Below are 72089 nucleotides of genomic sequence, written 5' to 3'. Positions count from 1 at the left end.
GTAGTGTCTTGAGGGTGGAGAGGTTATGTGCGAACCTTAAGAAATGTTTGTTCCTGTCTGATAGGATTGTCTTCTTAGGGTTCATAGTGTCGTTTGTAGGGATGCGAGTAGATCCAGAAAAAGTCAAGGCCACAGTTGACTGGCCCGAACTGCGGAACATACATGAAGTGAGAAGCTTTCGTGTATTAGCCACATTTTATCATCGGTTCATTCGAGGGTTTAACACTATTATGGCTCCCATTACTGATTGCATTAAAAAGGGAGAGTTGATATGGTCTAAGGCTGCAGCTAAGGCATTCAAAGATATCAAGGGCAAGATGATAGAGGCTCCTGTCATGTGTCTTCTAGATTTTTCTGAAGTCTTTAAAGTAGCGTGTGATGCTTCAGGCGTAGGTATAGGAGCAGTGCTAAGCCAAGAGGGTCATCCAGTTGCTTATTTCAGTGAGAAACTAAATGAGGCAAAACAAAAGTATCCCACCTATGACAAAGAATTTTATGCGGTAGTGCAATCGCTACGTCATTGGCGTCATTATCTTCTACCACAAGAATTTGTCTTGTTTTCTGATCACGAGGCTTTGAGGTATTTGAATTCTTAAAAGAAGCTTAACCCAAGGCATGCCAAGTGGGCAGCGTTTCTTCAGGAATATTCATTTGTCCTGAAATATAAAGCTGGGATCGAGAACAAACCAGCCGATGCCCTTAGTAGGAGAGTGACATTGCTCAACTCCTTGAGTGTAGAAGTTATCGGGTTTGAGCAATTGAAAGACGAGTATCCCGTGTGTCCAGATTTTAGGAGAACATACATGTCACTCTTAGGTGCCCAGCATAGTTCGGGTGAGTTCGTGTTAAAAGATGGTTTCCTTTTCAAAGAAGACTGACTTTGTATTCCCCGCACTTCCCACCGGGATTTCCTTGTTTGGGAGCTTCATGCTGGAGGTATTGCTGGTCATTTTGGTCGAGATAAGACCATCGCCCTAGTGGAGGATCGATTTTATTGGCCAAGTCTCAAGCGAGACGTAGCCAAAATTTTAGGGCAATGTCGAACATGTCAACTGGTAAAACAGAAGAAGCAGAATACTGGATTGTACACGCCATTGCTAGTGCCACACGCACTGTGGCAAGACATCAGTATGGATTTCGTGCTTGGACTTTCCAAGACATTTAAAAAGCACGATTCCATTTTTGTGGTTGTGGACTGTTTCTCAAAAATGGCCCACTTTCTCCCTTGTTCTAAAACCTCAGATGCGTCCAACATAGCTAAGATTTTCTTTGAGGGGGTGGTTCGATTATATGGTTTGCCTAAGACCATGGTGTCTGACAGGGATGTCCGGTTTACTAGTTATTTTTGGAAGACATTATGGCATATGATGGGTATGAGACTCCAGTTCTCGCCTGCCTACCATCCTCAAACTGATGGTCAAACTGAGGTTGTGAATCGAAGTCTCGGAAATCTATTACGATGTTTGGTGGGTGAACACATTAAAACTTGGGACTTAGTCCTGCCAGTCGCCGAGTTTGCATATAACAGTTCACTTAATATGTCTATAGGTATGAGTCCATTCGAGATTGTTAGTGGTTACAAACCTAGACTACCCATAGATTTGTTACCTATGTCAGTCACCTAGAGAACCTCAGAGTCAGCCGATGCATTTTCTCGTCACATTCATGAGTTGCATGAAGAGATTAGGAGGCGGATAAATGCTAGTAATGAACAATACAAAATTTTAGTTGACTTACATTGCAAAATTCAAGAATTTAATGAGGGTGATTATGTAATGGTTAGGATGAGGCCAGAATGGTTCCCATAAGGTTCCGTTAAGAAGTTACAAGCACGCAGTGCTGGACCATTTAAGATTCTGAAAAAGATTGGGTCCAATGCGTATGTGATAGATCTTCCACCTCGCATGGGGATTAGTTCAACATTCAATGTGAAGGATCTAGTGCCTTGTTCAAGCCATCCCGTAGACCCTAATTTTGTTCCAAACCATTGGCCAATTTCTGAATTTTCTTCCCAACCTACACCACCTATGCCTACTATCCCTGAGAAAAGAGAAGAAATTGAAGGAATTGTGGATGAGCAAATTGTTTCCACTCGAGATAGTGGATTTCAGAGGTACTTGGTGAAGTGGAAGAACAGACCATCATCCGACTGTACATGGTTAACGGTAGCAGAGTTGTAGCGACTAGATCCAGATTTGTTAGAACAACACCAGAGTTTTATCTCACCGGAGTCGAGATCTTGTCAGCCGAGGGAAATTGATGTGGACATTAGGCCATTCAAAGTATATCAACGTAGGAGGCATGCGTTACCCGTGTCAATGTGGTTAGATGACGGATACGGATCGGGTCTCTAGAGGTTGAAGACCCTACACATGTGTTCGTGACATGTGTAAGTTGCTTAAAGGAGGCATTTGGACCGTTGGATCGCGAGGATGGTGTGATCAGACTGTTGGATCGTCACAACCCACCTTCATTACGCCACCTTCACAGCGCTATCATCGGGGCCCATCGGGCATCTTAAATTTGCATTTAGTTTATAAACATTTGATTTATTTAAGTTTTGAGACAGTTCACGCACAATTTTGTGCGAAATTTTTTTTTTTTGAAACTTTTTTTAGTAGGGGTATTTTGGTAATTTTATGTAATTACGAATTTATAAGGGTTGCCCTAAACCCATAGCATATTATGTTATGTTTATGAAAAAAAAAGAGAGCTTTTTTGCTTCTGATGATTTCGTCTTCGACTTCCAGTGATTGGAAGAGGGCGTGAGGCCCAGGTAAACGATTTCTCATCCTCTACTTCTTTTTCCTTCTCTCTTTTCTCAAGGTACTTTGTTCTTTAACCCCATTATCTTCCTTTTCTCCTAGAATCTTTAGATCTAGAATCCAAATCTTTTTTTTTTTTTTTATCTAAATCATTAGATCTCAAAAGATTTTCATCCCCACATAAAACCCATCATCGAAATCTAAATTTGAAGAACCACCAATTCTTTTCTGAATTTTCTAGAATTCCCAATCTAGGAAATTCCTATTTTTCTGGATTAGAAAATCCACTTGGATCGTTAGACGGACCTATTGCAAGACGAAAATTCTATCTTTCGCCGGATCCAACTAAATTCAGATTTTAAGATTCAATACTTCGTGTTTGTGATGGATGACCATAATCAATGCTATATTAACCTTATTTCTTTCTTGTGTTTATGATGTATAAGGCAGGCTGATATTTTATTTGTTTTTTAATATTGCATGAATCTGCCTCTTTCAAATACCATGCTCATTTAAGGTTGGATTAGGCCGTCCTACGTCACATGAGTTCTTTAGAGGTCTTTCATCTCTGTGGATGTTTTGATGGGCACCATATATGCATACCAAAGAATTTTGAGCTTTGAATTGTGGCATGACATTACTAGGCTTTCAGGCCTTAATGGATGGTGAAGGCATTTCTTGGGGCTGATGTTTTGAGGATTAGTCCCATGTGCTATAAGCCAAAAAGGACTTGTGCAAGAGGGTTCAGTGAAATTAGGAAAGAGTGCTGATGCATTTAATTTTTTGGGGCTTTTAGCATCAACGTGTTTAGGAGTGTTTATAGGCATACCACCTATTTTAAGGAAATTTAGAGTGTTATAATCATCATCATGAGCAACTAGGCCTTATCCTAGCTAATTGGGTTGGCTATACAAATCCTGTTCCACAATTCCACTCTATCAAGGACTAGTTCCTCACTTAAATTACTTGTCATCAAATCTTTTCGTACTACCTCCACCCATGTCCTTTTTGGCCTTCTCCTTGCCCTTTTAAAGCCTTCAACTTGAACCTATTCACTCTTAACCGGTGCAAATCTTGGTCTCCATTTAAGTCTACTTTCGTCTTATCACCTATTGGTACTACTATCCTTGAGGCATTTTTCCCACCTTTCAAGGTACAAAATCTGGTTTGTTAGCCAACCTCTATCTTCTTTATCACAGCAGAGCAGAACCTGATTCTAATTCTAAAAGTTCTGCATCACAACTTATAATCACGTGTATTAAATTTAGAATAAAGAAATTTATGCCCTTCAGTTCTTAGTTCGTAAGCAATGAATATTCATTTCACAGTCTTTGTTTCTAACTTGGATCTGGCTTCCTGTGTGATCAAAACATGTCCCGTACATCTCCAAACTTTGAAAGAAGTCATATTTGGTTTTCTTTTAAACCATCATTCATATAGAGTTACCTCCAATGATTTGGCCAAAACACAGTTGAGGATGTAACATGCAGCGAGTAGAGCTTTTCCCCATGTGGAGGCTGAGAGTTTGTTAGCATTTAATAAACAATTTCTTGAAGACTTTTGTTCTTACGTTTGCCCAGACCATTTTGTTGAGGCACGTAAAAGTGGGCAAAATGCATAACAATCTAAAGTTTAGGTTCCCTCACTGAGATTTTAATTTGAAAAGTGGGTAAAAGGCGATGAGAATAGGCATGTTGGTGCCTTTACAAAGTTTTTAACTTAAAAAACGGGAAAAATGCCTCAAGGATCAGCATTTAGGTACCCTAATCCAGTGTTCGAAGTATCGATATCGCTACAAGTTTTGCTGGCTGGGGATATGGAAACAATATTGATATCACCGATAACCAGAAATGCAGGGAAACATGGAGGCGACAATAGAATTTTTTAGTGAAACTTTAGGAGATGCTAAAACACATATTTGCATATTTAAGAATAAAAAAGTGTAAAAAGAATGCGTACATATTAAGTTTCCATTTAATGGGGGCCTAAAAGCATGTGTTGTCGTAAGAAACCAGTCCAACCATCCCATCTATCCATCCAACCATCCAGCCATCCATCCGAACATCATCGATATTTCAGAATATTGATAACACATGATATTTCGCTAAGAAAATGTTGACAACTGAAAAGGAAATGAAAGACCGTGGTCTCAATATCTCTCATGTTACGATATGATTGATTTTATCATTGACAATTTGAACACTGCATACAACCATGCGCCCATAAAAAAAATTTTGAAATGAATTTTTTTAATAAACATATTTTTGGCAATATTGATATAGTGACGATATTATCGAAATATCGCCGATACACTGGTGATGTATGTGACACTTGGAATTTACACAGTCGAAAATATTGGCGATATCGATACATTAGCGATACCAGTGGCACGTAGAATTTGCACATTCGAAAATATTGGTGATACATTGGCGATAATTTTCGATACATTGCCGATACGTGAAATTTCTCAGACTGCCAATGTTATCAGTATCGCTACTAGTGTTATCAGTATCGCTGAATTGGAGATAAAGATAATATCAGGGATATTTCAATAATATTGGGGATACTCCGAATGAAGTGAGGAAAATTCCTCAAGGGTAAGCATAGGATACACTTAACCGGATTTTAAACTTGAAAAGTAAGAAAAATGCATTCACAATGCGCATTTAGGAGCTCTTACCATGAATTTTAATTTGAAAAGTGGTAGAATGCCTTTAGACATTTAGGTGGTTAAACTACCTCATTGTTTGGCAACTAGGTCCCTTGAATTCTTTAACTTGAAAAGTGGACAAAATGCCTCAAGGATAAGCATTTTGGTGCCCTTTCCTAATTTTTATCTTGAAAAAATGCACAAAATGTCTCAACGATAGGCACAAAATGCACAAAATGTGCCCTCCCTGAATTTTTAACTTGAAAAGTGGACAAAATGCCTCAAGGATAAGCATTTTGGTGCCCTTGCCTAATTTTTATCTTGAAAAAATGCACAAAATGTCTCAACGATAGGCATTTATGTGCACTTACCCAGATTTTTAGTTTTGAGAGTGGCAAAATGCCTCAAGGATAGGCATTTAGGTGTCCTTTCCTTTTTTGAAATAGCTTGGAGAGTGAGCAAAACACCTCAAAGATATTAATGCAAAACCAATGAATATACATGGAAGGGAAACCAATCAGGATATCTATCGAGTGCAACTAAGGTTTTCACAAAATGGCACGGTTGGGTTCAGCGACCTACACCATCACCAACATGTGATTTTTTAGGGTTTGTGGTTAAAGTGTTGCAATAAAATAGTGTGCAATAATTTCTCTTTTATGATATATTTTCTTCTTTTCTTTTTCGTTTGTTTTATATTTTTTGCAATGGAAAAATCACCGTAGTTGACTTATCAAAACTGGATGGGTTGCCGGAAATGACCTGATGGTTTATGTTTGGTTACCCCTTCTTGCATGTTGTTACCGTTTCTCCTATCGATAAATATTGGTGGTACTATCCACCACTAAAAAGAAAGTAAATAAATAAATAAAGACCTGACGGTTTGGGCATTTTTTTCGATCAAACGGCCGCATTTGAATTGACATGGAAATGGCTCTGGCTCAGTCAAAGCCAGTTGGACCATACTGTCTAGTCTGGTTTTTAAATATTTGGGTTTCAGTGCACATTTTGTAGAGGAGTTTTATATAAGTGGCTCCAGTGTCTAGATTAGAAGACCCATAAAGTTCCTATTGGTTGTTACTTAGCCCCTCATTTGGTGGTGATGAGGCTCATGTGCAATGAGTGACGGCTAGCTTTACACAATGAGTCATCCGACTGTAGGCAGTAAAGTTGCTTCTGGTTGGGGATGATTCTAGAAGTCAATAAATCTGTAGGAAAAGGTAGATTGAGCTTTGCAGTTGGGATTTGCAGGGGTTAGGCAAGTGCTACCCGAACACTTGGAAGTATGAAGTAATTTTGTTTAATATCAGATGGATAACTAAACATATTCTGAATGTCCTTTGGGAATGTGGGGTACAATGGTAAGTCATTAACAACATTGAACATGATTGCCATAGAGATCGAAGTCAAGTGCTGGGATAAAAATCCTGACCATATTCCCGTGCTGTTTGGTGGTATTCCAGTCATAACTGCAATGTGCATGCATGCATGTGTATGACTGTGCTTCACGAGAGGTTAAGTACATTGAAGGCAGTCTGCGGAAAGGTCATAGGAGAAAGCAGGTACCATATCATGGAATTGCTTTGCACCTGATGCATGGCATGACGATTTCAGTAGGCACATCAATGAAAAAGGTCTCTACTCTCTAGAGAAATTAAGCACATAAATGAAATATTCTAGGCAGGCTGCATTTTGATAAAGATCCATTCATAGTTTGAGACAGCTGTTGATATACGATTATAATATTACTTTTTGAAAATGACAGTTTCGCCTTTTTTTTTTTTGGCATAGGTATTTTCGCATTTTCACCTCTTGTTTGTCTTGAATTTAATGTATTGATGAGAAAGTATCTGGTGAATTTAAGATATGTCTGTTTTGCTTGTGTTTCTTACTTCTGTAAGCTGCATATATCAGATTTGCTTCCCCATTATGTAATGTGTATGATTATTAAGCTATGAAATCAATATTGTTTTTCAACTTGCTTTCCTGACAGATCTCATCACAACTTCCTGGTATACATCTGCTTCGAAGTTAAAGGACCCTGCCAGCCTTCGTATGTGACTACTGTTACTTGGAAGACCTTCAATCACTGATTCTGTTTTGCCGAAGTGATGTAACCAGCTGTCTGAAATTTTTGATTGTTTAATAGTTTCTCGTTATGATTAGTTACGTGTGGATTGAAACGTTTATGAAGTTAAAAAATTGGTTTCCTCTCGAGTTGATATTCATTTCCTCTCAAGTTGATATTATAAAAGATTGTCTACTCGTGGCTCAGTGGTAGACACAATGTGTTTCAACCCTGACATCATGGGTTGATATTCTGTTCTCTTGAAAAAGAAAATGAAAACAGAAATTTGCAATTGTTCTCATGTAGGATGATATTCATGAACCTCTGTTAATATAACCCAATATGGGCCATACAGCTATATGGCCCATCTAAGGATTTGCAGATATGGGCTGTACAATACCGCCCACCTGAATGGTGGCCTAGCCCTTCTTTTACCTCATTGTTTAGGGTTTTAGATTGATTCATTATGTTTGTCTAATTAGGAATCTTTTTTTTTTTTTTTTTTAAATTTAAATTTAATTAAAATTTTTTTTTTTAACATTAATAATTTTATTGAAAGAGAAGCTGATGCTGAAAGAATACAAAACACACCCAAAAAACAGAGAGAACATTAAAGCTCAATCCAACAATTTGGAAATTGAGCTAAAACTTTTCCTGACAAAGCCCATTCCATTACATAATGTTTAGCCCGACGAAACCCCTATGAAACATTATGTTGACGGTTCCTGAAGCATCTCTCATTTCGTTCCTTCCATATGGACCAAATACCCACTAGAAGACTTGAATGCCAAACCTTTTTCCCAACTTCACCTTTTCCCCCGCTATGCCACATTAGAAAAAAAAAGCAATCAATTGACAATGGCATGGCCCAAACAATCCCATACCTTTTTTTTTTTTGCAAAAGAAGAATGAATGAAGAGATGATCCACCATATGCTCTACTCGATAGCACAAAAAGCAAACATTTGGAAGAATCATCGTACGTTTTTGGAGGTCATCGACAGTTAGAACCTTCTTTCTCCCAACTAGCCAAGCAAATGCCGCAACCTTTGGGGGAGCCCTATAACCCCATACAAATGATGAGGGACTGATGATATCACCCGCACTTCCCCCATCTAACAGCCTGTAGCAAGATTGAATGAAATATTTTCTGGATTTGTCACAAAGCCATTTCATTGAATTGGACTCGGAAAACTCCGGCTTCACAGAAGACGACAACCAGAGGAGACCCATTAGCTCATTGAGCTCTAAATCGTTCAAGTCCCTTCTACACGGCGGAGCTCAACACACTCCTGCCCCTTGGATTGAGAAGCATCTATCCATCCTCAAATCTGCCTCACTAGCTTCCCCTCATAAGTGTCGAAATAAATCACTTAGCCTCCAATCTCCCACCCATATATCGTCCCAAAACCTATTCTTTTTTCCCATCACCCAAAGCGAAACCTATACTACCTGAACCTTACTCTTAACTGAATCAATGGTCCTCCAAAGAAAAGAAGCCCTGTATAAAGAGAACGTCTTTGTCCACCAACCCTCGCCATCCACCCCATATTTGCTCCCTACCACTCTCCTCCGAAGAACTCCCTCTTTTGATCTCCAAACCCATTTACCTAGTAAGGCTATATTTATCAACCCTAACTCCCTCAAACCAGCTCCCCTACATTCTTTTGGCTTGCAAACCTCCTCCCATTTGATTAGATTAAACTTTTGCCTATCTTCCACACCCCTCCAAAGAAAATCCTTCCTAAGTTTTTCCAATTTATTCAACCCCCATTTCGGGCATTTAATTAAGGACATGAAGTAAACTGGGAGATTGGACATTACCGACTTAATGAGAGTTAATCTTGCACCTTGAGATAAGATGTGACTTCTCCAATGGGCCAACTTGCCTTGAACTCTCTCTATTATCTTATCCCATAGTTGTTTCCCTAGTTTTCTGATATTAACAGGGAGCCTGAGATATGTAGTGGGAAAAGATCCGACACTACAACTGAAAAGATCCGCAAAGAACCCCACTTTCTCCTTACATAAACCAACCCCTAGTAATTTGCTTTTTTGAACATTCACCTTCAACCCCGATACCACTTCAAAAATGAGAATGATTGGTTCAAGAGTCACCACCTTTCTATTATCTGCCTTGCAAAAAAGAAAAGTATTGTCCGCATACTGTAAGTGAGAAATTTGGAAGTCCAATTTGTCCACTGCAAAACCTTTTATCAAACCCCTCTGTCCCTCTTTCTAGCATTCTAGTGAGAGCCTCCATCACCACCACAAATAAATACAGAGATAGGGGATCCCCTTGACGTAAGCCTCTAGCAGCCGAAAATAAGCCATTTGGGGAGCCATTAATTAGGACGGAGAATTTTGCCAACGACACACAAGCCCGAATCCACTTTCTCCACTTAATCTGGCCAACATAAAATCCAAAAATTCCCTGTCTACGTGATCGTAAGTTTATTTCATATCCAGTTTATATAAAACCCCTTTTGATCTGCTTCTACTACAAGAGTCGATGCATTCTTGGGCCACCAAAATGCTGTCCACATTCTACTTACCCTCCACAAAAGCACCCCGAGAATATGAAATAACTGCCCCCAATACTGATTTGAACTTGGAAGCAAGCATTTTTAGCTAGGATCTTGAATGGGCCACCCAAAAGACTGATTGGTCTAAAATCTCTCAAACTCTCGGATCCTTTTTTTGGAATCACCACAATAAATGTGGCTCCTAACTCGGAAGCAATGAAACCTTTGTTATAGAACTCTTTAACAAATGTAAACACATCCGACTTTGTCAATTCCCAAAATTTCTTAAAATGATCAGAAAACCATCCGGACCTGGCACTTTATCCCCACCCAACTCCGCAATTGCCTTTTCTATTTCTATTGCTTCTGTAGGACTTTCTAACCAATTTGCTGAAAATTGGTAAATTGATTTGAAAGAGAGATTATCTCGGAGGGGTCTATTCCACTCTTCTTTATATAGAAAATCCTTGTAAAAGGAAACCATTGCATTCATGGTGTGCCGTAAAGGCCGTTACGTAAAGGCAACGGTGGCAACCGTTATGCATTACTAATGTAGGGGCATTTTCACACTGGGCTCGAGTAGGGTGGCCTGTGAGATGCAGGGGCACACTCGGGGTGGGCGGCCTGTGTGAGGCAGGTGGCTCGTGAGATGCGGGCCCCACCCGTGTGACTCGGGTGGCTCGTGTGAGGCATTACCCATGTGATTTGGGGCCCACGAGGGGGGTTCAACCGAGGGCTTAACCCATGAGACATGGGGCCTGGGCAATGAGATAAAGGGATTAATTCGCCATACTCTAATAGTTTGAGCTTTTAGAGCAAGTGGTTAATTGTCTTACATCAAATTGGTTTCAGAGCGAGAGGTTTCGTATTCGAGATTCCTCACTGGGGGTGATTAATGCAGAGACATTTTCACACCAGGCTCGATTGGGGTGGCCTGTGAGATGTAGGGGCATACTCGGGGTGGGCAGCCTGTGTGATGTAGGTAGCTCGTGAGATGTGGGCCCCACCCGTGTGACTCGGGTGGCTCGTGTGAGGCGGTACCCATGTGATTTGGGGCCCACGAGGGCGGTTCAACTGAGGGCCTAACCCATGAGACATGGGGCCTGGGCAATGAGATAAAGGGATTAATTCGCCATACTCTAATAGTTTGAGCTTTTAGAGCAAGTGGTTAATTGTCCTACATCAGTTACGGGGTCGTAACGACTGTAACAGTCGTTATGGAAAAAAAAAGACCCATAATTGCTGTTAATGGTACGTTACATCCCCTATAAAGGCCATACCAGCCTTATAATTGTCTGTTATGGGGCAGATATAGGTTTTTCATACTATTTAATCAACATTACGGGGCAAATACAGGTTTTTCAGGATATTTTTTTTTTTCAATAAAAAAAGAAACCGTAATAGCCGTAACAGCCGTTACGACCCGTATCGTAAAGGTAACGGTGGTGGCCGTTATGGCCACCATTACCATTACAGAACACCTTGATTGCATTGCATATCTTCTCTTTCCCTTCAACCCTATGATCTTCCACCACTAGCAATTTAATTCTATTTTCTCTTGCTCTACCACTCACAACTGCATGGAAAAATTGTGTTCTTATCACCTTCTTTCAGCCAAGTTGCCCATGATCGCTGCCTCCATTTGATCTCCTCCTCTCTTAATCTAGCATTATACTAGGCGGTATATACTTCCCTCCAACCTATTTCCTCCTCCCAAAGCTGTGATTCCTCTTCCTTAAGATCCAAGCATTGAATTTCTTGCAATAAATTAACAGTCTCCTCCTCACGAGCCCCCAAAATTTCTTTTTTCCACCCTGTAATTTTATTTTTTAACAGCTTTAATTTCTGAAATAACACAACCATCTCCCTCCTGAATGAAGGAAGACCAATCTGCCACTTTTTCTGCAAAACCTTCAACTTATAACCATGCCAATTCAAAATGAAAAGGACGAGGCCCCCAAACTTCCTCATCTGTTTCCGACAAAATTGGAGTATGATCAGAAATAGGCCTTGGCAAACCTCTTTGGAACACTGAAGGCTTTTTATCTAACCATTCTGACGACGGCAAGAAACGATCCAGTCTAGACTTTATAGCCTTACCCTGCCCATTTGACCAGGTATACTTAACTTCCCCCATTGGAAGATCTATCATTTCATTTCTATTAATCCAATCTGAAAAATTCCTCATGCTCTGAGTCATCCTTCCGCCATTTGACTTTTCAAAAGGAAATCTGATAACATTGAAGTCACCCCCCCTACACCATGGCAAAGACCATCGGCTATGGTATCTACCTAATTCCTCCCACAATTCCTCTCTCTGCCATGGCCTGGTTGGCCCATAAACTGCCGTGAACACTCACCTGAAACCAGAAGAAACTTCCTTAAGCAGCAAAGAGATTGTGAAGTTACCCTTCCAACATTCCTCTTTATGCCAAAAATTTGAATTCCATATGACCATGATTCCCCCTGCCCGAACCAGCTGCATCTAAAGCTTCCCATTCTTTTTGTCTACCCCACTATAATAAATTTATAATACCCTGATCAATTCCCTGCATTTTAGTCTCTTGGAAGGCTGCCAAGTGAACTTTACATCTCTAACAAATCCCTCACTTGTGTTCTTTTCTGGGGACACCCCAAATCCATGACATTCCAACTTATAATCTTCATGGAAAACCTTTTTGACCCTGTCCGCCACCCTCTGTATGACCATTTACCACCTGCAGCGCACTAACATCTTCAGCCTCTGTACGAACCGCCACTAGTGTATTCCTGCGCCACCAGCGTAGCAATATGATTTTGAGCTTCCTGCTGAGGTAATGGCCTTCTCTTTTGTTCAACAAACCCAAAATATGCAACAAGTCTTTCGGTCTGTCGCCAAAAGATACCCCCCACTAACATACTAAAAGATTTGATTTGTTTCATCCCTTGAATCATAGAAACTTTTACCCTTTTTTAAAAATTCCTTTCTTTCTTTATTTCTTTCTTTCTTTTTTTTTTTTGGCTGAAGCCTCTTTTTCATTGATCACCTGACTCTGAACTGCTAACGGGGGTATCTCCTCTGCCTCCACGATAATGGACAAGACTTCTGGGACCAATTCCAGTTGCATCTGATCAGCACTAACTTCTTCACAGCTTTGGCTAGACTTGTGAATCGTCGACCCAGATACATCATCTACCCTTCCAACAACACCAGGATCTTCACCTCTAATGACAACACCCTCAAAAACCTAAGCAAAAGGAATACTCTGGTCATCCGAATTAAGGCAAGGCTCCAAAACACCTGATTTCTGATTCTTCAGCTGCATTGAATCCCCCGCAAATTTGTCCTATCAGTAGTTTTCAATGCTGTAAAAACCGAACCCAAAAGCAGAATGTTTCTCCCCGACCTCCAAAAAACTTCCCTGTGAAGTACCTATCCCCCCTGCAACTGCAAAATGAGCCTTCAAAAGCGTGGATTCATTATCCATCGTGATTCTATCAACTGAAGAAGTTGCGGGCCCAGCGAACGAATTAACCTCCCCTTTTTCTATCATCTCTGCTGTCCATTCGAATTCTATTTGCACCTGTTCCAGTTCCTCCTGCGCAACGTTCCCCCGGATGGTAGATTCACTCTAGGATTTTTTGCCTGCCAACCCCCCTTGGGAGAGAGAGAGAGAGAGAGAGAGAGAGAGAGAGAGCAGCCGCAGCAGCAGCAACAATGATCCTTATTTCTGGATCAAGCCACACCTAATAGTGGTGGAGATGGACTGAACGACTTGGATCTTGCATGAACTTCCTTGCTACAGTGTACTGAATCATCTTGCAGTCCCCTGTGGGAGAGTGGTGTCTTTTCTCCTTTCCCTTTGGAAGGATTTAAGTGCATGCACCAGCGTCATTTCAAAATCAGACTGGCTGGCTGTCCGAATGGGAGAGCAATGCGCATTTCCCTCGTCTTTATGGGGAAAGGGAACTGATCATGCACAACAGTTTGTATGCTGAAAAAGCGTGTAAAAAGTGGATCGTCTCACACCATCTGTTGTAGGTGGTCAGTCACACACACACACACACACACACACACACACACTCCATAGGCAACTGAGCCCAGAGTATGAATTGTCTAAACAACTGAGCGAGTGGATCTTTTCCTACATGCATGGTATGCAATTTGTGCTAGGCGATTTCATGGTGGGGCCGACCTGTTGGATTGGATATTGTACACAAACACTGGCAATTATATGTGCAAGCTGGACTGTTGACTCAATGATTCCATGCACGCTACCTCCACGAAATCTCTAGGGACGTGCGACTTGTGCTGAAAAAAAGAAAGAAAAGAAGAAGCTGATTTGGGTTAGTCTTGGAGTCACGTCGTCCCATCTCAGCCCATGAGGCCAAGGAACAGGCCTTTGACTGAGCCCGTTGCTGGCTGAAGTGGATGTAATTAAATGGCTGAAGTTTAGGATGGAAAACTTGGACCACACAAGGCAGTCTACTTCCCCCAGTTATACAAGACCAATCTTATATACGATACCAATCAATGGGTTATTTCAAATACATTGATTCTTCATGTATGGAATTAGAAATGAATGCATTCGAGGAAACTTAAAGAGTAGCATCAGTAGGCAATAAGACAATGGAAAGTCAACTTAAAATGGTTTGGTCATGTGCAATGGAGACCAAGAATCACATTAGTTAGGAGTCGGGAGTCAGTTAATATAAGTTGAGGGCTTTAGAAAGGCAAGGAGAAGGCCCAAAAGGATGTGGCTAGAGGTAGTAAGACCTATGGTTTAACTGAAGGTTTGGCCTTGATAGAGCAGAATGGCAGAACAGGATTCGCCCACCCTAACTAATTGGGATAAGGCCTAGATAATGATGGTATTTCTTGGGCTACCATACAAAAAATCACATCAAGCAGACTAGTGCAAAGTTCTTTGATGGAGGTAGGAGGCTGAGAGAGTTTCTTCTCTCTCGCTTTTTTTTTTTTGCATGGATGTCTTGTAAGAAACAGATCAACTACAAATGGTTGTAAGTCATTGTTTTAAACTTGCCAACTTGGATTGACTCATTCTTTCTTGGGTCGAGTCAGGGGTGTATTGGCCTGACTTGCTGAATTGGGGGTGACCTGGGGAGAACTTGTGGTATCGAACTGGATCAGGCCAAATCTAAGTCGACTTGGACTGAGCTGTATCGGACTTTGTTCAGTCTTAAAACCATGTTGTAAGTTCTGCCAAGGACCCTAATAACAAGCATTTTGCACTTGAAAATATATGATATTTTAAAGTTCAAAATTGGAAAAATAATAATCTCAAGGCATTAAAAGATCAGTTTGCTCCATTACAACTAGTTGTAGGTGATTCTAAAAGATCAGGTTGCTCCGTACAAAGCAGGTTTCACCTCTTCAAAACAAATTGCAAATTCACCACCGACCCTTTCTAACAAGCATTTTGCTCATGATAATATAATGATATTTTAAGGTGCAAAATTGGGGGAAAAAACAAAAATTTCAAGGCATTAAAAGATCGGGTTGCTCTAACTGGTTGCAGGTGATAAATCCTTATCTTGTAATGCACTGGAAATCCTGAGGGGGGAGGCTTTGCCCCAATTTATCTGCTAACCATAATAGCAACTTTAATATGCTCAACTTAATATGTTCGACGTTCGTCATACAATGAACCGCCAATAATGGGCATGGCTCAATGGTCCAATAAAATCTCCGCATAACCACAAGTGATTTTCAGGCCCACCAAATGAAAGGCCATTCTGAAAACCAGGTTTCACCTCTTTTCGTATCGAGACGAGTTCCAAGCCATGTCCACATCCATCGTGGTTGTCACCCAGTCTGGGTCCTGAATTTCTGGCAACAAGAAAGGTCTGGTCCTGACTTGGGCCCAATAGACGAACGACTTCAACTTTCATTGGAGTTGTATGCCACCCATCCCACTGGCACCCGTACTGGTATGTGATGCAGGAAATATAGCATCCACCGGTTCAATTTGTGCCAACATTTGGCAGAGGTGCATCCACCCTTCTACATCCCAAATTGATGATATGGTGGGCCCTACCATGGATGGGTGACAGCTGAGAAAAAAAAAAAAAGAACTAAACAATCTTAGCCTTCCACTTATTAACCTGCAAATGGATGCCTCTAAAATCAATCTGCTCCAATAATTAGTTCACTGATTTTCCATTAAAGATGATATAGTTCAAGTTGAAGGGATGCCTCTAAAATCAGTCTGTTCCAAATAAGAACATATTGTGCATGACTTGGTCCCATAGTTTCATCCTTTCAAGAGATAACTGCAATTATGCGATGCTAAACATTCAAAGGGGGAGCTCTGGAACTTGGAATGGACCCCATGTCTGTTGACCCTTACAGGAAAGCGCCGACTGCATTTTCAGCACTGGAGCAATGAATAGAAGCATGCATGGAATGTAATATGCACACTAACAAACAGAATTCCCAACAACCAGGGTCGATTTTATTTCACCGTCAGGGACAGGAATCCTAAACTGTTCTCGGAATCACACTACCTTCTGTGGGTGGCAATGTCACTGAACGCAGCAGTTCAAGTGAGAAAACAAGGCCCAAGAAATGAGAAAGGATGGTGTTGGCTGATGCCTGCAAATTAGTCAATCAACACAGAAATAAATGAATATGCACAACAAGAGATGCCATGACAGCTGGGTCCGTGCAAGTCCTGTCATGTATAGTTTAAAATCTTACATCCATTGTCAGGGGATGACATGAAAATTAATATAGAAAACAGAAAACATAAGCAGATACAGATCACAGAACAATGATCATAGATGAAACTGTACCTGGAAAGCTGGAATAAGTAGTTATTATGGGATAGACAAAACAAAGATATTACACCTTCAATGGTATTTACAAGGCAATTCCTAAAGCTCTAATGGCCTGCTCAGAAAATGAATGCTCTTGGATTAGCACATCTTACAAAGTGTCTTGTATTCTAAGAAAAGTAATCTTGTGTGTGTGCGTGGGTCCATTTCGATTTTAGAGGCACTTTTGTAACTGGTGCACTCATCTCACCATATCCCCCAGATTGGTTCGCTAGGAGATTATTCTGTTTATCCATACAGAAATTCATTCTCATGCACTTCTGTGCTTTCCTTCACATGGAGATTGAGATTTGATCAAAAAGCTTCAATACAACTGTGTTTATCCTTTCTCAACAAGCAATCACCCAAAATTAAAAAAGAAAAATATCACTTAAAATGTTCTTTTTGTTTTCGGAGTGATGGGAGTCCAAATCAATCAAGTTCAATCGCAGATACTCCCATTTTTGCCCTTCTCACTTGCTAATGGTGATTTTGCATGAAAAGCACATGAATGGCAAGTAAACAACCAACTTGTGGTGGTTAAATTTTTTTTTCAGACCAACCATTTCCACTGCCGTTTGTTGTCATTGTAAAGACCAAATAAAATGTGTAAGAGCGTCTTGAAGATCTATATTCCAAATTTCATGATCCATCGATTTGATGTGGATAAGTTTAGGGCTCTTTGGATGGTGGGAAAAGAAAAGGAAATGGGCATGATTATCTAATGATGATCTCCCAAGATTTTCATGAGCACTATTGAAACATGTATTCTCATGGATTCCATTTTTGGCAGTCTTGTTTGGATAGTGAGTGGAATTCTAAAACAGCTCTCACAATGGTCACCTCGTATCATGTTGACTATGGTGTTTGGGTAATTATTGCATTTTGAAATCCACTATTTCCTTTGCCATCCAAACATGATGAAACATCACATCATGGGAAAAGTCATCCATTTCTTAATTCTGTTCTTTTCCCACTAGCCAAATAGGAAAAAGGAGAAACTAATCAAGTTCTTTGGGGTAACTTAATCAAATACCAATTTGATGCAGTCTAGACCATTAGACAAACTAGGACCTATCAAAGAAATTTCATCCGAAAGTTGTGCATTAGACAACAAGACCGCTCCGTAGCTTCCTCAGTGACAGGTGAAGCCTGTCATTCCCTTCAGCCGTCCTCCCCAGTTCCCGACCCTCCTCGACAGGTGTGCAATCTGTTGACGGACCCAGAGATGGTGCCACGTGCCGGGGTTTCGTGAGACGAACGCATCCGACGATCGCCTTTCCACTAATTGCCCAGCGGATATCTCAGTGTTTGATCAGACTCCCCAGGAGTCTTTATAGGCAAATCTGCGAGCAGATCCAGGGATGATTGCGTTAGCCCCTATCATGACACGCACTCTTGGACGCGTGGCGGACTCTGGTAACATTGCACGCGTGGCTCTCGAAGCACTCGCAGGGAGTACGTTTTCGTCTCGCGAGGATCCAGGTGATGGAGATAGATCTGAAGGTACTCATGGTCACGTGGCAGAAGTCCAGCTCATCCCACCTCTTTCAGTTCGTTTCTCGGGCAGATCCCTTGTGGACTTGGATCCGTTATCCGTCTCTCTTAGTCCAGCAGTTAACCCTTCAATGGCCCTCTCTTTACCTCTTACTTCCTCCTCCTGCCTCACTCCCTTTGATCCCTTCAATCTTAGCCTCCTCCCTGCCTCGGACGATCTTTTTGTTTCTTCTTCTATGTTTATCCGATCCTCTTCCCTCACCCTCTCTCTGCCGTCCTTGCCTTGCTCTCCATCGGCTTTCTCCTTCCATTCTTCCGACGCTTTGGATATGGGGCCGATCACTCTATTTCAAGAGCCCGCTGACTTCCTAATGCCAGAGCCTCTGCAGATAATAGTTGACTCTCAAGTTGATCCTTCGACTTCGGGCTCGAACAGATCTAAACTACTGTCCAAGATCCACAAGAAGAGGTGGATACGAGACGCTATTGGTAAAGTTGGAAGGTCCCTCGGTTTATCCTTTGGGGATAGGGTGGAAGACTATATTGCTCTATTTCGATGTATTGAAAATGGAGGCAGACCCATTGAAAAAAAATCTACTCCTGCAAAACACTTAGCTAAGCTTTCCACTTCCCGTGAGTTCCTTCGTCTTGAAGCGAGCCCAGGGTTCATCTCTCCTTCTGCGGGCAGTTCCAGAAGCCAGGGCAAACAGGGAAGCATAGTGATCCCATGAAGATAATCTCCTGGAATGTTAGGGGGGGTAGGCTCCAGGCATAAAAGGAGTCTAATTAAGGCGACCATCAATTCCAAAAATCCAGACGTTCTTTGTTTGTAGGAGACGAAGGTTTCTCGCTTCAAAGACTCCCTTTTGGCTTCTTTGTGGAAGGCTAATGATGCTAAGTGGTTATCTGTTGATGCGGTTGGTAGCTCGGGTGGGATTCTCCTCACTTGGAAATCCTCGAAATGGGACCTGATTTCCTCTTCCTCAGGCACCTTTTCGGTGTCTGCCACTCTTAAAGATAAGTCCTCCTCTCTTTATCTCCTTTCTGTTATTTACGGGCCTACCAGTTAGTCCCTCAGGGCTAGTTTCTGGGATGAGTTGTCACAGGTTAGACGGTCTTTTTCTGGTTCGTGGTGTGTGGTCGGTGATTTCAATGTTACGTGATATCCGGAGGATCACTCCCGACACAGAAGATCCTCTACCACTATGGCTGGATTTTTCGACTGGATCCAGCGAGAGGAGCTGATCGACTTGCCCCTTGTGGGAGTGAAATTCACTTGGACCAACGGCCGAGCTTCGCCTATCCAATCTCGCCTGGACAGATTCTTTGTTTCCCCTGAATGGCTCGAAGCCTTCCCATCTTCTATGCAAATCGCTATGCCTCGTACCACGTCCGACCACTGTTCGATCCTGCTGAGAGTGGACGATGATAATTGGGGCCCTAAACTGTTCCGGTTTTACTCTTCTTGGCTTCACTCCGAGGGTATCCACCAGAAAATTATTGCTTGGTGGAAGTCCTACAACGTGCAAGGATTTGCTAGTCAGAAGCTGCTTGGTAAACTCAAACTTCTAAAGGAAAATCTTAAGGAATGGTGTAAGGAGGAAATTTAGAAACGTGAAGTTGACATCGAGTCTCTTCTTTCCGACTTGCAGATAATCGATCGCGACTCTGAAAAAGCCCCGCTGCATAAAGAGGCTTTAGTCAGGCGCATATCTATCATTCAGGACCTCTCCAATAAAGCTTTAGAAGAAGAAGCGTCCTGGAAGATTAAATCCAGAGCTAAATGGATTGCGGAAGGAGATAAAAACACTAAGTTCTTTCATCAAATGGCCAGTATGCACTCTCGGGCTAACTCTATTCTCAGCATTGAAGACAAAGGGTGCAAAATCGAGGATAAAAAGGAGATAGAAGACCTCGCCATTTCTCACTTTCAAGAGCTTCTTACGTCCGACAACTGGCCCAGATTGACCCTTGATTCCATCTCCTTCAACAGGCTTCAGGCAGAGGCTGTGGCTTTTTTGGAATCTCAATTTACGGAAGAAGAGGTTAAGGCTGCTGTAGATGCCCTCGGTGGAGATAAGTCTCCAGGCCCCGACGGGTTTCCCATTGCTTTCTTCCAAATTTTTTAGAATGTTCTGCGTCAGGATGTCCTCCAGTTCATCCATGAATTCCATACTCGGGGAAGACTATCGAAAGGTCTTGGTGCCACCTTCATTTCTCTGATCCCGAAGGTGGCGGGTGCCTCCTCTTTTGCTGAATTTATGCTGATTAGCCTCATAGGGAGCCCCTACAAAATATTAGCGAAAGTTCTGTCCGTTCGGCTGTCGAGAGTCATCGGTTCTCTCATATCCAGCAACCAAAATGCCTTCATAAGAGGAAGACAGATCATTGATGGTGAACTCATCGCCAATGAAGTCTTACACTCCTGTGTCAAGTCCAGGGTCAAAGCAGTCTTTTGCAAGCTGGATATAGCCAAGGCGTACGACCACGTTGATTGGGATTTTCTATTGTATATGCTGTCGCGGATGGGTTTTGGACCCAAGTGGAAACAATGGATCGCCGCTTGCATTGGTTCGGCTCACTTTTCCATTACTCTAATGGCTCGCCTAAAGGTTTCTTCAGGAGTTCGAGAGGTTTAAGACAGGGAGACCCTCTCTCCCCGCTGTTATTTCTAATTGTTGGCGAAGCTCTCTCCCAAATGCTTAAGAGGGGTCAGGAATATGGTCTTCTTCGGGGAATTGGGATGCCGGGCCTGACATCTCCCCTAACTCACATTCAGTTTGCAGATGATACCCTTATATTCTCTGAAGCTTCAGAGGAGAACATACAACACCTTCTCACTGCTCTTCGCTGTTTCGAAGCGGTGTCGGGGTTAAGGATCAACCTGAACAAATCAAAGATTCTTGGCATCAACGTCTCGCAAAACTCCCTAAATGATTTTGCTTCCATGCTCGGCTGTTGCATAGATTCCTTCCCTACATACTTTGTTGGCCTTTCCCTCTCAGTGGGTCCCCGGCCGAAGCACATGTGGGATAGGGTCCTCTGCAAATTTCAGGAATATCTAGCTTCTTGGAAGTGCCGGTATCTTTCTCTGGGGAGTCGCCTGACTCTAATCAAAGTTTCTCTTTCAAGCCTTCCTCTCTACTTCACGTCGTTGTATAGATGCCTCGGTTCAATCCTTCAGAGTATGGACAAAATTCGTAGAGATTTTTTGTGGTTTGGCAAGAACCACTAGAGGAAGATTCATCTACTTGAATGGAAGCAGGTGTGCAAGGTGTTCAGAGAGGGTGGAATGAATGTAAAGATTTTGAACATCATGAATTCGGCTCTGTTGGGGAAATGGGCTTGGCGATTTGCCTCTGATCATCATTCCCTTTGGTCCTTGATCGCTAGAGGAAAGTATGGGGCTTCCCATGGTAACTGGTGGCCATCAGATAAGTCTCTCTACAAAGCCTCCCACATCTGGAAAGGAATTATAAAAGCTAAAAATCCCGTGATAGCTAACAGCAGGCACGTCTTAGGCAATGGCCTTGCGACTCGCTTTTGGGAAAATGTTTGGATTGGAGACAAGCCTCTAAAATTCCTATTCCCTCAAATCTATCGTCTTTCCCCTGACAGAGGAGTCATAAAAAACTGTGGCTATTTCTCCTCCGATCAGTTCGTTTGGGACATAAGGTGCACAAGAAATCTCGATGATAACGAGGCTGATGAATACACAGCCCTCCTCGAGCTCACCTGCGAGTCCAAGCCAACTCCCTCGCATCAGGACAGCATCGAGTGGCCGCTTGAGAAGTCTGCGGTTTTCTCAGTCAAGTCCCTGTATGAAGCTATTTATCCTGCGGTCCAGTCGCCATCGGGTGCGACCCCGTTTATTTGGAAATACCATGTTCCTCCTAGGATCAAATGTTTTGGGTGGCTTGCGGGTCGCAACAGAATCCTTACTGTTGATAACCTAGCTAAGAGGCATGCACATTGTTAATATATGCCTCTGTTGCATGCAACAGGCGGAGTCCGTCAATCATTTGCTCGTTCACTGTTCTTTTGTCTGGACCATCTTCATGGACTTTTGTCACATCTTCTCAGTTCCCTGGTGCATGCTGGATTCGGCTGTAAATCTGATGATTGGGTGGAAGCTCGGCAAACCTAAATCGATTATCTGGTGCATGGCCATTCTTGCCATCTAGTGGGTTGTGGGAAGAAAGAAACGACAGGTGTTTCAACGATCAGTCGTCTTCAGCGAAGAGGGTGGGTTCTAGGGCTAAAGCCCTGGTGTTAGAATGGGCGGTCAATGTAAAAGATTTGAATAGGGTTGATCTTTCTTTCTTAGGTTGTTAGGAGTGGTCTGTTATCTCAGCAGCCCTCCTTCGTTTTTCCTTTTTTTCTTTCGTTTCTTGTTTCTGTTTGTTTTTTTAATGAATTTCCTGCGTTGCTTTTAACAAAATAAAATACCACACATAACCATCCTTGACCCAGAAAAATATTACAAATTTCTTTAGTCCCTTGTGACTTAGCAAGACCAGGGAATGAACTATTGGTATCCTATTGGTCGATACGGCTGTATTGTATACATATCAACTTGATACAATACGCGATATGGAGCCAAATAGGCCCTAGCATGAAATTTTGGGTCCTATTGGCCCATATCAAGCCGATATGGGGTGTATTGGTGCCAATATGGGAGTCGTGTATTATTGTTGGCCGATAAATGTATAAAAGGTCCTCTTTTTTTTTTTTTTGTCATTTCTCTATTTTTCTGTTGTTCTTTTGGTTGGAGGCTTTTGAAGGGTTTCTAAGCCATTTTCGACCATTCTTGCTCATCTTTGAAGATCAAAACACAAAAAATTGGTCAGTTTGTGGCATATTGGTGCCAATATGGCAATTGTGTATCAGTATCGGCTGATATGCATATAAAAGGCCCATTTTTCATTTCTGTTCCATTTCTCTCTCCTCTTGCACTTTTGGTTGTTGGAGGCTTGTGGAAGATTTCTAAGCCATTTTTGACCACTTCTTGCTCATGTTCAAAGATCAAAACACAAAAAAATTGGTTGATTCGACGAATTGAAGCTTTGGTACCCATTTTGTGGAAAAAAAAGGAAAAAAAAGTCCCGACTTTTTTTTTTGTCTCTTGCTAATTTCTTGTCCTTTGAAAGCAATATGATCAAAACGACCAAATCATTCTTGATTTGTGTTTGATTTAGGCATTTGCTTCATTTTTTGATTATTTACAATTTTCACAAAAATTTGGCCTAATTTTCATGATTTTCTTTTCCAAATGTTTTTTTTGTTTGAATGATGCATGAATCATGTGTATGTTATGGATCTATAGATCATGCGTGCAATAAGTTGTTTTGTACATTTTTTTTTTTTTTTCTATTTTGGATATTTTTTGCCATGCTCATCCTTTAAAAAAAAAAAAAAAAGTTTTTTACTTAAATTAGTTTGGGGGAATTGTTTCTTTAACTATATTAAACATATATCTAGCATGGATGTCATCAATTCCGATTTTATTTTATTTTATTATTTATTATTATTTTTTGCATTTTCGACACATTTTATGGGGATAAATGGTGATATATATTTTATATTTCTATTTTTTAAAATTTCTTTGGGGATGTCTCTCTCTCTCTCTCTCTCTCTCTCTCTCTCTCTCTCTCTAAAGTAATTTGGGCATACAATCATGTACGAGATCAATCCCATTATTTTCACAATATTTTTAATTTTATTTTATTAGTCTTAATGTTTTGTAATTTTTTTTTTTTTAATGTTAGAAAATGATTATACGGTGTCTTTAAAAAAAAAAAAACTTTCCATCTTAAAAAAAATGATAAGCATTTTCTTTTTGGTGCCTGATGATTTTTTGTTTTCACTGTACAGTTTGCTATGTCTACAAGGTAGTTTGTGTGTTCATTAACAATTTGTAAGTGTTGGACACTTTAATTGTTAATTGATTATGCTTTTAGAGGTTGATATTTATTGATTATGCTTTTATTGTTGTGTATTAATTAACCTCCCCCAAACATCCTTTTGGTATTGACAAGTTAAAGCACTGGGACACTTGCTAGTTAACTACGTAATTATTTTGTGAATACATGTTTATGTGAGTGTGTGTGTGTGTGTGTGTGTGCGCGCGCGCGCGTGCGTGTGTGCACATGCGTGATTTGGTATTGTAAACTGTGGTAATTGGAGTACCCTTTCGTATAATCTACACCTGATAGCCTATTTTATTTATAAATTAGACTTTATACATAATGGTTTATGAACATTGAAGATGATAGTTGAATTCCTAGCCATCGGCTCGTATCGGAGCGCCCCAATACCCCCATATGATCCAACCCCCTCGGGGGGGGGGGGGGGGTTGGATGGGGCTTCCATCTGCGGCATGTCGGACCCAAGACCGCTACCGCTCTGCAAGCAGTGGACGTGGTCGCCCGAAACGTATCGAGAAGAGGTATGGCTGCGAAGGAAGGGTAACAGCAAGAGATGGAGCAAGAGCGTGACGGACGAAGATCTTGATGAGCTTAAGGCCTGCATAGAGTTGGGGTTTGGGTTCGATTCGCCCGTGAGGGATCAGAAGCTGTCCGATACGTTACCGGCTCTGGACCTCTACTACAAGGTGAACAAACACTATAATGATACTGTCTCCAAATCCTCTGCTTCGTCTGAGTGCGACGTGTCGGACGTTGGGAGCCCTCAGAGCATATTCGGTCTAGGTGATAATCCACAGCTGATGAAGACAAGGTTAAGGCAGTGGGCCTAGGTCGTTGCTTGTTCGGTGCGGCAATCTTGTTGAGTTTTTCAAGAAGATGCGATGGAATTCCCGCCAATCTTGTGATACAATTCCTGTTAGACTAGTCTGACTGAAAGAAGAAACCCCTACTTGGCTTTTTGTCTTCTTTTTTTTATTTTTATTTTTATTTTTATAAAGAAAAAAAGAAGAAAAGAAGTGATAGTTGAATGCTTCAATACACTATTAAATATAATAGGTCAACCCAACGTACAAAATTCTTACCAACGAGGTCCAATACACCATTAAGTACATATTAAAAATACGAGAAAACAATAGATTCTTGAATATCTTATTTTTTTTCCTTTCTCTCTGATATTTTTCCATACTTTTTCTAGCTTAAAAATGAATTTGGCCAATATAAAACCGATATGGGCCAATACTGATACGTGAAACCTTTATCCTAGGGTTTTTTGGCTAGTCTAAGACGCATGCTGATTCCTATAGACTCATGAGCAAAACCTAAGTCATGGGTCTCCAGGGTTGCACCATGAACTACTGTTGTGTTAATTGAGTGAAAAAAAAAAAAATCTCCACAGACTAAATGGTTGGGACTATTTTATGGGGGATATATCGGACTCATCGTCCATCCACAGTGGGTCTATAAGATGAGTAAAGTGGATCGTCAGAAGGGAGGACCCACCTGCATAAAATTCCAATAGTTTGGGATTAGCATCGGATGTACCTTTTAAGAAAAACATACTTTTCTCCAGTAGGATCTTACCGACAGGTTAGGCAATAGGCAGGCTTGGGGGTAGTTCAGGCCTGGATTTTGAACTAGTTAAACAAGGCCTATTCAAAATATCCATTTTTCCTGGCTTGGGCCTAGCCTATTGCCTGCCCTACTGACTCTTAAAAGTAAGAATGTTGGTACAAACAAACATCTACCGATTGCCAATGACCTTGTTAGAGAGAAAAAAATCCTTTTGATAGCGGACAATCAACCAATGCCCCAAAAGTTTCAAAGCTGTTGGGGGAGCACCGATTTACCATATATTCTGGCTCTCCTAGGAAAAAACCCTGGCGAGTCCTCCCCGTGGACAACCTGTGTCACATGGGTCCCCGAATCTCACAATCCCACAATGGGTCCCACCTTGTGGGCCACCCTACCCCCAGTGTGGAGATATGGCGCATCCTTGGAGTCGCACCAAGATGCTCCCGCTTTGATACCACTTTGATAGTGGACAATTGACCAATGCACCAAAAGCTACAGAGCTGTTGGGGGAGCACCGATTTATCCCTATATTTTGGCTCTCCCAAGCAAACTTAGGAGAGTCCTCTCTGTGGGCAACCCCCACGTCGCACGGTCCCACAATGGGTCCCCCCTCGTGGCCATCATGCATCTTATAGGCTCCACCTTGTGGGCCATCCCACCCCTAGTGTAGAGATACGGTGCATCCTTGGAGTAGCACCAAGAAGCACCCGCATCACCTTTGAAGCTTAATTGTCACAATACATATGCACACGAGGCTTTACAGGAAATCCCAATTTAGCAACAAAACTTTTTAACCACAATTTCTCATACAGTATTTCACCACTGCGCATTACTTGGCCTCAGCAATGGATTGTATAACAATTGTATGCTTTTTTAGTCTTTCGGGCAATGCGATTGCCTTCGAAAAAAGTACAATATCTTATTGTAGCGCGCCAATCATCTGAGAACCCGCCTAATCTACATCATGATAATCTTCAATATTAAGATTATTGTGATAGTTAAAGAAGATGTCATGTCCTAGAGAAGACTAAATGTAGCGTAAGATGTGATGAACTAGCTCAAAGTGATTGGATTGAGGAGCATGCATGAACTGATAAACTTAACTCACTACATGAGATAGATCTGGGCGAGTAATAAGCAAATATATCAATCAACCAAATGCGACCATTATCAAGAACTTTATCACCAGCCCGAAGCTTCTTATAACCCTTCAACAATGAATCAATAGATATGGCACCAAAATTACCAATTGAAGCCAATAAATCAATGGCATATTTTCGTTGAAACAAAACGATGCCTTTCTTAAAAGGAAAGACTTCAATTCCAAAAAAGTATTTTAACGGTCCAAATATTTGATATAAAAAATCTTGCTTAGATAGAGTTTCAACTTAGAAATTGCACTAGCATCATCAATTGAAACAACAATATCATCCATATGCACACTCACAATGATAATACCTTGTACATGTCATTTGACAAATACATAGTGATCAGAGTGAATGTGGATAAACCCAATACGAATTAGGGCCTCATTAAATTTCACAAACTAGGTTTAAAGAGCTTGCTTCAAACCACATATAGCCTTCTTAAAACAACATACCTTTCTTTCCTTCCCCCTTTTAGCAAAATCAAGAGGGGGAAGTATATAAATTTCCTTAATCAGATTATCATTCAAAAAAGGCATTCTTAACATCTAATTGGTGCAGCAACCAATTTGAATTAGCAGCAAAATAAATTATCACCTGTACCAAATTTATCTTAGCAACAGGAGCAAGAGTCTGAAAATAATCCTCACCATATATCTGTGTAAATCTTTTAGCTACAAGATGAGCTTTATATCAAGTTGTACTATAACTAGGATTATACTTAATAGCATACGCCCAACGACAACCCACCGGATTCTTCCCAACTGGTAAATCAGTCATCTCCCATGTATGATTCATCTCAAGGGCAGCTATCTCTGTGGAAGCATATGTATATGTGTGCGTGTGTGCGTATGTTTATTGCATACCCAACATATAATATATATATATATATATATATATATATATATATATAGGTGTTTGTGTTGGTCTTAAGACCTAACACAACACGGCGGTTCGTCTCCCTCTCCTTTTCCTCTCTCCTTTCTTCTTTACATTTCTTCTCCATATTTTTTTTTCTACTTGGTATCAGAGCGTTCGATCCGGGACCTAATTGCAACTTGTGGTAGTGGGGCCCATTGCTGACGTTGTTCGTACGCACGAATGACGTCAGCAGTGTACGACCATGAAGTTTTTTTGAAGCAGAAGTTTGGGATATGTTAGATCTGGATTTTAGAAGAATAATGAAGAGTTTTCTGCGTAGCTTGGAGTGGTTTTTGTGGTGTTTCTGCAAGAAATGAAGAAAAAGTGGGAAAAGTCCGGATTCTTTCCTTCTGCTGTAGTGTTTTTCTGAAGGGGTTTTGAGCAGATTTTCATCATGAGGTAGGTGCAGTTGTCTAAGAGCAATCTCTAGATACAAGTATCATGAAGATTCGCCAAGATTTGAGCGTGTTATGGTGTGTTTTGTGAGAAGTGGATGCTATCGGCCCTCTGTTTTTAGATCTTTTGCTGGGATTTCAACAGTGCCAAGATGTTGTATATTCAACACACACAAGGTGTTTGATGAAATGCTTCACCCAACTTTGCATGGGGGCTGTTTACAAATGGTGGCTCTTCCCTTCACAATTCATCTTCTCTTCCTTTCTTAGGTCTGTTTACGGTGTGAGTGTCCCCCCACCCTGTTGTTTGTTGTGAGTGTAGTTGCACGTGATGCACCCTCACCTTGTATTTGTCCTCTCGAGTGTTGTGAGTGATGCACACTCATTTATGAGAGAATGTTATTGGCTTGATTGTTGTCGAGTTTTCTTATGACCGTGTACTTGAAGAGAAGATTATACGGTTGAGGGAAGTGCAAGCTTCAGTTTATGTTCTTGCCATGTTGTGTTTGAGGGGGAACAATATTCCATGCTCATTATTATCATTTACTTTGTATGTATTCCAAGTTGAGCATGATCAATATACATGCTTTAGCTTGATGGGGAGTGTGGAAGTACATGTACATATGCGTGTGTATGTTTATTGAATACCCAACGGAGTATTGTAACTTTTCCCTTCAAGTGTATATATATATATATAAAGAAAACAAGAGTGGTATATTTCATTTCTGGACAAAAATTACAGAGGTTTCGGGTCTTCGTAGGAAAAAAGGACCTACAGAAGACCTATCGTAAAAAAAGGCGGGACATCTAGGCCAAAAGAGGCCAAACCAAAAAGAAACACCAAAAGAGACTCCAGGCCTTAATTCTTCCTCTCTGTTTGATCCAAGGCCAACCTTGTCTAGGAAGAGTAGACCCCTCACCTGTTGAGGCAGATCCGCCCTGCTGGAAGTAAAGAAACAAGCTTGGGACACACTTCCTTTATGCGCGAGTGCATTAGCCAACGCGTTTCCCTCCCTGAACACGTGTCTGAACTCCACTAAGGCGAGATCCCAAAGTCTATCCGTCATGGCTCTCCATCCATTCCATTGCCAACCGATGTTTGCTTCCTCATTAAAGACCTTAATCACCAAATCCGAATCTGACTCCTCCACAATTTTGGAAAAACCTTTTTCCAAACACTGAAGAAGCCCATCATGAGCCGCTCGAACCCCAGGTCCTATGTTCGACATCACACCATAATCAAAAGTGAAACCAAATATGAACTCGCCTTTGTCATTTCTACGTACACCACCACCCCCAGCCAAGCCCGGGTTTCCCCTAGAGGACCCGTCAACATTAACTTTCACCCAACCGGCAGGGGGTTTTTGCCATAAGACCATAGACTGCTGCGTTGGATGTAGCTGCACATACCTCCTGGTATCTTCATTCCTGGTGGTGGTCGGCCACTAAGAGACTTTTGTGATAACCGATTGAGTCTTCATAGCTCTATCATCATAAAACCCCCCATTCCTAGATTTCCAAAGCTCCCAAAGAATAAAAGCTGGTGTGAGCAGCTTAGTTTCCGAACGTCCTCTTCTGTCTGCGCAGGCCCGCCTCCACTGCACAATTCTTGCTTCCACAGTTGTTGCCTGCATGATGGAAATCCCAGCCTGCACTCCAAAAAATCCCCAGACTGATGAGGCTTGTTGTCTGTCTAGAAAGAGATGAGACTCGGACTCTTCGGCTGGGCCCTGCTCAGAATCGTCCCTGCCGCAGCTGCACTTTGATGCAAGGGACACGCCTCTGGATTGGATTGCTTTCTCAACCGGTACAGCATTGTGAAGAATTTTCCAGATAAAGAAGGAGATTTTTAGCGGAAGTTTTTCGTGCCACACCCATCGCGCCCAGCCCTTTTTGGGAGCGTTTGACCTGTTGACGTCCCAGGCTGGATTTACGGTGAAGACACCTGAAGAAGTGAAGGGCCAAAGAGGAGTATCGGGACCAGCTGAAACACAGAATCCTCGCTGATATATATGATAAAAAATGTCACTGGGGAGCATGGAGAGAACGTCGTCTGAGGTTTCTGACATCAAAAAATTCTGAAGAGGGCTAAGGCAGGTCCAATTGCATCTCCAGAAACTGCAATCACTTGTGCCCACACTCCACTGGACCTTATCTTCAAGGAAAGGAATAACATCCAAGATCTTCTTCCAAAAGGGGGATGCACCCCTAGCAATGCTTTCGGGCACAAACGCTTCCTGATTGAAATTATACTTTGTTGCCATAAAAGAAGCCCATAAGCTGGATTCCTTGCGGAACTGAAGCACCCAAGCCATTTTAATCTGGAAAGTTTCATCACCTCTGTTAGCTTCCTGATGCCTAAGCCACCTTCTTCTTTCGGCCTTGTTATACACTTCCAACTTTTTCAATGTAGTTTATGTTTACCACCTGCCCACCCCCAAAAGAAAGAAGCGAATGTTTTCTCTAGCTCGGACAAAACCTGTTTTGGAATGCAAGAAGCTGCCATAGTGTGTATAGAAATACTACCCAACACATGCTTGATAATTACCATTCTCCCTGCTTGCGACAAAAACCTGGATCTCCATCCCCTTATCCGGCCTCCCACTTTGTCGACCAAGGGCTGAAAAGCACTAGCTTTCAGCCTACCAACTGCCAGGGGGATGCCTAGATAGAAAAAAGGACCTGAGGATCTGCTGATGCCTAGCAAACTGGAGATTGCTCGAATCCTGGCAACCAGGATATTGTTGGAGCAGTAAAAGGAGCTTTTACCTTTATTAATACCAGTGTTCGAAATATCGGTATCGCGCAATGTATCGCACCCTTGGGATACAGATACGTATCAGTTATCGCACGGGATATATCGTTTGTATCGCATAATTTATCACACTTTTGGGAAACATAGGGAAACATTGGGAAAATTGTTGAATTTTTCAGTGAAACTTTAGGGATTATTTAAAAAGACCCTAATACACACTTTTAAATCATAAAATCTCAAAAAAGAAATGGACATAATAGGTTTCCTTTGTATATTGTACTAAGATATGCGCTGTGCGATTGAACTAAGACAACTATATTTAGTATCCACCCCATCCATCCGTTTTTTCGCATCATTTTAGGACATTATCCAAAAAAATGAAGCAGATCCAATAATCAGGTGGACCATACCACAGGAAACAATGATGATTGACCATTAGTGGGCCACAAAAGGTTAGAGCAAGCTGATAATTGCTTTTTCTCTTCATTCAAACTTATGTGAAGTTCTCAATAAATTAAGTGCCTAATAAAATATAGGGAAAAGCAAGGTGCACCCTAAAAAGTTTTTAATGGCACCGTGTTCAACCACCATTGTTTCCTTGAGTATAGTCCACTTGAGACGAAAAATAAGATAGATCTAACGATCAAGTGGACCACATTGAAAAAAGTAGTGGGGGGATTGAACGTCTGCCATTGAAACCCTTTAGGGGTTCACGGAAGTTTTAGATCAATATAAAATTTGTTTTTCCTCTTCATCCAGGTCTTTGTGACCTTATGAACAGATTGGATGGAAAATAAACGTTATGGTGGGTCCTACAAAATTTTTAAAGGTGAAAATCATTATCTCCACTACCATTAGTGGTGTGGTCCACTTGATCTTTGGATATGATTCATTTTTTGGTTAGTACTCTAAAATGATCTCTAAAAATGGATAAACGGTGTGGATATAATAAATACATAATTCTGCGGCCATGTACCTTTGATCTCCTTTGAACAGTTCGTACAACTTGGAGCTAGAGGAGCGTCAGCGCTCATCTTTGCACGAAACGTACCTACTCCAGCTACGGACGCGGATTGTGTACTACCCCTGCCCATCCCTAGCTTCGAACGGGTAGGTCTGTGGGTGGGCCCACCGTGATGTATCTCTACATCCAAACCGTCTATTCCTTTTCTCAGATTATTTTAAGGCATCAAAACAAAAATGAGGCAGATCCAACGATCAAATGGACCACACCACAGATGACTCTTGCATTTAATCCAACTGACATTTAATGCTTAGTGCATTTTAATGCAACCAAGCTTATTATTTGGTGTGGTCCACTTAAGCGATGGATATGCCTCATTTTCATGTTCATGCCTTAAAATAATATGAGACAAGGGATTGACGGTTTGGATGTACAGATACATCACAGTGGGCCCGCCCACAGACCTGCCCGTTCGGAGGTAGGGACAGGTGGGGGTAGTATGCAATCCGCGTCCGCCGGCTGCATAGCTGATGTGTGGTACACCAGCCAATCCGCTTCCTCTTGGACAAGATTCAAAGTTATATGGGCCCATAATAATATATTTATTATATCCACACCGTTCAACCATTTGGAGAGATCATTTTAGATCATGAGCCCAAAAATAAGTAATATCCAAAGCTCAAGTGGACCACACCACAAATAGCAGTGGGACTATGATTCTCACTGTTAAAACATTCGTAGGGCCCAACATAACTTTTATTTTCCATCCAATCTGTTCATGAGGTCACACAGACCTGGATGAAAAGGAAAAATAAATATCATATTTATCCAAAACTTCTGAAAGGGTTTCAATGGTAGACGTTCAATCTCCCACTGTAGTCTGTTGTTTGCAGTGTGGTCTACTTGATCTCTGGATCTGTCTTATTTTTCGGCTCAAGCCTTACGACGAGCTCGCCAAATGGACGAATGGTTTGGATATAACGCATACCTTATGATGGGACCCACAAAACTTGATGACGTCAACACATAAGTTCGGTGGTGTGAGGTACACCACCCAACCCAAAATCACTTAAAGAGGGCTCGGACGCCCTTTTTTTCGACGCAGAGAGGGTTCCGGCCTTCCGGAACCCTAAAATCTCGCCCAAATCCAGAAAATTTCAGATCTCACGATGATTTCTCGAGGTTTCGGAGAGGATTTCGCTTGGATTTCTTCGGACGTCAACAGATTTCTCTCCTGTGACTCGAAAATGTCGACCACGGCCCACCAAATTCAGTAGAAAGCTCCGCTCTTAGGCATATTGAACAGGTAATAGATTTTTTTCTATATATTTTTGGAATTTTTGGATGTGATGCGGATACAATGTCATGGTATGTCGCGCAGATACAATCCTACACAAAAATCTGCCACATCAGGCATTATCGTGTAATATATCGGCGATATCTCACGATATTTTGTGTATATCGTGCGATATCACCGATACATCGTGCGAGATTTGGATTTTTGGTTTTTTTGTATCTTCTGGGGGTTATCGGACGGGTTCCGTCTCACTGGGGGCCGATAACGATAATATCGGCCGATAGTATCGATACTTAAAACACTGATTAATACATTGTCCCGATGCCTTTTGGTACTCCTCCAAAAAAGCTGCAATCCTTCGCATCGAAGTCATACCTCCGTTAAGAAAGAGGAGGGTATCATCCGCATAGAGTAGATGCGAAACTATCACCTTGTATTATGTATGTATGTATATGTATATGTACACACACACACACACATATAATGTTTGTGTTGGTCTTAAGACCTAACACAACACAACTGTTCCTCTCCTTCTCTTCTCTCTCTCTCTCTCTCTCTCTCTCTCTCTCTCATTTCTTCTTAATTTTTTTTTTTTTCTCCAGTATCTCTTCCTCCATAGCTTGTTGCCAGAGAGAAGAATTAAGAGCCTCTTCAAGATATTTAGAAATAGTGGAAGAAGAACATTTAAGGGCAGAAACAAAGGACCTATGAACCGGAGGCAAAGAACGATAGAAAAAAAAACATTCAATATGAAGGGAAGTACACTTTCTTTTGGCTTTTTTGATAGCAAAAGGTAAATCCAATGACAAGTCTAAATATAGATCAATATAAATAGGTAAGCTAATAGGAACGCTATCAGTATTTATTACCCGTCGTCAAAGGAGCATCTTTGCGGTGACTTAAAGGAAGAATTGGAATACAAACATTGCTTTTTTCATACACTTTCAAAGATGGTTTACTTAATTGTGAAAAAAAAAAAAAACCTTATCTTTAATATTATCAAGTGTAAAAGCAATAGAAACAATTGGGCCGGACTCAAGAACAAGAATGGGAAGAACCATATCATTGTGCTATTCCTGACCTATACAAAAACGTGGAGTATTTAATAAAAAATAAAAAATTTAACATCTATGGAAACATAATACTTTTTATTAACTAGATTGAAACACTTATACCTCTTTTATAAAGATGAATATCCCAAGAAAATATATTTGACAACCTAATTTGACAATTTATTTCGATGAGGATCAATATTATAAACATAACAAGTACACTCAAAGACATGCGATGAGATTTCAGTGATGGGATAAAAGTTGGAAAAATATTGAATAGAAAATTGACTAGAAAACCCCTTAGTAAGTAATATTAATCAATTAACATGTAGTAAGGACAACATTCGAACAAAAATTTTTAGGCATTGACTTATTGATGAGAACAGTACAAGTAACTTCTAGGAGATGCCTATTCTTTTGTTTTTCAACAATTCCATTTTGTTGTGGGCAATGTTGTCAAAATCCTACGATTTATAATTTATGATACAGGATTTGAGTTGAATCTTAACCAAAATGATTTGAATCCCACTTTTGAATCCCTTTTTATATGAATCCTACGATTTACAATTCAAATTATACTTGTTTTCTTCTATTTTAAGCTTCACTTGGCTTTCATTTTATGTTTCTAAATTGGTTGGGGCTTTAAGAATCATTTAGAAAAAACCTTTAAAAAAAAAAGAAAAAGAAAAAAATGAATCATTTAGAAAAAGGTAAATTATTTTATTTGTTCTTTATAAGAGATTAAATAGTATATATTTTCTTCAATGTTAAATCATAGATTTTTTCCTTTTTTTTTTTTTAATAATGATTTCTTACTTCCTAATTGGTCAAAACAACAAATTGATGTATGACTTATCAGGAATGTTTTTATGGATGGTTACGATCATGTTGACTTATTTATTGTGGAATGATGGTTATAAATCAAAATATCTTTTCTTATTGGTTTACATAATCAAATGCTGCTTTTCCAATGTGATTCTACATTTAGAAAGGTAACAAGAACATAAATTATTAAAGGACCCTTATTTATTTTTTGAAGAAAAAAATTTGTGACAGACCTAACAAAAAAAAGGGAAGATAAGAATCCTTTAACACTACCATGACATGGTATTACTTAGTGCATATTGACAGCAAAAGTATGATTGCTAAATTTTTACTTTTTCTTATTTATTTATATTTTTCATATTTTTAAGAAAATCATAAAAAATCTTATGATTTACCATAAAATTTGCAATTCGACCCCGATTACAATTTGTGATATGATAATGATTTTGACGCTTTGATTTTTAACCCAATTATGAAACACTTTGAAAGTGGAGCCAACCTCATCTCTATTCTTTATTAAATAAATCCATGTCATACGAGAAACATAATCAATAAAAGAGACAAAATACATAAATCCATTAAAGTAATAGGAATTGGACTCCATACATAAAAATGAACTAAAAAAAATTCTACCATGCTTTTTTCTCATAGGAGAATAAACAGACTTATGATATTTAGCTAAAATACAAGTCTCACATTGTAAATTCTTGAGATTATTGGACTCAACTGATTGAGGCAACAAAGACTGTAAAACTAAACCAGAAGGATAACCAAACTGATAAAGCTAAGTATAAAGTTCTTCCTTTTTTACAATAAAACATACACTAAACTGATTTAAAGAATTAGAATGAAGAATGTATAATCCATCATTCTCACGTCCACTATTAAATAGTTTTTTGGTCTTCAAATCTTGAAAGACAATAATCAAGAAAAGAATGTCACATTACAATTTAGGTCTTTTGTAATATAACTAATGGACAACAAATTATAAGTAATATTAGGAACCAATAAAATGAAGGACAAGGAGAACGATGGTGAAACAGAAATAGTACCGTGTCCCTTAATGGGCGTTAGGGCACCATTTGCTAATTTCACATGGTCCAAATTAGGATTGGGGGTAAATGAAGAAAAAGAAATAGATGATCTATCTTATGCTCAATAGCTCCCAAATTATTTACTCAAGGACTTGACATAGAAGTAGTGTGAAAAGCTGTGAAAGTATTATTTACTTGAGTAAAAGATGTAGATGAAGAGATCTAAATTTGAGCAACATTCATTAGTATGGGCCTGTACTCACTTTTGGAGAGATGAACCACATCACCAACTAATAGAACCATATGTGAATTTACCAATGGTACGACGTCCCCAACATTATTTTGAGAATCCTTGCCATCTGTAATTGCATAATTAGCGGCTTGGCCTTGAGGTCGAGCATCAAGGACTCAACAATAATCAACACAATGTTCATATCTATCACAATGAGTGCACAAACGATCCATATCACGAACTCAACCTCGTCTATCACCACAACCTTCTCTTCCTATATTTCTACCTCGGCCAGCACTAGTATTATCAAAATTCATGAATCTTGTCAGTAGGGTAGATTTTTCAACCACAGTTGATTTCATAGCTATACAACACTTCTCATCTTGTAAAAGCAAAGTATATACACTATTAAGTGAAGGTAAAGTAAGAGAACTAAGAATCTGAGCTCAAACAGACTTTAATTCTAAGTCATTTTCTTTTCAACACTGCTTTTATATGCCTCTACATCTGTATAACAAATAAATTGAAGATCATCTAGGAAAGACAATTTTTGCCACAAACAACGCTTTATTTCTCCATCTCAAATGACTAATCTCTTGATAAAGATTGTAAATTCGAACCGTATTATTGTAATCAACATACAATTCATAAGCAGTCAATCAAATCTCATGTACAATGGACAACAGAAAAAATCCATCACTAACCTCTGGTTCCATAGAATTCATGAGTCACTACTAAATTGTTCGATTTCCACACTTGCACAAGAGGGATTAGTCATAGAATATATATATATATATATATATATATATATATATATATCGCAACTTTTGTTTTCCTCCGATAAAATATCTTAACAGCTTTTGACCATTAAATATAATTGTTGAACTTAGGTTTACCAGTTGTAATTTGCAACCCGGGATTCTTAGAATAAACAATCAACCTCTCTATCTTTGAGGTATTGGGATCGACCGTTTCGGATGCTGATGATGAAGTCATATTTAATCCCAAACAATTAAAAGAGTACTAAATATCAAGACTATGCATTAATGAATACTAAATAACTGCTATAACCAACTATAGCTCGCGATGTCTAAAAAAAGACCCAAAAAATAAAAAAGGCACCAATCCTCGTAGTTCCAAATCAAATCACCAAGGAGGAGAAGGGGATCTCATGGCTAAATTCACCAGATATCAACAAATTTTGATAATCTTTAAAAAGAAAAAATAAATATAAAATATTTGATCATTGGCCCAAAAAAAGAAATAATTATAAATCAGGATGGAAAGAAAAAAAAAAAAAACTGTCCAACGAAAATATCCAGCAAACCTAGTTGCCACAAATTAGTTTATGAAAAAATTGGAAGAAAAATGTCCCAAAAACTTGATCAAAACTAAATGTTTACTAACCCTACAGAGAAAATTGGAAGATGTCGCAAGATCCGTCCTTGTTAATCACTTTAAATAGATGATTAGGCTGCAACGATTCTAAAATTGAGACAAAAATCTGAGAAAAAGAAAGAAAAGAAAAGAAGAAGGGTGGAAAAGAAAGAAAGAAAGAAGAGAAATGGAGATCAAGAAGGGAGGTAGGAGGAGAAGAAAACCCTAGGAACTTTTTTGCTCTGATACCTTGTCAGAGAGTAAAAGCCTTTAGGAGAGAAAAAACTATAACTAGGGCTGGACATCCAACCCCCTTCTTATGTATATAGTTATATTAAGTAATGTCCCAAATTATAGAAAATACCCTTGGAACCAAGGGCAAAAGAGGAAAAATGAAAGAAAGAAAATAATAAGAGAAATACAAGGAGAATAAGAGACGGCCCATGATCTAGAATGAGAAGGTCCATGATCCAAAGAGAGGGACATTGGTCCAGAAAAATCTACACTCTTAATTCAACTATGGATGTTAAAACAAACTTTCAAGGTACTAAAAGCATTGAAACCACTAATTATAGTCCAGATGCAAAAGAAACAACAACAAGAGAGCGAGAAGCTCAACAAGAAGGGAACAACATTAATATACCTTTCCTTTTAAAAAATTAAACAGCAATAAGATACCATGTTGAAATGAAAGCAAGTAGACAAATGCATAAAACAGATAGGTTCACGAACAACAGTTGAGATGATCGTCAAACCTGCAAATGGAAAGAGCTACAAGAATAAGGACTTCACCTGCACTAAGAATACATCTAACGCTAAAACGGGACCGTAGACGGGGGAGGTCCCTTGGTAGTATGGAACTACAGATGAAGTAAGGGCCTTTGCAACCAATAACCCAACAGTAGCTTGCATGCCTAGAATTGCAGCACCCATCCCGAGAATGTTTAGCATCGTACCATTTTTTAAGCTCTTTACAACTTGAACACGAGGAGGAGCCTGCAAAACAATACATGCACCCCCACAGACCTTATATAGTCATCCCTAAGTGAAAAGAACATGACTTTGAAATAAAGTTTCACTACATGAGTATCATAGTTAGAAATCCAAATATATATAGGAAACTGAACTTTGCATAAAAAAAAAAAATTAAAAATCTGCATTCGTGAATAGAATGGAATTGACTCTTGCAGATGATGGATTCCACTAATGACCACGAAAACTTAAACCTGCTTCCCTGGTCACCATGCTTGATGTATTGCTTAGTAGCTAGTCCTGCATGATCTTCTCTGGTCTACAAGATCTGATGTTTATGAACTTTGAAAATTAGACAAAATGCTTAGTAGCTAGTCCCGTATTCTTCTAAAGAATAAATGATATGGAAGTTGACTGCCACTTTGTGCAGGATAAGGTACCTGAAGGTGAATTTAAACACCTAAAAATCAGAAAACGGATCAAGTTCTTGTTTTATTCCTTTTATTTTTATTTTTATTTTTATTTGGCGATCGGTGAGTTGATGTTTTCATACTAATATAGGGAAGGAAATGTTTGATATTCATACTGGAAATCTAGGAATGCTTGACTTTACTCTCTAGATTAAGTGTTGAAAGGTTGAAGTTTTCAGAGTATTCAGTCCAAAGATTATAGCATCTTGCAGATATCTATATGTAGTGAATAGTGATCATAGTGAGAGCAGCACATCACAAAAGGCCAGTTAAGAATTCCCTTTCTTATGTACCTTAGCAGGAGTAATTGAACCTTTATACTTGTAAATTGTGTTTATTAAACTCATTATCATCATCATCATAGCCTTGTACAGCTATTTGGGTGCTTTATGAATCCTATATGCAATTATTCCCAGATTCATATATTCTTCTAAAGCCTATAAATTGGTAAGTGAACACGACTTCATATCACATTCTCACCACCTCTCTAATTCCTTATGCCTTTCCTCTCATCCTCCTTTCAGGTCCTTCAACCTTAATCAAAGTTTGTCAGGGTCGTCTCTAGTTTTTGTTGCTTAATAACAAACCATCTAAGTATGCCCACCATCATTTTATCACCTGTTGGGGCTACGCCTAGGCTGCTCGAATGGTCCAACAGGTTGGATGTCACACTCACATGACATTCACTTGGCATAAGTTGTGACTAGTCTCCTATTGGGGCTACTTCAACATACTCCACTCGCCGATATTATTTGCATCTCCAGCTCAGCGATACTGATAATACTGGTAATATCAGAAATTGCAGGTATCGTTGATGTGTTGCTAAGTATCACTAACGTATCGCCAATATTTTCGATTGTGTAAATTCTATGTGTCGTTTGTATTGCCAATGTACTGCCAATATTTTTTATTGTGTAAATTTCAGGTGTCGCATGTGTTGCCAGTATATCGGCGGTATTTCGATAATATTGTCGATGTATCGATATCACCAAAAATCTATTTATTAAAAAAAAAAAAATTACATTTCAATTTTTTTATCACCTGAAATTTACCAAATGTATCGATACATCACCAAACGTGCTATAGCCACCATGGAGTGTGGTTGAGCACTCTACCTCCATACACAGCCCTGGTGAGTGCCTTCCATGACAAGACAACCATTGCCCTTCCCACACCAATTCACCAATTCCTAGTGTGCAGTCCTCTAAGATAGCGCATTACCATATCTACAAATTCCATTGGGATGATTTGAGTTGTCACGATCATAATCCCATTGGGCAATCTTGAAATTTTGTAAAATAGTATACCATGGCACACAAAAGCATGGAGGAGATAAGGAATGAAGCGCGCGCGGGGCTAATTAAACTAATTAAGGCAATTTAACATAAGGCTTCCAAGCCAATAGTGGGTCCAATCACATAGACTACAATAGATATGCCAATCAAGCGACTAGTCCAAAAACGATAGTGCACGTGTGTGAGATGTGCTAACTATTCAATTCCTACCATTCATCTAATCATGCATACATATAATTCACTAATCAATCACATAAGCATAATTAGAAAAGTGCTCAAATGACAATTCCAAACACGAGCATGTATGGTGTTTCGGTTTCCCTACTCTACTCCCGGTGGATGCACTCTCCCTGAGTGTACTGGATTTCACTATCGGAGGTTTTAAATCAGGTTCACTTCTAACCTTTACAGCCATATATAAGGACCGTGGTCCTACACAAGAACTTAATGTACACTTCCACCGGAGGCTCCTGTAAGAGACTTTAGAGTTAGTTTTCTATCAGCTAACCAACAGCCTCGGTCCTAGACCAAGGACCTACGTTTACTCCCACGGAGACTAACACGTACACACCTGTGTCTAGTGAATTCGGCCCTATACAAGATCCTATTGAGTTTGATTTACAAAATCTTACCCTCAATCTTACAAAATGAAAGAGAGCATGGACTCATACATGACACTTGTCGAATTGAGTCTCGTTAATGCGTCATTCTTGAGTCTCTTCTTTAAAGCTCTTTCGTGCTTGAATCCGCTCCTCAATTACTCCCCCGATCATTGATGCCGATGCTTGTCAATGCTTCAGCTCCAAGATTAAACGCCTTTCATGCAATGCTCTATTGATGTGACTAAGGTGATGGGAGTTGGGTTGAATCTCCTACAACTAAGAATTGGAGTAGATACCTAGTAGGGATTTACCTAGATGGGTGTTCTGGAGGATTTAGACAAGGATTGTACTATGGGTTCAAGTCTAATCTCTAGAATAAGGTAGAGATCAAGTTCATCTTCTTCATTGAGGTTGGAAACCTCTTTCAAGTGATTAATCACAAGGAAGATGACCTAGATATCATGGATTTAGAAGCCAGGGATGTGGGATACGAGTGGAGAATCTCCTAAGCTTCTACTGCATCAAAAACCCATACTTTTGCCCAAGAGTCGAATGCCCTTTTATAAAAAACCGATTTGCAATTGCTATAAAATAGATAGTTAACGGCTTTGTTGATCCGATCACCATTGTTATCAAATGCGACCGCATATGCGCATATTGTTATATGCGATAAATATGCCATGGCATACTTTTATATGCGATAAATATGCGATCACATATGCGAGTATGCGATCGCATATTTCCCAATAGCCAAGATCGGAAGATTTTTATTTTTATTTTTTATCTTTTCAAATTGGAGAAAATTTGCCTATAATTAGGCACTCATATCCCCTCCATTTTCACGATTCTTTACTCCAAAGCTCTAAATCTCTTACTCTTTCTCTCATATGCGATCGCATATTTCCCAATAGCCAAGATCGGAAGATTTTTATTTTTATTTTTTATCTTTTCAAATTGGAGAAAATTTGCCTATAATTAGGCACTCATATCCCCTCCATTTTCACTATTCTTTACTCCAAAGCTCTAAATCTCTTACTCTCTCTCTTACATCTCTTTCTTTCTTACTCTAATCTCTCTACAATTATTTCAATTAGGTTTATTTTTCGTATTTTATAAGTTGTGCTTACTTTTTGTAAATTAAGTTGTAAGTTATAACTTGTAAGTTGTTTCAAGTTATCCGTTTATCATTAAAATTTCTTTGTTCGAAGTTTATAATTATTAGTTATCTTCTAATGTAGCTTGTTGATTGTTTTGTTAAAATTTATATAATATAATATAAGTAATTAAATATATCACTTAATGAAACACTCAAACTATAATGAAATAAGTAAAATAACCCAATCCAATCATGTGTACTAATTAGATGAAATTTTAGTTTTTTTTTTGAAAAAAAATATGCCATGGCATATGCGATTGTGCGATCGCATATGCGAATAGCATATGCTGATCGCATGCAATCGCATATGCGATTCGACAACATTGTCGATCGCACTATCGATCCATTGAGAAAATCCATGAATTTATCTCTTGGGTTGCTAGACTAATTTTTCGATTGGATCGAGTGGTCCTTCGATTCCATCAAGTCCCATCAACAACCTATCGATGGGATCAAGGACCACTCGAAAACTGCTATTTTGGGCATACGATTTTATAGCAACTTCGCACTTCTTCTAGCCTTACTTATTATGTTCTAATTAATCTTCCAAGGCTAAGGGATGATCAACAAGGTTTACCTATTAAGGTTAAGATTATCTAAAGGTTCAAGAATTGTTTTGGTTCAAGGTTAGGGTCACCAAGGCACCTCATATACATGTTCTTTGCTCTTTGATGCTCCACGTCCTCTTGTGTCTTTAGTCTTCAGCTTCCAAGGGCTCAACTGACTACGTGATACACGGACTTACGTGATTGACAAAAACGGTGCACAAGTCAGTGCACTAACAAATCTCACACCATCTATATTCTATAGTGCCAAGAGTCCCAACCGAACATAACTATTTAACATGGACAACATGCAGTGGTCCCACCAGGCTATCCTCCAGAGCCTGCTGGACTAATCACCCCCGAGTGATTCACAATGGATATTATCCCACCAATGCCTATCAATGCTTCTAGGCCAATGGAGCCTATCTATGCTCTACAGCCAAAGGTGCTAAGATACTTTGCGGCTAAGGGTCGTTTCACACTTTGCGCCTACATGGATATCTCAATGCTCCATGCTAAGAGAGATCATGCTGGCCAACAACTCATGGATGCACCCAACACTCAACAAATAATAAGTTTGCCTTGACACCTAACAACTTAGGAGATATGGCCAAATGTTAGCGAAAACAGCCAGGGTTTCGACATCAACAATATTCGGCATGTGAAGTTACAGAAAATTAGACGAGGATCACTAGGTCACCTCGCATAGTGCACACATTGTAGTCTTCACATACATGTGTAGTGTTTTATTTTCCCTTTCAATCAAGATTTTCTCCAAGAGATTTTTTTTAGAGGTAACAATAATTTATTAAAGTCTCCAAGAGATATAACTAATGGCTCGTGGCATTCCATGGTCGGGAATGTACTTTTGACCCCACAAATGATAAGACTCTCCAAAGGAGAAATGTGGTTAGATTCAGGTGTTGCCTTTTGGTCAATGATTTGTTCCAACCCACAACTAAAACAACACTCTAGAGTTTGAAAAGAGCTACTTAAATAAGTAGAAAGATCTATTGCTCCCATTTGCAATTACCAATTGATAGAGACTAGAAAGCTTCATTTTAAAAGTAGCTAAAAGGAATGAAAAAGAACTTGCTGACCATGGAGTAAGAGAGCCTTCACACAATCCGATGCCATGGAGCAACAATGCTAGGTCTATTTGCTCAAAATAGAATGTAGTAATTGAATCGTCAACTTCTAAGTAGGAGATTCCTCAGCACAGAATCTATGCAAATGACTATTCATGTAAAGTACCGAATTAGTTGATTAGATTTAAATAATGTTAGTTCTAACCAATGTTCGAAGTATCGGTATTGCTATAGTTTCATTGGCCAGGGATACGGAAACAATATCGATATTGTCGATGACCGGAAATGCAGGGAAACATTGGGAAAACATGGGAAATCGTGGATTTTTTCAGTGGAACTTCAGGAGAAGCTAAAATACACATATTTGCATATTAATGAATAAAAAAATTGCAAAAAATAATGCAAACATAATAAGTTTCCATTTCATGGAGACCTAAAAGCATGTTTGTCGTAAGAAATTAGTCCCACTATCCCATCTATCCATCCAACCATCTAATCTTCCATTCAAACATAAATTGATATTTCATAATATCAACAATACACGGTATTTTGTTGAGAAATAGTCAACAATTGGAAGGGAAACGAAAGATTGTGGTCTCGATATTGCCCATGTTACAATAACGATAATATCACAATATTAACAATATTATCGTCAACAAATTGAACACTGCATACAACCATGCACTCTTTTTTTTTTTTTTTTTCGAAATGAACATATTTTAAGTGATATCGATACATTGGCGATATTATCAAAACATCACTGATACACTGGAGATAGAAGTGACACTTGGAATTTGCATTGTCAAAAATATTGGCGATACATTGTCGATACCCGAAATTTCTAATACTACCAGTGTTATTGGTATCGCTGAGTTGGAGATATGGATAATATCAGAGATATTTCGATTATATTAAGGATACTTCTAACAGTGGCTCCAACATGTAAGAGAAATAGTTCTTGTTCGTCCATACCATTTCTCACAACTATGTGTTTCAACCTTTGACATAGCTCCAATAGATTTCTCCCCTTGAGTGTCTAGAGAGAATCTCCTTCCTTACCATAGCCAGTAAAACTTATTTCTCACTCCAACCCACTTCGTTGGTATACGCTATGCAGAAGGCTTATTTAATTACTTAGGAAAAATGTCAAAGTAATAAATGAATATAGTTTTAAGCACACGTAAAGACTGATTATTATACATTTGACATTTAAGTCTTAAATGACACGATCAAGGATATATAAACATGATTAAGGATATGCATGAGGAAGTGGTAACAAATGTCAGGACCACTAGTGGAGAGACAAGTGAGTTCTCAATTACCGTAAGCTTGCACTAGTGGTCGGCATTAAGCCAATACCTTTTCGCATTAGTTGTGGACAAGTCAACAAGGCATTCCCATGATGTATATTGTTTGCAAATGACAATTTTAATTGATAAGACACAAGGTTGTAAACACAAAGCCAAATTTATGGAGGGGTGTTTTAGAATCTAAAGGATTTAAAATTAGTCACACTAAAACAAAGTATATTGAGTGCAATTTTAGTAACAATAGGAGTGGGAACAAGGAATTAGTTAAGATTTTTGACCAAGAAGTTTCCAAAAATGACCACATTCAATATCTTGGGTTGGTAATTCATGAGAGTGGAGACATTGAGGACGATCTTGTGCATAGAATTCAAGCGGGGTGGAAGAAATGGAGATATGTCTCTGGAGTTTGATGTCATCATCATGTACCACTCAAACTAAAAGGGAAATTTATAGGATAATTATAAAACCAACCATACTTTATGGGACAAAATGTTGGGTAATTAAGGCACAATATGTTCATAGGATGAGTGTAGCTGAAAAGATGTTGAGATTGATAAGTGGCGAGACAAGGAGGGATAGAATTAGAAATGGATGCCTTCAAGGGAACTTGGAGTAGCACTTATAGGTAATAACATGAGAGAAAGTAGACTTACATGGTTTGGTCATGTGCAACAGATACCGAGAACTACACTAGTTAGAAAGAGTTAGTTGGTACAAGTTGAAGGCTCCAAAAGGGCAAGGGGAAAGCCCAAAAGGACATGTCACGCCCCCAAAATTCAGCACCGAGTCCAATGTCCCCAATCCCAAGTTTCCAAGGTGTGAGGTATAAGATTTTCAAATGATTCTCCTTTAGCATTCACATCTAAATTAAATCACATGAAAAACATGATAGGAATTCTAATCACCTCAACCACTGCGGAATTTAAGTTCATATCCAAAATAGAATAAATAAAAATATAAATAAGGAACCCACAATCATAAGTAAAGTTCACTAATCTTTATAGACATCATGTAAGGTCCTACTACAATGCTTCATTTATTAAGTAAACATACTAAGACAGAATTCAAAAGAATATAATAATGCTAACTAGCTTAGTCTTTCAAGTACCCTTTCTCGTGATCACTATGCTTCGGATTAATTACTACAATTGAAATGTCCCAAACATAGGAGAGTTGCAAAGCCTAGTCAGGAAAACTCAAAATAGTTTTCCAAAATAGGTATTTAATACTTAGAAAAAATGGCTAATTAATTTTTTTTTAAAAAACCAGATATTCAAAAGAATAAAAGTTTTCAATAGGGCAATTCTAAAATACAACCTAACAATCATAATAATCCACAAATAAGAAATTACCAATAAGTCAGATTACATGAGGTTTGCATTAGAAAATTTTAACATAAATGATTGTACCTATTTGGAAACATGAGTGCGCATGAGAATAAATATAAATCACGATGTGGTACTGAGCTATAGGTACTTTCGCCTAAGGACTCAGCTCGACATGTTAGCTTCCGGAATTTGCAACCCGAGGGACGATGCGTCGCCCTACTCTTTACCGATTTCCCAGGAACCCATGATCAGGTTCTCCACAAAGAATCTTTCCAAAGTTTGTGATCTTTTAGGATATCCCACGGTAGAGTACTCGTTCTTTCCATAGTACTTTCTATAATGATGAATGCAGTAACCAAAACAACATGAAATTTTAATGAAAACACATTAATAACTAGCCAAAATGAAGCTTGATAAGTCTAGTTTTAGGGAAAAATAATTAGAAAGCAAACCCAAACTCAAATGAGGCTGATTTTAGGATGTTGTAAAACTACCCAGAAAATCATAAGTTTCAGGCAACTAATACTTCAGGAATTTTAATATTTTTTCTAGAACTCAGAATGTAATGAAAATTTGTGAGATGAGAGTAGACTTGATGATGAATTACTAGAAAAACTATAAAAATAATTCGGCCAGTAGAAATTCCAAAAATGTTGCAAGAAACAAACCCGACAGAACTGGAAATTTCTGCAACTACAAGTTGCCGATGAACCAGACGAATTGCCATTAAACGGGAAATCACTCAACCGGTATGGGTGGACTTTCGATACCCGCTGAACTTTTGGGGTGAATCACGACGGTATGAAATTGATTATAATATGAAATTTTTATATATTTTAGTTTTGAAAAAAAATTTCAGTAAGGTATGTATTTTAGTTATTAATGTGTTTTCATTAGATTTTTATGAAGTTATGGTTACTGCATTCATCATTATAGCAAGTACTATGGAAGGTACGATACTCTACCCTAGGATATCCCTAAAGGATCGCGAACTTTGGAAAGTTTCTTTGTGAAGAACCGGATCATGGGTTCCCGGAACACTGGTAAGGAGTAGGGCAACACACCGTCCCTCAGGTTGCAAGTCCCAGAAGCTAACATGTTGGAATGAGTCCCTAGGTGAAAGTCCCTAAAGCTAACATGTCGAGGTGAGTCCCTGGGTTAAAAAACCCTAAAGTCAATTTATCAGGCTGAGTCCCTGGGTTGAAAGTCCCTAAAGTCAATATATTGGGCTTGGTCCTTGGGTTGAAGTCCCTAAAGCTTAGTAACTTAGTACCGCATAGTGCTTTATATTTATCCTCGTGCGCACTTATGTTTCCAAATAGGTATAATCATATATGTTAGAATTTTCTAATGCAAACCTCGGGAAATCTACCTTATTGGTAATTTTTTAATTGTGGATTATTATGATTATTAGGTTACATTTTTAGAATTTTCGTATTAAAAAGTTTCTTTCTTTTGAATATATTTTTTTAAATTAGCCATTTTTGGTAAGTATTAAATACCTATTTTGGGTCCTCATCACTAGGCTTTGTAGCTCACCAATCTTTGGGACATTTCAGTTGCAAGAATTAATCTGAAGGATAGTGATCACGAGTACTTGAAAAACTCAGCTAGTTATTCTTATAATATTCTTTGGAATTCCGTCCTAGTATGTTTACTTAATAAAGGAAGCATTGTAGTAAGACCCTACGTGATGGGTGTAGAGATTAGTGAACTTATAATTGTGGGTTCCTTATATATATATATATATATATATATATATATATATATATATATATATATATATATATATATATATATATATATATATATATATTATTTATGGACATGAACTTAAATTCTGTAGTGGTTGAGATTATTAGAATTCTTATTATGTTTTTCATGTGATTTAATCTAGATGTGAATGCCAAATGAGAATTATTTGAAAATCTTAGACCTCACACTTTGGAAACTCGGGACTAGGGACATTGGACTCAATGCCGAATTTTGGAGGTGTGACAGGACATGGGTGGAGGTAGTAAGAAAAGACTTGACCAATGGTCTAATTGAAGTTATAGCCCTTTATAGAGCGGAACGGCGGAAAAAGATTCTTGTAGCTGACACTAGTTAGTTGGGAAAGGCATAGATGGTGATGATAAGAGTTAGTCTTAAAACTCCATAGTCAGCAGAATGAAGCAATGCTATACTACTATGAATAGGTGAGATGTTTTGATGTTATGGATTGTTGGTGCTAGTGTCATCGATCAAGTGTCAGAATATAGTGAGGGACACTACATCATAAAAAATAGGATGCAATTATATCTCCCGTGACATCCACAATCACACAAAATAGGATGCAATCAGATTCCCTATGACATCCACGACCACATACACAATCATCTTTGTCAGTGCTATTTGGTATTTCCACAACAAATCACAAAATAGAAATAAAAAAAGAAAAGATCTATCGTCTTTGTCAAATATTCTTACTTGGAATTTATTTATGCATATTTTTGCCTAAAATTTTGAAACGAAGATGCTTGCTAATCAATTTAGTATAAAATTCATACGAAAATAAGGATGCATATTCCAACTATAAATTCTATAATCCAGTTAATAGTCAGTAACAGATTATAAAGCTGGACAGCACATTTTTTGTGGAGATAACATAAACTTTTGGATTACCTTTGTTGGTTCATTTGCAGTTCTTCGAAGCTGGTCAGACAGACGAATGTAGCCGAATGACCAAAACGCTGACACAAATGCTGCCGCAATACCACCCGCAGTGGCGTAGAATGTAAATGGTGACGTGATCTTCCCATTAACAACTGCAGAGAATGAGAGAATTCCAGCAGCCACCACAGTGCACACTAACTGACTCCAAAATCCTAGACTACCCAACCGTTTGAAATGTCTAGAAGTATTTGCTAATCTCTTTGAAACCTGCAGATTCAATTAATGGTCTGCTTAAATAATTGATATGGATATTTCTGAAAGAAATAGATGGATCTAATTAGCTGAACAAACTGCAGCATTGGTAGTTGAATCTAAGGAGCAAGAAGTTTCATAACAGAGATATGTATTTCGTGATGAATTAAACCTTCATCTGATCTTCCTAAATTGCCTCCTATCAAACTGAAGAGCCCTGCTAAGAGGAAGGAGGACTAGCCCCAATGCCTCACATATGCCAAGGTAGTATGTAGATGTGAAAACTGAGCTGTTCGAAAGGCAGGCCCCGGTGCAGACCACGCGTGCAGAAAAAATGGACAGCTATACAACATGCACATGTGGCCCACCAGATGAGTAGTATTCTGCCCAACTTTTCGGGCTAGAGCATATATGCGGTGGGGCCCATCAGGTTAATGGACTCAATCTTGAGTACCTGTATGATGTCGGCACATGCATGACATATCCAGCAGCTAGAGAGGCAAGCACCATTTGCGCTTCTCCAAAGAGAATTCATTGCAAAATACAAAACTGCTCCCAAATCATATACTTTCTCATAGCAGCAAAACTATTAATCCTCAACTGAGTAGAGACTCATATGCTTTTAGTTACAATTACCGACAAACAGGAGAAAAAGTAGCAATACTAGTGGAAAAACTTGCCTACACTGATAGCAATGGGAGTAAAGAAAATAATGGATAATTAGAGAGGAATAAGAGAGAGTTTGGTTAGATCAAGGAATCACTATTCTCTAAAAGTGCTAAGCACAATGACAAAACCTCTATTATTCCCTATATATAAAAGAAAGAGTAGAAATTTGATACTCTCACAAAGTGTGATGGATGATAGCCAGAGGCACTTAGAAATTGCTTAGAAATTAAGAATACGGCATATAAGAAAGTCAAAACAAAATTTCTCAATAACAGTTCCCAGTTTAGATGCATCATAAATGCATTCAAGGGAACTTGGGAGTAGCACCAATTGGTAATAAGATAGGAAATGAGACTTAGATGGTTTGGTTATGTGCAACAGAGACCAGGTCATGTGCCAGTTAGGAGTGTGTTGGTGCAAGTTGAAAGCTCTAAAAGCCAAGGGGAAAGCCCAAAAGGGAATGGGTGAAGGAAGTAAGAAAAGACTTAATGACCTATGTCTAATTGAATTTATGGTCCTTAATAGAGTGGAATGGCAGAAAAAAGATCCATGTAGCTGACCCCAATTAGTTCGGATGAGGCTTGAATGATGATGATGATGATGATGATGAACTTGAACCGACTCACTGCTTCCAATCAATGCAGTTCTTCATTGTACTTGCACGTGATCAAAGCATAAATCTGTTGTCCATCATCTTATTATGTGCTACTCCTAAGTTCCCTTGAATGTAGTCGTTCCTAATTCTACCTTTCCTTGTCTTGCCACTCATCCACATTAACATCCTCATTTCCACTATGCTCATCCTAAGAACATGTTCTTTGAATGCCCAACATTTTGCCTCATAAGCATGGCTGGTCTTATAGCAATCCTATAGGATTATCAGTTCAGATTCATTGGTATGTAGCAATCACATAACACTCCAGAGGTACATCTCCGCTTGATCCACCTGGTTCTAGTTCTATGAGCAGCTTCCTTCTCAATCTCTCTACTCTCTTGAATTATTGACCCAAGATACCGATTTTTTTTTTTTTGGGTACCTCTTGGTCAGCAATCTTAACTAATTTTTTGTTTCACTCCTATGTTACTAAAATTGCATTCCATATCCATATGTTCTTTTTTGTCTAACTAATTTTAAAACATTTAGATTCTAAAGCATTCCTTCACAGTTCTAGCTTTGCATTACTCCCTCCCTCATCTCGTCAATCAAAACTATGTCATCTTCAAACAATATAAACCGCAGGATCTACAATCATGTTAACCTCATAAAACAAGGGCAACATCTACTCAAAATATGCACATTACCAATGATAGTCTATACTTGCTAAAAAGGTGGGATATCTAAGTAGAGCTTATCCGTAGTTCGGCGCCGGGGAAAATATAATGTTCTGTGCACATGCATCACATTTGCCAAGTGGGTGACATGTGCAACGTGCATATTCGTGCAACCACAGATGCCACATGTGCTGCCATTAATTTTCAAGTGCCTTATGTGTGCCACGTGTCAATGTACATCTGCGCCATAACTATCTTAACCTTCCCACATGTTCCACATCCCTTCTTTACTTGTTTCATTTGTCTAACAAACAAGGAACAGTACAACTTGCACGAGAGTCATAGTCTGACCTGGATAGCCTATTTAGGACAGAATGGCCCTAGACAAGTTGTGCAAACACAACTTTGCTCGCATCCAAACGATCCCCTAACAGCTGCACATGGTGTGTGCTGAGAATCCATGGTGCTCATATATCTTTCAAGTCCAATAACGGCCACCGGGGGTGTCTTAATACTCATTTAAAAATCGACTTCTGAAAATTCTCATCTTGAAATGCTTGACAAATTCATCCCACCCTTCTTTAGACGGTTGAATAAATGTGCTCACCGAATATTGGTGTGAACTTAAGTTGTGTCAAATGTATTTCACGGTTGAATAAATGTGCACACCAAATCTTCGTGCGGACCGAATTCATGCTCCAATGATAAACACATTCACCATCCAAAGTCATCCTAACCAACATCACAAATATTTATAAAATCTCATGAAATTCTGATATAATGGTATTCACAATAATATTGCAAAATTTTCAAAACCTCTGCAGTTTTAAAATTTCCAATTTTAGCGCAAGATTTATTTTAAGTTCTAAGATAAATCATGTTATACCTATATCTTTACAATTTTTAAAATTATTTATCAATTACAAATAAATATTTTTTAATATTTATATCCAGCAAGATTTTCCAATACTATCACGAGAAAAAATGATTTGTCACAATGTCTGCAGTTGAATCATAAGAAACCCAAAAAAAATTCTTTAAAAATTGAGAAAAAAATCATATTTCTTTAAATAAATTCAGAGAGAAATAACCAAAAAAAAAAAAAAAAAAGAATTCAAAGGGATAAAAAGGAAGGGTACCTGTGCCAATTTTGCCCCTTCAGAATCTGGGTCGGGAGAAGAGAAAGGATAGGAAGAAGCAGCGGTTATAGTTTTCCGGTTCTTAAAGGAAAACCCAAGGAAAGAAGAAGAGGATAAAATGGGGAATTTGGGAAAAGAAAGGGGGTAATGGTGAGAATGATAAGAAGGGGAGGGGAGAATTTTGCTGCTGCCGTTTTTGAAGGTTGGAGGGAATCGAGAGAGAGAAGAAACAGTGGCCACCACTGCCCCTGAGCCGTTGGATCGGATCGCGGGCAGCTGCAGCGTCATCTGCATCGCTATTAGCCGTGTGGTCTGAATTGAAAGGAAGTGAATGCAGCGGGAGAGCGAGCGGTGTAGACTGTTATGTTAGAGCCATGGGGCTGGCCCATTGGGCTGTCAATGACGGGCTTTCGAACCTGGCCTGCTTCTGGATGGGCTTGGGCTGAAATATAAGGACATGGCAGGCCTGGGCCTACGATTTTAAGCTCGTGTATTAATTGGGCAAGGCTCGGCTGTGTCTAAGAGCCTTATCCAAGAGTAAGATGGTCACGCCCTTACCATGGGCCTTACCTTGATGTAGATATTTTACATCCATGCCATCCGTCCATTTTGCGAGATCATGTTTGCCCATGAGCCCTAAATGAAGCAGATTCAAATATTGGTGAATCATTTATAAGAAAGTGGCGATTGAACGCTAGACCATTAAAAACCTAAGACTCACCGTAGCAATGCTTCTTTGCTATCCAACGTGTTAGTAAGGTCACAAAAACCTGCATGAAAAAAATAAAATAAAAATCAGCTTGATCTAAAACTTTTGTGCCCTTTAAGAAATTTTAATGGTCAATTACTATTGTTTCCCATAACGTGGTCCACATAGAATTTGGACTGTTTCATTTTTGGGTTCCTGCCTAAAGTGATCTAGAAGAACAAACGAATAGCGTGAATATAGAATACATACATCAAGGTGGGTTCCATTGTAAGTGCTGCACTGACTTGAGTGAGGTGGGCCTCACCAAATCCACCCTCATTCAAAAGTGGGTGCCAAGCTTAGGCTCAGCTCAAGCTGTGTATAACTATTACGGCAGGGATAAGGCCTGTTTACTTGGGCTTATCAAGGCCCAGGTTGGACTTAGGGCTACGTTGTACTTTGCTGCAGGTGGGCTTCCACGACCAGATTAAGTGTGGCCCAGCCTCACCCAACATGTTGCAGCAGCCCTGGCCTTGGGCCCCATCTTGATTTATCTATTGTATGTCCGTGCCGTACCTCCATTTTTCAAAGCTTAATTTAGGGCATAGGCTAAAAAGTTACGCAAAACTAAATCTCAAGTAGAATACACTGTGGGAAACAGTGGTGATTGAATGATGGCCATTAAAAACTTCAAAGGGACTACCATAATGTTTATTTTACATCTAACCTTACCAAACCTGGATAAAGGGAAGAAACAAATATCAGATTGATCCAAAACTTTGGCGGGCGCATAGGAAATTTTTAATGGTTTATCACCACTGTTACCTATATGGTTCACTTGAGATTTGGATCTGCTTCATTTTTTTGTCTCATGCCATAAAATGAGCTGAACCTAAACTGTTCCCTGGCTTCAACATACCTTGCCTTGGCTTCAATTGGCAGTCCCACAGGCCATGGTCTGTCAAGCCAACCCATTAAATCAACCCCAGACCAAGCTTAACCCGAGCCTCTAATGGGCCCACGCCTAGCTCATGGTTCCTTTAAACTTGAGTTACAAGAATCGCTGGACCATTTGAAATAAGCTGCGTGTGCTTCAAATGATGAGTTAAAAATGTAAGGATACAATTATCATGACATCCACAGAAATCTTCAAAGTGATTGGCAATTCACCACATGATGCACATGGAGCGCATTTCAATTAGTCATTGTTGGAGGTTATATAGGATTCTAATGAAACCTAGGAAATTTGTAAGGTTACCTAGTTTTAAATGACTTTGATCTAACAAGGTCACCTCGTCGATTGTTAGTGTACCATTTGATGTAGAGCGGGTCGCAGACACTTTCAAGTCCAAGATGGAGCAGAGAAGGCTCGATTTGAAGCGGAAGTGATAAGACCGTCAGAACCCTAAAATATGCATATCTCGCAAATCGGAATGAGTTATTCGACGTATCATATATGACTTTGAGGTAGGAGAAGCTACTTTAGCCACCCAACCCGCTATGCCGGGTTGTCTACACTGAATTTGCGAGATTCCATTAAATCAATGGTCGAAAATCCTTTTTAATTTCATTTTTACTATTTATAGTTAGTTTTAGTTCGATCATAACTCTTTTATCTTTTGAGCTTTAGGAGTCATGCCCAACATGAAAAGAGCTTAGAAAATTTAGGGGAATAATATAGTTAGGTTAAATTGGACACTTACTATATTTGGTTGAAAACCATGAAATCTAGTAGAAATCATGACCATCTATAAATAGTAAGTTTACTATTTACAGTAAGTCAACGAATTTTAGTGAGTTTGAGTTGGAGTTTGATTCTGAAACTTCTTCCTAAAGTTGGTATCATTATTTGAAGGGTTGTAAATTAGTTTTTATCATCAATCAAGCTATTTTCAAACTTTTTAGAATATTTCTATTTTCCTATTTTTCCTTGTGAATTCAACGAATCTCTATGACGAGTCTAGAGAAGCTCTGTTGATTCGGAGTAGTTATCCTTGAGAATGACAGTGATCGACCTCATCACGTCCATCCCTGCATCACCATTATATCAACAGCTTTAGGTCACTGCCAAACGTCAATCGAGCCCTACCATGATTTCATGCCATTATTTAAAAACCTGAAAAGCAGACTAGAATCGATGTCTAGTCATGGCAAGTCTTTAACTCTCTTTCATGCCTCTACTTGACTCAACTCGTTGTTTAATAATTAAATTGAAAATATAGAATTAATAAATATTAAACACAATTATGAAAGTTGAATATATAAAATGGCTGAAATGAACAAATAAACAAGTCATGGTGTTCTCCTCGTGGATGTTTCCTTTCTTACTTGAGATTGTGAGTCTAAAATCACCCCCAAGAGACCGGGCTGGGCCATCCGACTTTAGCTAGCAAACAAGTTTATTTCTAGGTCCTTGCCCAGCCCTCGGGGCTAAATGATCAGTTCAAGCCTCGCCCAACATGTTTCAAGGCTTGACTAAGCCCACTTTCACCTAGCCAGAGTTGTCCCAAAAATGTTTGGGCCATACAATTCATCATGGGTACAATGTGTCAAGCTATCTGGATTATGAAATATAGGGCATCTTTGCATAAAATGACACCCCCGAATACCATGTTGAGGATCCCATATGATTACTTTCTAGAGGCTTTATATAATACAAGTGTTTCCAACTTCATGAAGTGGACCTATGGTTTGGTAGCTATATCATTGGGCTCTTGTCCCTTTCTCTCACTTCCATCTTACTCGTGTAATGTATTAAAAAAAATAAAAAAAAAAAATCATTTATCAATTTGTCATTTCTAGCATAAGAAGAAGAAAAAAAATCAGTTTATTTCACTCTATCCCTTTAGGCTTTAAAGAGAAAATATCACCTTTTTATCAATTTATAACATTCTCTAACTTAGATACTAAGAAACAATATAGGTAGAGATAGAATGGGGTCCGGTTTAATGGTTTTGTATATGTTTCAACACTGAGATCATGGGATCGAGTACCCCATGTAATGTGGGTGGGTGGGTGGTTTGAGTGTGTGTAAAAAAATAAAATAAATAAAAAATTAAAAAGATCACTTAATGTGCATAGGTGACAATTTTATCATTAATAAAATGCTCTCTTACCTAAAGCCAAGGTTATGGGCGATGATGCCCAACAATCTTCATCTTAATACACATCATCAAATTACTTTACATCATTAAGCCCTTTGAAAACCTGACAATCAACCATTAACCTTCTCTCCATGTCACCTCTAGAAACACTAGATCTTCTCATTTTCACAAAAGAATTATCTTTCCATGACTATATTTTCATAGGCTAAACGTTTTTTCTTTTTAAAAAAAAAAAAAAAACACCTTAACACTCGAATATCCATTTATACAAGAGCCTGAGAGAAGCCAAGAGGAACCTTTTCTTTGAAAGGTTTCAGCAGGTAAATAAATCCACCAACCTTACTAATCTTGAAACATCCATTCTTGAATTTTCCAACTACAGCTCAAATCTATAACCAACATCATTTATAGCAATAGAACCACGAGCTTATCATCACTAAATTAGAAAACATACCAAGCTTCCACTTGTGAAAATATTTGACCATTTATGTAGTTGATCTTGCAAAGATCATTAGAAATAACCATTACCATATATTTGGGTACATGTAAACATAAATACATAAAAAGACAGCATAAATATGCATGTTCTTTTCTTTTTTTTCAAAAAATTATATCTTTGATTATCTCAAAAATCCTTTACAAGTGGGCAACTTCTTTACATAAAACAGAAGACCCACCTTGAAAACCGAAGAAATAATTACAAAAAACACCCAATAGAGATTAGACCATTTTGATCGCACCCAAACCCACTTTGTCTAGAAAAATGTTACCTCGAACCTAACGGGAAAGATCTGAAAGATTCTCAAAAGAAACATAAGACTGAGAAGCACTGTCAAAGCAGGCCAAGAAATCTGCCGGCAAGTTCACTTCCCGTTGGACGTGCACCACCGTAACCGAAACCCGCCGCGTCAACTGACTTATCCTAAACAGCCAAGCCTTCCATAAATATGCATGTTCGTTACAGCAAAATCTATTCCATAGGGAAGTACTGACAAATCATTAAGGTAGCAAAATAAGGAGAATAATAGATAGAGACACTGCTCAATTATAATGTACATATACAAAATAGTCACATCTTCCAATCAATCAAGAGAATATTTAGAAAAACTATCACTCCTCTTCTCTCTACCTTATTAGACATTTGAAAGGAAAGATGCACACTAAAGAAAATTCTCCTTGAGAAATCCTTTCCCGTTCTTTCCTTCCTGTTATTAGGTAAAGGAAAATTATTTTTAGGCTCTAAAAAGAAAATAAAATCTCTTTATGATATTTCCTTGGAGATCAAGCAACCATATGTAAAATGAAAATTTTGCCTATAGAAGATGTCTCTGTTAACATTAAAAAATGACAATTTTACTGTTATAAAAATGTCCCTCGCATGATGGGCTATTACATTTGACAAACTCCAACTTAAAGGGAATCACCAATTTAGCATCATGCATTCATCTCTCCAAGAGCTACCAACCTTCTATCTCTGTCACCCTTAGAGACACTGAATCCTCTCTTTTAAACCTTAGAACCTGTGGTAAGAGAATCCTCTATCCAAGACTAGACTCTTATAAGTAAAACATCAAATACCTTGTGGAAACCCAATATCCATTTCTAGTAAGCCCTAAGAAAAGTTGAGTGAAACTAGTTCTCCGAAATAGGATAAAGAGCTTAAGAAGGTCTAGCAGTGGGCCGGGCGCAGGCCTGACATTTGAATTAGTCAGGCAGGTCTTCGTGCTAGTCTTATTTAGAAATTTGATCTTACAATCCCTATTCAGAATGTTGATTTTGTTGTGACCAGGTCTGGCCCATTACGAGTCTTAAGCTTAATAAATCCACCAAGCACTCCAATCTTGAAGCATCAATTTTCACAATTTCCAACTAAAATTCAAATATACAACCAGCATTTTACCTTTGTTCTTCTAAACCAAAAAAGTTCATAAACACCACCATGAGCCTCTAATATTATTTGAAACAGTGGCATTGGAAATTCACCATCATCCAATTACAAAATGAATTGAGCTCTCACTCAGTCAATCACTTCAACTGTAATTAAATAGTTGATATTGTGAAAATAATGTGAAATAACACATACCAGAGATTTGGATAAGCATGGAAATAAATAGAGAAAAAGACATAAGATATAAATAGTTCATCACAAGATAGCTACATTTGTTGAAAAGTACTAATAAATAATTCCAATAGAAAAATAATGATAGTGTAAGATACAAGTGTGACAACGCTCATACAAAATGAATGTATAAGAACTATTTAGGAAAAAAAACTCTCTTCTAGAGATTACCTTCCTTTCCACAAGGATTATTTATTTATATATATTTTTTAAGTTTTAGAAGAACAAAGACTTAAAAAAAAAAAAAAAAATTCATTTGTAGCATGCCCTAACTTGGAGATTAAAATTAAGAAAAAAAAAAAAACTATAGAAAAAATAAATTCTTTTTTGCATAACATGAAAAAATGATAATGTTGCGCTTGGGAAAATGGCCCTACCTGGAATCCAAGTTGAGGGCTATAACACCTAGCAATCTGTGCCATCCATGTTCTTGGTCCTATTGTAACTAAGCTATGTTCTAATAATCACGCTGATGATTTTGACCAGTGATTTTTGGAGCTGAATGCTAGCTATTGAAAAAATTCTTTTGGATGTTATAAATTTATTTTAGGGGTTGTTTGTTTTTTCATCTACGTATGCAATTACCATCAAATAGGTAATGATTATTCACCCATGGAATTAGGTTGATGTTGACCGTGAGCTTGCTTCTCATTTCACAGCATTTAATTCATACAGTTTCCACACATATATAAAAATTGTAGGGCCCACCATGATGTCTGTGTCTTATCTACGTTGTCTATCTATTCTGCCAGCTCATTTTAGGGTTATTTGTTTTTTCATTTACATATGCAATTACCATCAAACAGATAATGATTATTTACCCATGTAATTAGGTTGATGTTGACCGTGAGCTTGTTTGTCAAGCTTCTCATTTCATAGCATTGAATTCATACAATTTCCACGTAAAAATTGTGGGACCCACCATGATGTTTGTATCTTATCTATGTAGTCTATCTATTATGCGAGCTCATGTTAGGGCATGAGCCGAAGATTGAGGCAGATTTGAAGCTCAAGTGGGCTAAACCATAGGAAATATTGGTGGGAATGGTGGACATCATTAACCCCCTTATTTCCTGTGGTGTGGTTCACTTGAGCTTTTAATCTCCTATTTTTTTTGTACATGCCCTATAATGAGGTGATAAAATGGATGGACGGCATAGATCACATAAATCATCACTGTGGGACTCACAAATTTTGACGATAGGGAAACCCCTTGGATTACATGCTTCATGGTGCTGTTTTGAGGCGTAATTATGGATGTATTTCCCTCTTAAACAAACACCCTTCAAAACTAATTATTTGTTATTTACTCCTACTTAAGTATGTAATTGAAAAAGCAAACCCCCTTAATATTTTCAGGGCATAGGTTAGATACCTTCATAATCACCAATAAAAGAAAATAGGTTCTCATTCTTTATTGGTTTAATATAAGTATATTATTGTTAGATATTAATTTCAGGAAACGATTAAAAAAGAGATGAATTGATTCAAAGAAAGTAATTAAAAAAAAAAAAAAAAAAAAAAATTTTTAAATTAGAAAAGCATTTGAAGAAAACTATTCAATGAAACAACATAGGACCAAAAGATACTTCAGCGCAGATTGTACGTGGATGTTCAACACAAAATGGGATTTCAATCCGAAGTGATCTAATACTTACTGCAATAAATGAAGAAGTTTGAAATGAATGAAATCCGTTACATGTAAGCATAGGGTCATCTCAAGCATAGGATGTATCGTGGAGACTAGGTTGATGGTTGTAATTATTGTTTGCATACAGCATACATTGCTGAAAGTTTTGAATTTATGCCATTTTCCCTTCTTTCACTACCATACTTGCTGCATGGACACTCCAGGTGTAATATTGGACCTCCGCATTTCCATCGTGTGTGCTACGAAAGATGAAATGGAGAGTAGATTTTGTTGGAATGTATGGCTATATGACATATTCGCGTAACGCATGAAACGTCTCTCTCTCTCTCTCTCTCTCTCTCTCTATAAAGAAAAATGTCCGTGACATCTTCCTTGGCAGTGATGGATGATCCCAAACTCTATAAAAAGGACTTCCATAAAAGGCTTCTTATGCCCAGAGAAAACACAAGAGAGAAGAAATCGATCTTCACCTATTTTTGATGTGTGAAAATCTTCTACTGGCGATCTGTCACCAAATGGTTATTCAAATTGGTCGTTTACGTTTATCAAATTGTGTTATGGAGGCTTTGATATTCGATTGAAGATACAACTCTGCTTCTGCTACCATGGGAGTACCTGCAAGTGATTTGAGATGATCCAAACTCAATGTGTGCGAAATTCAAATATTTTGGTAGTCGCAATATACGGTCACTATGTAAAATCACAAGAAACCTTGGTGTCACACACCACATCCACAAAATAAACATAATATTTAAATTGGTGTCGCGTGGGACTTCCTCCTTAAAAATAAATTAAAGTTAGTTTACCTGATAATGATGTTTTAGGTTCATATATCAAGTCCAAGTGAGGGGATCGAGATGCCTATTCATGAATACTATGGTATCTCCATGTTATTGCAATGGTTAGTTGTGGACAGTCCCAACTACCTTGCTATGTACTAAATAGGCATAGTAGATCCCTCAGTCCTACAGTTGTGCTTTGATTATGTAATGTGCAAAGAAGATGGGGATAAAAAACTATCACCCAGACTCAAGGTCTTACAGTTATAATGCAAATAAAAGTGGGAAACTCTAGTTATATCCCAAAATGCTATGTAATATGCCAAAATAGAGATGTCCACATGCCTGGGCTAAACCCGTTTGGATCCTTTTACTGGTCAATTTTATATTGGCTAATCTGGGCATTAGCTCTCAACTATCTTTTTTGGAGCCTGTATGGATTAGGATTCATGAGTCTACTTACCACTTCCCAATTTCAAAAAGTAGAAATTGACAACTCACCTTCAGTGTAGTATTGCACATTCAAGATTGACCAAGCCTCTCTTTCCCTTCCCACATCACCCTAGCTCATAGAAATGCATGCCTTCTCAATCTCCGATGGTTGTCCACCCACCAAACTCAACTGAATGCATTGGATGCTAATTTTTCTTTACCTTTTTATTATTTTGCTCATACCTAGTTTTTCCACTTGCTAATCAATCCATCAATCAAAGGAGAAATGCTCAAACACAATTAATTATATGTCTAAGTAGTGTGTGGGGCCCACAATGGTTTTTTTTTGTTTTTAAAAACAACCAACGCAATTAGCAAGTTAATCCAACAATGAAAATGGGATGCCCTATAAACCAGGTTGATCTGATTATCAAGTGGGCCACACCATGGAAAATAATAAACAACCATTAAAAAATCTCCACATTCATATGGGTCCCATCTAATGATTGGATTGACATCGATTTTTAAAGCATTCCATTTTCATGGGTCCCATCTAATATTGGTTGGATTGACAACGATTTTTAAAGCATTCTATTTTCATTGTGAGGGTACCATGATGGAAGGGTGGGATAGCATACAAATACCATGATTGGGTCCCACACACTAATTAGTTGGGCGCACAAATATTGCAAGAGCATTTCTCCAACCAAAGAAAAATGTAAAAATTTCAGGATTTGTGAACTTATGTTCAGGACAATATAATAATAAAAGATTAGCTAGTCTCGAATCACCAATTCAAGATTAATCACTTGTAGGATACATATATAAATCAGAATTAGGCCAATGCCGGTCACTAGATGGAGCTTTCATAATTATCCGATTCTCTAACTCATCTATGGACTTTTTATTATTTATTTATAAATAAGGAAGAAAGGCAGATGATCTTGATGAATTACTTCTGAATCCAACATCCAAATAAGCCCTAATAAAATCCTAATGGCAGATAGCAAATGAGCTCACTTATGCATAATCACCAACTTAAAAAAGTTCCCACACCTGTAATTATAAAAATCATGGTGTCATCCACCCCCTAACCATAAAAATGAGATGGGGGTTCATGTGTAGGCTATCAATGGGTATTGATGGACTTGACCCGATTTTGTTGGGTTTGTTGTTAAAAAGAATGTCTTAAATCTGAAAAGTTCTGAAAAAGTTTGACTAGTCGAAGCAAGTTCGATTCGAAATCCGGCAATAATGTTTCTGAAATTTTCGAGGTCTTCAACCAGTCAAAGCCCAGGCTCGACCAGTCGAAGGTTACACAAATTGTGCGCGGACTGCGTAAATTTGAGACGGTTTCAGAGAGGTGCATAAGTGGGGTTTTTTAAACTATAAATAGGAGTCCCTAGAGTCTTTCTAATGTAGGCTAAGACTTTCAAAAGGTAATCTAAGGGTTTCTAGAAGGGGTTCTAGGGTTTCAAAGGGTGTAACAAGGGTGAGATTCGAGGCTGTTTGAATCGGGTAAGTCCTCTCTCTTTGTAATTTATGGTTTCATAGTGGATTTCTGTCGCTTTGTGCCGTGGTTTTTTCCTGAAAGGGTTTTCTAAGTTAAATCTTTGTGTTCTTTTGCGATTGCTTCGTGCTCTTAGAGTATTATCCTAAATCCATATCTGTGTGATTCCGCAAACCAAATCCCAACAAGTGGTATCAGAGCAATCGTTGGGGCACAGATTTGAATATAAGGGATTAACATTAATGGAAAGCACTAGGTATGAGATTGAGAAGTACTCAGAAAAAAATAACTTTGAGTTATAGAATATCAAGATGATCAGTTCCTTAATCAAGCAAGGTGAATATGGTACTCTTGAGGAGTGAAAGTCTACTATGACTGATGATGATTGGAATACTCTTGATATGAAGACATTATCATCGATCTGTTTTTGTCTCACGGATGAGGTTCTCTATAATGTCATGAGAGAGAAAACTGCCGCTAAGTTATGGGCAAAGTTAGAGGATGTCTATGCCAAAAAATCTCTGAAAATCACCTACACTTGAAGCGGCAGTGATATAACTTCAAGATGGCAGAGAGTGGAGATATGAAGGCTCACATCAGTAACTTTAATAAATTGATTTGTAAATTGCTGAATATGGAGGAAGTGATAAAAGATGAGGAACAAGTATGTATGTTGCTGAATTCTCTTCCGGCATCGTATGAGTCATTTAAGGACACAATATGCACTACGAATAAAACCCTGAGTGTTGACACCATTATCTCACCCTTCAAGGGAAGGCTATGAGAAAACTTAATGGTGATATGAGACATCTTCTGATGCACTGTTTACGAGGGGTATGAATTTTGAATGCAGTACAAGATCTTCAAGTTTTGGATTCAAATCTAAGGGCAAGGACAAAGGGAAGTTAAAGTGCTGGAACCGTGGGATGGAAAGACACATGAAGAACGATTGTAGAAATCCTAAATCTAAAATAAAAGAATCTGAGGCTTCATACATGGAGTCCAATATTATCACGTCAGATGGATCGAGTGGATGTGATAGTGATGTTTTGTCTGTGTCTACGATCAGACGGTCATACGATGATCGTAAGGCCGAGTGGATTCTAGACATATGGGCATCCTTTCACATGACTCCTCATCGGAGTTGTTTCGCTGGCTACAGGGAGTGCGATGGTGGACATATGTTTATGGCAATGACATTACCTGTAATGTTGTGGTTGTTAGTACAGTGCGCATCAAGATGTTTGATGGGGTGGAGCGTACCTTGACTGATGTCAAGTACGTTCTTGATTTGAAGAAGAATTTGATTTCTCTTAGTGTACTTGAGGCAATGGGCTGCAAGTACACATGTATTAATGATGCTCTTAAAGTATCTAAGGGGGCACGGGTAATCATGAAAGCGCAATGACTCGGTAATCTTTATAAGTTAATCGGGAGCACTTCAAAAGGTGGAGCTGCAGTGGCTGTAGTAGATTACACTTCAGCACATGTGTGGCATGCTGGGCATGACCACATGAGCGGACAGGGCATGAAGGCTGAGACGCATGGACAGAGATACAGTGCAGGTGGAGCAGTCACCTATGAGAAAAATCACAAAGCATAATCATAGGATATTAGCGAGGTACATGGACGACTCCAATATCGCATATGCTCTCATTACAGGCGAGGGAGATCCATCTACTATTCAGAAGACTTTATGTGAGCTTGGTGCTGAGAAGTGGTATGTGACTATGGACGATGTAATGGACTCATTGTACTAGATCGACACACTGGAGCTGGTGGAGCTTCCAGTGGGCTGGGAAGCGGTTGGATGCAAGTGGATCTTCAGGGGATACAACATAGATACAGAGCAAGGCTGGTAGCTAAGGTTTATGCTCAGAGAGAAGGGATCGACTTCTCAGAGATATTCGTATCGATGGTATAACAGGTGTCTATAAGATTTGTATTGGCACTGGTTGACTAATGCGATGTCAAGCTGGAAAGGATGGATGTGGAGTCTGCACTTCTATATGGAAAATTGGAAGAACAGATATATATGAAGCAACCAGATCAGTTCGAAGTTAAAGGGGCTAAGAAAAAGGTTTGCAAGAGGTTGTTGCATGACCTCTCGCCTAGGCAGTGGCATAAATTTTGATTCCTTCATGGTGAGTCAAGTATTATATGTTGATGACATGTAGATCGCCAATCATGACTTGTCTGAAATCAATATTATACTAAAGACTCAGTTAAGTGAGACATTCAGGATGAAGGATCGGGGGGCTGCAAAGAAGGTTCTCGACATTGATATTTATAGAGACTGGAAGAGGAGCAAACTTTGGTAATCACAAGTAGAATACCTTGAGTATGTATGTGATGGACCAGGCAAAGTCAGTGAGCGTTCCCTACGTGGCTCACTTCAAGTTTTCCTCAGGACATGTCCCAAAAATAGATAAGGAAAAGCAAGATATGTCTCATGAGCCTTATTCGAATGCGGTTGGCAGTGCATGCCATGGTCTGTATTAGACTGGTTATTTCACAAGTATTCACTCTTGCGAGTAAATACCTCGGTAAGTAACATTAGATGACGGTGAGATAGTTACTTCGATACATTCGAGGTAAGAAGACTACATCTTCAATTTTGAGAAGACAAAAGCAAAGTAGGAAGGGTATGTGGATTTAGATTATGCAGGCAGTGTGGATTCCAGGAAGTTAACTTCAGGTTACTCTTTGTACTAGCGGGTGAAGCAATTAGTTGGATGTCCATGTTATCCGACAGGTGCTTAAGGAAGGAGGTGTAACACTAGAAAAGATTCATACTAGCATGAATCTGGCGGACATACTTACCAAGGTTGTTCCTATAGAGAATTTCAAGTTTTGTGTAACTTCTCTAGGCTTGGCGATGGAGTAAAAGAAGGGCGGAGTGTGCACGAGAAGTGTTGATTGAAGCTATGATGCGATACAGAGATAAGAGAAGAGGTCAAAAAGCTATACGTTTGAAGATTAAAGACATGGTGGAGATTGTTGTTAAAAAGGATATCTTAAATCTGAAAAGTTTTGAAAAAGTTCGACTAGTCGAAGCAAGTTTAACTCGAAGTCTAGCAATAATGTTTTTGAAATTTCTAAGGTCTTCGACCATTCGAGGGACATGCTCGACCAGTAGAAGGGGTCCTTCGAACAGTTGAAGCCCAGGCTCGACCAGTCGAAGGTTACCCACATTGTGCACGGATTCTACGCGGACTGCATAAATTTGAGGTAGTTTCAGTGAGGTGCGTAAGCGGAGTTTCTTAAACTATAAATAGGAGTCCCTAGGGCCTTTCTAATGTACGCTAATGCTTTTTAAATGTATTCTAAGGGTTTCTAGAAGGAGTTTCAGGGTTTCAAAGGGTGTAGTAAGGGTGAGATTCGAGGTTGTTCGAATCGGGTAAGTCCTCTCTTTGTAATTTATGCTTTCATAGTGGATTTCTGTTGCTTTGTGATGTGGTTTTTTCCCTAAAGGGTTTTTTATGTTAAATCTGTGTTCTCTTGTGATTGCTTGGTGCTCTTGGATTGCTATCCTAAATCCATATCTGTGTGATTCTATAGATAAAATCCCAACAGAGTTCATGTCCAACTTTTGTGAACCTTTACGAGGTTGGGTGGGGTTTGGGTTTCTCCTTATCAGACCCAGTTAAAATTGGGTCTAGTCAGGCATGGGTTGGGTCCACCAACTTAAATCTGGTTAAACTTGGGTAGGATCCTTTACGTCGAAGGCATAAGAAAATTCAGTGCTGCACTTTTCATTGGTCCATGTCATTGCCGATGACACTATGTCACGTAATGAGCCGAGTCTCTTCTTCAGTTGCATACTCTACTATCCAGCTTTTAACATGTGGAACTTCTATGGGCCCAACCATGATTTATGTGTTACATCCACACCATCCATCAATTTTTTTCTGGATCATTCTAGATAATGACTTTAAAAAATGAGGAACATCTACAACTCAAGTGGACCATACCATAAAAAGCAAAGATGATTGAACGACAACTGTTGAAACATTCCTAAAGTCTGATAATGTTTATTTGCCATCTAACCTCTTTAGAAGGTCACACGGACCTAGATGAAGGGAAAACACAAATATCAACTTGATCAGAGCCTTTTGTGGCCTTAAGAAGTTTTCAATGGTGGAAGTCAAATTCCCACTGTTTCCTGTGGTGTGCCCCACTTGAACCTTGAATCTCCTTACTTTTTGGTCTCATTCCCTGAAATGGTATGGAAAAATGGATGGACAATGTCGATCTTGACATGTAAAATTTACGTGGCTCCATAATGATATATTTCTTATATCCACACTAGCTATCCATTTTTTCAAAATATTATATACGATATGAGCCCTAGATCAAAAGTTTAAGTGGATTGTTGATGCAAAAATTTGGTCCTCACTTTTTAGACATTCGAATACCTGCATAGGAAGAAGACAGGAGACCCTAGCTAGAGCAAGGGACCCTCCAATGTCAAAGTCAAGCTAGGAATTTGGGTCTAGTAGTATCAATGGGTTCTGGGTAAGAGATTCTGCATACCTTTCACCGTAGACAAGTCCTCTATTTATAGGGTAAGAGTTTATTACGTGGGTGGAGATGTTTACTGAATTATAGGCATGCGTTCAGCGGACGTCCCTCAACCGTTTCGCGCAATCTCTGGTGAAGATAAGATCAAGTGATCGAACTCCAAAAAAGTCGAGGCAGATGGTCGAGGCTGACCTGACCTCCGAGGTTGAGGTCAAGGCTAACCTCCATGGTCGAGGGCGATGCCGACCTCCATAGTTGAGACCGAGGCTGAGATCTATCTCCATGGCCAAGGCCGACCTCTGAAGTCCGTCTTCACTTGTTCTGATTGTCTGATGAGTCCAATTCTACCCATAACATAGATCACACTATAAGAAACGTTAGAAATTGATGCTATCATTAAAAAACTTCTTAGGGACATGGAAGGCTGGTGTTTTACCTTCAACTAAGTATATGTGATCTTATGAGCAAGTTATATGGGAAATAAGCCTCATGGTTGGCCCAGGAAGGTCTCAACAGTGGTTTATTCAATCCCCACTGCTTTTCTATAGTGTGGTCTGCTAGAGCTATGGAATTGCCTCATTTTTACTCTCACACTCTAGAATGATCTGAAAAAATTGATGGATGGTGTGGATCTAACATAGAATTTATAGTGTAACCCAAAAAAGTTTCATACGTAAAAAGTTATGTTGTGCAGGAGAGATATTCTGCAAATTTTGTTAGCTGAAGTAATGGAAAATTACATGAAACAATGAGAAGTGATGGCACTGAAATTTTCAATGCCACCAGCACAACGATCGCGCGGCACATGTAACATTCCAAGTCAAAGTGACACATGTGTAATATCTAATCCATCCATCACGTGGGTCGAACTTGATACCTAGATTTAAATATCTAATTGGTACTGACGGCTACCTAAACCTAACCGGATCAGGTCCCCGCTCTGATAATTGAGACGCGGACTGAAAAGACCCGTGAAACCCGGGCATTGGTTTGATAGGACCCGACCTGTAGACGTCCCCGTCCCGTCCACCGCCCCTACTTACGGAACACGGATTGCGTCCTACCCCGCCCGTCTCTGCTGGAAACGGGCAGCAGCTTTGAGTGGCTACCGTGATGTATGGTCTTATCCACACCGTCCATCCATTTTTTCGTACCATTTTAGTTAGTGAAACCAAAAATTAGTTAGATCAAAGACTCAAGAAGACTACACCATAGGAAGCAGTGTTGATAATGGTTCTCACCGTTGAAACTTTTCTAGAGCCCACCTTGATGTTTTTTTGCCATCCAACCTATATATAAAGTTACATAAACGCATCAAGAGAAAACATAAATATCAGTTCCATCCAAAACTTCAACGGCCCCTGTGAAGTTATCAAGGTAAGAGTTTAATGCCCATTTTGTAATTCACTTGAGCCTTGGGCCTACCTCAATTTTTTGCTTTATACCTTAAAATCATTCGAAAAAAAAAAAATGAACGATGTGGATAAGACCAGTACACCACGGTGGCCTGGGCGGAGGTACGACGCAATCCGCGTCCCCAGTCACGTCCTCCATGACATTCACGCCCAAACAAGGTTAGCCGCCCAACAAATGCCCGACAGGCCAGAAGTCAGGTAAGACGACCGTTGGCATGCAATTTCAAATAGTCGGGTCCATGCATCTGGTGCGCACATGCTAGCAGACCTTCTGAATTGACACGTGTGCCGTAAAGCCCCTGGTTCTTATCTGCAATCGAGTACACATAACATTCACCCCTTTTTACTTTCCTCGTCGAAGAGAATAAAGTCTCCATAGAAAGCTCCGCTACTCATTGTCAGACAATTAGTCTTGATTTCTCCATGCTTACTCCCGTGCGGTAGCACCGTTTAAACGAAATCGGATTGCAACTGAGTAACTCATTGAGCTTTCATCGCACTGAGTAAACTCTGTCGGGCCCATTTTGGATGTATGTCGGTTATCCATGCTGTCTATCCGTTTTTTCGGCTCATTTTAGGGCTTGAGCTTAAAATTGAAGCATATCCAAAGCTCAAGTGGACTGCAATACAGGAAAATATGAGAATAATGATTTGCTCTGTTGAAACCTTCCTAGGCCCACGGTGATGTTTATTTGTTATCCAACCTGTTCGTAAGATCACCTAAACATGGAAGAAGGGAAAACAAATATCAGCTTGACCCAAGACTTCTTTAGTCTTGGTGAATTTTTTAATTCCCACTATTTCTTGTGTTGTGGTCCACTTGAGATTTGAATATGCTTTATTTTTTGGCTAAAACTTTAAAATTATTTGTTAAAACGGTGGAATGGTTTTAGACCGTTTAAATCGCTTACCCAAACGTGCGCAGTACAAAACCTACAAGTTAGCACTAGGAAAATAATATTGACCATCTCATTATCCCTTTGATAACTCATCAATTTACTTTCAATCATTCACTTAATAACCATTAATTCTTTATGATATGGTCCATCCACGATGGGACAGATGACTATGCATGAGTGGCAGCCAGGTGCGTGCAGGACAAGTCACCGTATATAAAGTCTAGCCTTTTGTCCACTGCTTAAACACTCTTAAAAAAAAGTGAAAAACATATCCTTTTGGGACTCGAGCCATTTTTCTAATGCACTGTAAACAGCATACCTGCCAGTTATCAAATTACTTGCCCCAATACGAGTGGACCAAGTATTTATGCTTTATACCGTTGTTTGATGTCTTTAATATGGGCAGAAAACAAAGGTGGTCTACCGATCGACTAACTTGGTTGATTAATTGAGCAAGCCCTAAATTAGACAAATTAGTCTTTGGACATTTTTAAATAGGTTCGGTCGATCGACTTAATCTACCAATCAACTAACTTGGTTGATCAATTGAGTGAGCCCTAAATTACACAAATTAGTCTTTTGACATTTTTGGATACGTTCAGTCAAACAACTTGAAAGGTTTGAGCAATTGAATTTTTTTTAAAAAATACTTCTAAAGTTTTTAGACCATTTTAAGTATGTGCGAGCGATTGAACACGTTCTTATCAATGCTTAGATCAATGGCATGCACAATTTTACATAATTATATGAACTTTTTCCTATTATAATTGTAACACTATAAATATGTGTATAATATGATATTACGGTATGATTAAAAGAGCTTAAATATTTTTAAGAAGGTTTTTGAATGGAGGTTAAGTTTTCTAAATGGTTTTGCATTTGTAAGTTCAACCAATCTCTTATAATATTATTTCATAGTGGATTTTGCAATCACTTTGTATCGTGGTTTTTTCTTGCAAATATTTTATGCGTAAAAATGTGTATTTTCTAGTTTGCATAGATCTACTTTATGTTTGAGTTAAAATCTTTGAAGTTTTAAAACTCAGTGAGTCAACTCAAAACTTAGCTGAATCAACTTCCCTCAACCGAAAATTGAAATGAGCCACTGCGAAATTAGTGGACTCTTAACTCAGTTTTAAACTCGGATTAACTCATACACACTATAAGAAACAAGATTTTTACTGACGAAACTTTTACTGATGAATTTTTTTTTCGTAGGTAAAAAGGACTTTTACCGACGAAAATAATTTTCGTTGCTAAAAGTTTATTTTTACTGACGAAAATTTTCGTTGGCAATGGCTATTTTGAATTTTTGAAAAAAAATTCAAAAAATTTACTTTTACCAACGAAATTTAATTTTTGTAGGTAGAAGTGTTTTCTTCGAAGAACATGAATTGTTGGCAAAAATCTGGTACGATATAATTACCAACGAAATCTATCAGTAAAAGCATTTTTCCGACGGCCATAAACCGTCGGCATAATCCCGTACAATATTACTACCAATGTAAAGTACTCGCGTCGATAAAGGTGTTTTTTCCGATGGACATCAACCGTCGACAAAAATCTCATACAACATTATTAATGATGAAAACCAATTTTGTTGGTAAAAGTGTTTTCTCGACAGACATCAAGTGCAGGCAAAAATCTGGTAGGATGTTATTACCGACGAACACCATCTTTGTCAGTGTTTTTCCCGACGGACATAAACCGTCGGCATAAAACCCGTACAATGTTATTACTGACGACAACTAGTTTTGTCGGTAAAAGTGTTTTTTGAGCACAATGTGATTACCAACAAAAGAAATTTTCGTCGGTGAAGGTGATTCCCGACGGACGTCAACTGTCGGAAAAAATCAGGTACAATGCAATTGTTCATCGGCAAGTGTTTTTCCCGACGTACATGAACCGTCGGCAAAAATCTGGTACTGTTGAAAACTACGTCGGTGAAAGTCTTTTGGTAATATTGCTTTTTACTGATGAAGGAAAACCGTCGGGGAAAGGTTCCTGCCTACTAAAAATTCCCGTCACGACCGAAAGCATGACACTTTTGCCGATGAAGTAAAACCATCGGGAAAATTGTTTTTACCGACAATTATTTCCATCGCTAAAAATAAAAAAACTTTTTTCCGACTGCTAATAACCGTCGCTAATGGTTTTTACTGACGAACAAATGCCCTCGGTAATAATCGTCTGTTTTTCTTTATATATATATATATTACATCATATGAGTGGATTTGTTTTTATTTTTTATAATTAAAAAGTAATATTTAAATAATTTGTAATATCACATGAAAAAGAATATTGAGAAGTTTAAAAATTTTAACAATGTTTGAGAAAAATTTTGAAAACAAAATGATGCTTTTGAAGAATAAAAATCGGCATTTTAAAATTATTGAGAA

At 38.9% G+C, this 72089-nt stretch overlaps 2 protein-coding genes across 3 annotated transcripts in view; one reads left to right on the top strand and one right to left on the bottom strand.

The window, feature by feature from the left end:
* LOC131229068 (reticulon-like protein B11) overlaps positions 1–7643 on the top strand; it is a 25879-nt gene extending 18236 nt beyond the window's left edge. For both annotated transcript variants that reach the window (XR_009163156.1, XM_058224930.1), the window contains one exon: positions 7409–7643. The gene's annotated coding sequence lies outside the window, so the exon portion shown is untranslated. The remainder of the gene's footprint in view (positions 1–7408) is intronic.
* An 8502-nt stretch (positions 7644–16145) lies between these two features.
* On the bottom strand, positions 16146–52912 carry LOC131228991 (protein TIC 21, chloroplastic-like). The gene is made up of 4 exons (XM_058224841.1): positions 52570–52912; positions 49247–49504; positions 38609–38812; positions 16146–16602 (listed from the first exon to the last, which is right to left on the bottom strand). Exons 1-4 carry the CDS (start codon positions 52861–52863, stop codon positions 16489–16491), a joined length of 870 nt encoding a protein of 289 aa, XP_058080824.1. The 5' UTR covers positions 52864–52912; the 3' UTR covers positions 16146–16488.
* Between the last annotated feature and the right edge of the window lie 19177 nt (positions 52913–72089).

The sequence above is a fragment of the Magnolia sinica genome, chromosome 16 (assembly GCF_029962835.1).
Source record: "Magnolia sinica isolate HGM2019 chromosome 16, MsV1, whole genome shotgun sequence".
In the NCBI taxonomy this organism is placed as follows: domain Eukaryota; kingdom Viridiplantae; phylum Streptophyta; class Magnoliopsida; order Magnoliales; family Magnoliaceae; genus Magnolia; species Magnolia sinica.
This window is presented reverse-complemented; position numbering and strand designations above follow the sequence as displayed.

What these genes read in the sequence shown, in the direction of transcription:
- LOC131228991 (XM_058224841.1), bottom strand. Translation starts at nt 52,863, where the DNA reads ATGCAGATGACGCTGCAGCTGCCCGCGATCCGATCCAACGGCTCAGGG. An exon ending in AAGGGGCAAAATTGGCACAG is followed by an intron (nt 49,505 to 52,569) that starts GTACCCTTCCTT and finishes TTGAATCTGCAG; the next exon opens with GTTTCAAAGAGATTAGCAAA. An exon ending in CTGCAAATGAACCAACAAAG is followed by an intron (nt 38,813 to 49,246) that starts GTAATCCAAAAG and finishes ATTGTTTTGCAG; the next exon opens with GCTCCTCCTCGTGTTCAAGT.